The 54,499-nt window shown below is 45.9% G+C and overlaps 2 protein-coding genes across 2 annotated transcripts; both read left to right on the plus strand.

The window, feature by feature from the left end:
• The first annotated feature begins 30,222 nt into the window (after positions 1-30,222).
• Positions 30,223-35,930, plus strand: RTL6 (retrotransposon Gag like 6). Its single transcript, XM_030815393.1, has 2 exons — positions 30,223-30,477; positions 30,710-35,930. Exon 2 carries the CDS (start codon positions 30,965-30,967, stop codon positions 31,682-31,684), a length of 720 nt encoding a protein of 239 aa, XP_030671253.1. The 5' UTR covers positions 30,223-30,477; positions 30,710-30,964; the 3' UTR covers positions 31,685-35,930.
• Positions 35,931-43,081: 7,151 nt separating this feature from the next.
• Positions 43,082-43,697, plus strand: LOC105740018. The gene has a single exon (XM_012507702.2). It carries the CDS (start codon positions 43,177-43,179, stop codon positions 43,615-43,617), a length of 441 nt encoding a protein of 146 aa, XP_012363156.1. The 5' UTR covers positions 43,082-43,176; the 3' UTR covers positions 43,618-43,697.
• Positions 43,698-54,499: the final 10,802 nt, after the last annotated feature.

Consider the following 54,499-nt stretch of genomic DNA (forward strand, 5'->3'; position numbering starts at 1 on the left):
ACTGGGCATCACAGGCAGGTTTAAGTGCTATTAGGATTTGGACCCTGATTCTTACAGCCTTGGCAGTTGCTTCTGCTGCTGCCTGGAAAACTGAACTCCCAAATACTTATGTGGCTGGTAGCTGCTCCTCATCCAGGTCTCAAATCAAAGGTCAACGCCTTCAGGAAGGCTTCCTTAACCCATTCCATCTCAGCCTCCGGCACTTTCCAGTACATTCCATCTTTGTCTTCAGAACACTTGTTTTATTAACTTATTTTGTTTACTTATGTGTTTATTATCCCTATTAGAATGTAAGTCAAGGCCAGGGGCAGTGGCTCACGCGTGTAATCCCAGCATTTTGGGAGGCTGAGGCAGGCGGATCACCTGGGGTCAGAAGTTCAAGACCAGCCTAGCCAACATGGTGAAACCCCATCTCTACTAAAAATACAAAAATTAGCCAGGTGTGGTGGTGGGCACCTATAATCCCAGCTACTTGGGAGGCTGAGGCAGGAGAATCACTTGAACCCAGGAGACAGAAGTTGCAGTGAACTGAGATTGCACCACTACACTACAGCCTGTGTGACAGAGCAAGGCTCTGTCTCAAAAAAGAAAAAAGAATGTAAGTCAAGAAAGAAGGAGCCTCAGCTGGGTGCGGTGGCTGATGGCTGTAATCCCAGCACTCTGGGAGGCCGAGGTGGATGGATCACCTGAGGTCAGGAGTTCGAGACCAGCCTGACCAACATGGAGAAACCCGTCTCTACTAAAAATACAAAAGTAGCCAGGCATGGTGGCACATGCCTGTAAACCAAGCTACTCGGGAGGCTGAGGCGGGAGAATCGCTTGAACCCGGGAGGTGGAGGTTGTGGTGAGCAGAGATAGCACCATTGCACTCCAGCCTGGGCAACAAGAAGAGTGAAATTTCAAGAAAAAAAAAAAAAAAAAGAAAAAGAAAGGAAGAAAGAGCAAACCTCATTTATATACTCCTGTTGAACCAACATATATTGAGTATATGTTGAATACATAAGTGAATGAGTGAATGAATGAATGTCACCTCATCCTGTGCCTTTCCACTAATTTCCAATAGTCTGTACTTTCCTGCTACAGCCTTTTACTTGGGAACTTAGGTCGTTTCCATTTTTGCACTATTGCATATCCTGTTACAATCAATGATGGTATCACATTTGTGCATTTTTGTAAAATCATGGCTGTGTGTACCCCATGAATAAAGACGCTTAAAACAACAATTGAGATGAATGTTTTGTGAGGGTTCTTGTCACAAGAGGTCCCCCATGTTCTGAAGCCCTGCTCTATTCCAGGCTCCAGGTGCACTCTTTCTCCCTGCCTCATTTTGTCCTTGCCTTGCTTGCCTGCTCTGAGAATCAAAGAGGAGCATCTTTTATATGCAAACGATGTGGTTTCACCAATAAGATGTAGAAAGAGCTCCACCGGGCCGTGGGTTCTGCTATCTGAATTCCCAAGGTAAAGAAGAGTGGGCTCTGTTCAGCTCTTCTGAAACAAGAGCCAGGAGGTTGCTGCCCCTGGAAATTAAATCGCTGTCTGTGATGGAGATTAGTGAGCTGCTAATGAGCTCAGGTGTGGGGGCTGGCCTTCGGGTCGCAGCTCTGCCACTTGTGAGCTCGTGCAGCTGAGTGAGTCCCTTCAGCTCTCGGCATCTCCATCTCCTCATCGGTAAAATCGGGCTAACGAGGGGAGCGGCTACAGAGGGCTGCTGAGAGCATCACATGAGAGGCTGTGAAGTGCCTGGCAGCTGGTGTTTGCACTAGAAACACTCTCCAACAGGCAGCCTCGGGGCTCCCGCCACTGTCTGAGGTCTGTGATAATGAGACATTGGTCCTGAGAGCCTCTGCTCCTTGGGCTGCCCTCCTGGCCCCATGATCCCCCACATCCTGCCTTCCTGTGGCCACCTGCTAAATCAGCCAGGTCCCTGGACCCTTGGGATTTAACCAAAAGGTCCTTAGAAGGGATGACAGCTCCCAAAGATGTGACTTGGACACTGCACTTGCAGATGTAGCACTGCCAGGTGGCTATGACTGCCAGATGCCACATGGCATTCTTCTTCATTCATTCAACTATGTGCATGTGTGATTGGAGACCCTGGGGCCCGTCCATCCATGGAAGACACAAGGGACACCTGGACTACAGGGGCTGCCGCTGCCCAGGGTGCCACAGGGAGCATGGGGCTACCAGGTGGCGGTTTGTCTCTGTGCTATACTTTCACATCACGTTCCTCTAATTATTTCCTTGAGTTAATTTACATTTATCATAGTTACAATTCGCTGTGTTGTGCTCCTAATTTGCAGAAATGCTTCAGCAGCTCAGAATTGATCCATTAACGCACAACGGTGTGATCAAGACGGTGGAACGATGGCGAGAATGCAGAATGAGCTCGCAATCGTAAACCAAGTGAGAGGTGTCTGTGTTGGTCCTGAGAGGAGAACCTCCCGAAAGATGACTTTCCACAAGTGGCCCAAACACACAAGCATGAGTTAAAATACAGCAAGTCCACGTTTCTGAAACATGGATTGCATCATAGCAGTGAACTCACCCCTTCGACCTTGCACTTCATTATCTGTTGTGAAGCTTTGTCAAACAGCCTCCTGAAACGGAGGAATGCTTCATCTCTTTTCCAAGGAAAGTGTGGGGATCTCTCTGGCAGGGAAATCGCATTTCAAGCACAAAACCAGGCGTGCCCATGCAAAATTGAGTGATTTCACTAATAAAAGCTGAAATGAGACAAAAGCAACATCAGTCAAAGTTGCTCTTTCTGTAGCGACAGCAGAGGAGGTGAAGTGGCTGCTGAGGAGGTAGTAAAAGCAACCCCCAAATTAATGCCAAATGTGATGCTCGGGGAGAAAACTAAAGGAGCAGCAAAATCCTCTATCAAGTGGCACTCTGGGATATTGTCTAACAGCACGGACGTAGAATGTGGAAGAGCAATTTCTGGATGTGTGCCTGTCAGTGGTCACTTCTCTTTACCCAGGAAAACCTCTGCTGCAAAGAGGGTGAATCAGGTCCTGGCAGGTTCGGTATGAAGCATGATGGTTTTGAGGAAAGTGATGTGATCACAGCTAGCATTTTGTGAGTACGTGCTTGGGCCAGGAAGTGCTAAAAGCACTTTGCAAGCATTCAGTAACATTTACTTCTATTTTATTTATGTATTTATTTAATTTAATTAATCTATTTAATTAATGTCCCACCTCAGATACTTTTATTATTTAGATTTTATAACTGACAAGCCAGGGGACATGGAGGCAGGCTACCTTGCCTACAGTGACACAGCTAGCTAGCAGTGGAGAAGTGCATGACCTGCCAACTATCTCCATGCAGACGCTTAACCACCATGCCAAACAGCTTCTGGTCAAACCTGAGGGAGAAGCCTCTTTTTCTTCCTTGACTTTTGAAAGCTCATGTTTCAGGAAAAGAGGTTTTTCACAGAGTTAAGTTATGAGGATGATAATTTTCTGGTAGCCATGGTGTGGACTGGAAAAGGCAAGTTCAAGTTGGTTCTTAACAATGCATCACCATCTAATTCCCTGTAGGGGCAACCATCAAATCTGTGCCTGGCTGGGCGTGGGGGCTCACGCCTGTAATCCCAGCACTCTGGGTGGATCACTTGAGGTCAGGAGTTCGAGACCAGTTGGCCAACATAGTGAAATCTCGTCTGTACTAAAAATACAAAAATTAGGCTGGTGTGGTGATGTATGCTTGTGCTTGTAATCCTAGCTACTTGGGAGGCTGAAGCGGGAGGATTGCTTGAACCCAGGAGGTGGAGGTTGCAGTGAGCCAAGATCACACCACTGCACTCCAGTCTGGATGACAGAGTGAGACTTGTCTCAAAAAAAAAAAAAAAAAAAAAAAAAAATCCGTGCCCTAACTTTGCCTCACATCAAAGGAATTAACGTGAATCACTGACAGCAAGACCAAGCACAGCTGCTGAGGCATCTGAATTCTCCCTGGGAGGTCATTGACAGGAGGCACCACATTCTCACGAAGAGATTTGAAACGAAACAGCACATAAACCTCTGCTTCTTGACACGGATAAAGTGAGTGAATGTCCCTGCCAGATGTCCAGGGGCTCAAGGAGGATCCATTTAGTGTCTGTTTAGTACCAGGAAGGCCCCGGACCCGTTGTTTCAGGCCAGGAAAGTCACAGATGCCTCAAAAAGACCAAATCATAGTGAGAACTGCTGGGAAAAGCAGTTGAGGATCAGACACAAGGGATCACATCCACGAGCTGCAACCAAATGTGAACTATGTCCAGAGCTGAGCACGGTGAAAAAGCGGGTGAGGAGCGCATTTCCTGTTATCTTCCTCGCAGCCTGCTCTCCAGCATTTGACTGAGTCTGGCAGTGGCAGGATCCGTTTTCTGCAAGAAATCTGTCAAAAGTGACTGCCTCTTGTCTGATTTCAGCCTGTCTTTTCCAGAAGGAGCCACAGTGTGCTGCCTGCTGTTGTCAAAGGTCGGGAATTGTGAGATGGGATTTTCTAATTCAGTAGAAGTGAGGAGCTGGAAAGAAAAGGAATCCACAACTCAATCTCTCTGGCCTTGGGGCCATAGCCAGCTTGATACAAATGTAATCTCTCAAACTTAAAGGAAACAGTCATTATTATGACTTGTTTTTCAGTATCACCTTCACTTCAATTGCTTTTAAAAATTGTGATGAATTGGCCGGGTGCAGTGGCTCATGCCTGTAATGCCAGCACTTTGGGAGGCCAAGGCGGGCAGATCACCTGAGGTCAGGAGTTCGAGACCAGCCTGGCCAAAATGGTGAAACCCCGTGTCTACTAAAAATACAAAAAAATCAGCTGGGTATGCTGTTGCATGCCTGTAGTCGCAGCTACTTGGGAGGCTGAGGCAGGAGAATTGCTTGAACCCAGGAAGCGGAGGTTGTATTGAGCCAAGATTGTGTGATTGCACTCCAGTCTGGGCAACAAGAGCAAAACGTCTAAAAAAAAAAAATTGTGATGACCCTCTAGGGAAAACAATTCCCTGAACTGCCTGGGCTGGGGGACCTTCCTGACTTTTCTCTGGACGTGGAGTCTTCCCTTTGAGAGGTCACAGCCAGGCTGGTAGCCTCAGGGCAGGGTGGGAAGTGGTCCCCACATCTGGTTCTTCGCCAGAGCTCCCCATCTCCGTGGCTGGCGCCACCACCCACTTAGCCGCTCTGCCTAGAGGTCATGCTTAACATTTCCCTCTCCCTCATCTTCTTTTCCTGATTCATCACCAAATCTTGAGGACTTTGCCTCTTCACACTATCCAGGCTGCCTCTCTACCCCCATCTTCACCACAGCCCCTGATCCCAGGCCCCATCTCCGGGCTGGACCATCCTAACAGCGTCTTCTAGGACATGCTCTGAGTTCCCCCAGGCCCACGGCCATTCAATGGCCTGGGCAGCTGCTTCAAAGCACAAATGGGTGCCCTCCCTTCTCTCCTCTTGCCCTTGCACTGCAGACCTCTCAGTGACAGCTCCTGCCCTGCCCTGCGCTGTGTAACTCACCGAATCTCACAGCAAGCCCATGAGGGAGGCAGCTCTGTGTGGGCCGCCGGGGAAGCAGATGCTGGTACAGGTTGCAGTCCCAGGAAGCAGGGCGAGGCAGGCCAGGAGGGAAGCCTGCCCAGAGAGTGTTACTGTTGCAGGGGGTGCCCAGCCCCTCCAGGGCCCTACGGCTGTGTAGAAGGCACCTTGACGATAAGACGCAGGGCTGTTCTCCACTGACCCCAATCCCACGAGTTGAGGTTTGTCCCGAAGGGTGGTGACTCCCCTCCGCGTCCAGGCTCCCCATGGAGGGAAGGCTGAGTAAACTCCTGGCTTCAGAAAAAGCCTGAAAGCACAGAGGTGGGAACATTTGGAGGGCACTAAGGGCGGGGCATTGGCAGTGGCCTGGGTCCCGGCATTGGGGGTGCTCTGCTGAGCCTGCCAGGGTGAGCTGAGGGGGTGGCGTGGGGCCAAAACGGTCTCTTACACCAGAAGGTGGTGTCTCCATTTTGCAGATGTGGAAACAGAGGCACAGGGAGGCCAGTGGCTTGTTCAAGCTCATGCCATCGCTAAAGACCAACAACATCCATTTGGTTGGCAGCATCTCTGCAAGAGCTGGTCCTGCTCAGAAGTGCCGAAGAGGCTGGGCATGGTAGCTCATACCTGTAATCTCAGCACTTTGGGAGGCCGAGGCAGGCAGATCGCTTGAGCCCTGGAGTTCAAGACCAGCCTGGGCAACATAGTGAGACCTCATCTCTACAAAAAATAAACAAATAAATAAATAAATGTAAATAAATTAGCCAGGCATGGTGGTACCCACCTGTCGTCTCAGCTACTTGGGAGGCTGAGGCAAGAGAATCGCTTGAGCATGAGAGGTTGAGGCTGCAGTGAGCTATGACCTTGCCTCTGCACTCCAGCCTGGGTGACAGAGACCCTGTCTCTAAAAAAAAAAATTAAAAAAAAGTCCTGAAGAATTCACATCCCTGGAACACCCCTCATCCAGTGAGTGCTGAGGGTGGGGGATAGACACTGCCGGGGTCCCTGAGGCAGCAGCTCTCAAGAGACTCCCAGAGTCCCCAGCTTTTGGGATGAATGCAGAATATAAGCACGCTTAATCTGTAGCCGAGACGTGGGTCCTCAACCACAGGAGACCCCACACGCTCAGTCACAGTCCCCAGCCCCTTTTGGCTCAGTCTCGTCCTTTTTGGTGTGGGACAAAGACCCAGGGAGCTGGCACTTTCAGCTCCTCTTCCATTCACTGTGTATGTCAGTAATAAACTGTCTCCAAGAGTGGTTTATTGTGTCCATACTGGCTGAATCTGACCATCAGACCTCGGCTTTGTCCAGCCTGCTGTGAACTTCTGAAGAGGCCCAAACTAAGACAGCTTCTCATTTATTCCAACGTACACTAGAAAAAATATAACTAGAACCACACACCCTATGCTAAATCAAGCATTGAAGGTTTCCATGTTTCAGTGAATTTTGATTCGGAGGTGAGAATCCTGACCAGGTGGCCCCGTGGACACAGAACAAACGGAGAGGCAGGGCTTGAAGCTGCCGACCGAGAAGGGCCTCTGAGCATCGGCCTCTGGGCCACATGGGAGGTGGGCTTGTTCCTGGGATACATCCCAGGTGGCTACTGGTGCTTCCGTGACCAGATCCCAGATCCCTGTCCTCCAGGCACAGGGACTTCCCTCGCCTTTTCTGGTTAACTGATCCTGAGTCACCACGGCACCTGGATTTGTAGGTTGCCCTGCCTGCATACGGTAGAGCATACACACTGTTTGTCCCTCCCTCCCTCCCTTCCTCTCTCTCTCTCTGCTTTCTTTTCTTTTCTTTTTTCTTTCCTCTTTTCTTTTTTCTTTCTTTTTGAGACAGGGTCCTAGCGTGTAGCCTAGGCTAGAGTGCAGTGGTGCAATCATGGCTCACGCAGCCTCTACCTCCCAGGCTCCAGCCATCCTCCCACCTCAGCCTCCTGAGTAGCTAGAACCACCATACCCAATAATTTTTTTTTTTTTTGGTAGAGACAGGGTCTCCCTGTGTTGCCTAGGCTGGTCTCAAACTCCTGGACTCAAGCAATCTGCCCGCCTTAGCCTCTCGAAGTGCTGGGATCACAGGCATGAGCCATTGCGCCCGGCCCACACTGTGTTTTCTTTCTCTCCGTCCCTCCACCCACTCGCAGCTTTCTTCCCAAATTAGATTCGAGGTGGCATACAAAATCCATTCCTCATCCCTAAGATGCCCCCAGGCATGGGAGCAACGCTAATTTCATAGTTTTCCAGGACACTAGCAAACACCACTATAATTCCAAGATTAAAAAAAAAAACCTCAGTGACAAGTGCATACCTCCAACCACACAATTCCATCCCGATTGCTCAATTTCTTTTTGATGATCACTATCAAGATTTGAGCCCACGATTTCTTCTGAATCCCACTTGGCCATTGCATGTAACATCACACTTTGCTTTCCAAACCCTGTTTGTGATCTGCCTGCCCCCGCACTCTCAGAACTGGCAGAATGGATCTGAGTGGCATTGAGGAATCCAGGGGGTTTGTACAGGAGCGAGAGTTTCATTTTCCCCTTAATTGAATTACTTATCACTGGAAGTTAAATGGCTGTTTCTGAAAAGCAGCCAGACGCTTCAGACAGACGGATGTTTGGCTCCTGTGTGATATTCCTTTTTAACACATGAATTGGTCACTGAAACCTCTCCCAACCCTCGGAAATGCTAGACTCTATTCTGAGAGATTTGGCAGTTTCACCTGCCTTTAATGCATTGGCAGGTGTGTGAAAAGCATGGGTCTTACATGCAAAATGAATTTTTGGCCTTTTTGTCTATTATTGTAGCTCAGGAATACACTCACAGAATTGGGAGACTATGGTTGGGATGGCCCAACATAAAATGTATTCCAAGAAGTAATTGCAAAATTCAACTGGGAGTGGGGTGGAGGGGAGTTGAGGCAGCACTCAAAGACAGAGGCACTCATCATCCTGAACAACCAACACTGAAGTGCTTCAGTCGGTCCATGTGACTGCTGTGATATTGTGATATAATTAGAAACGTATATTTTTGGTCTTTGTCCCTGGCTGTGGGCCAGAGCTCTGAAAACCCTTGTAATCTTCTGAGTGACAGGAGTGCTAGGAAAACCTTTTGTTCTAACATTTTGTCTGTGACCCTGGTTCCTGACAGTGATTCTGAATCCCTTGGAATTTCTGGGGAGATAGAAGCATCTTTTATTCTAATGAGGTGATGCTTGGTGGCTCCTGGGTGGGGGTTAAGTGCTAGAAAGACCCAGACATGATTAGAAGCCTGGAGCTTTCAGCTCCACCCACCACCCTCCAGGCAGGGGAGAGGGGCTAGAGATTGAGCTAATAATCAGACTTGCCTACATGATGAAGCCTGAAGTACAGGTGCGGAGAGCTTCCAGGTGGCTGAACACATCCAGGTGCCGAGGGGAGGCGCACCCCAACTCTAGGGCGACAGAAGTTCCTGCTCTCAGGGCCCTCTCAGGCCTCGCCATGTATGCCTCCTCCTCTGCTAGTCACCTGCCCCCTTTATCATCTCCTTTATAACAGACCAGGGAGCACAAGTGCAGCGTTTCCCTGAGATCTGAGTCCTGGCGAATCGATCGAAACCGAGGAGGGGGTCATGGGTGACTCATAAGTCAATTTATTGCGTGACTCATAGTCAATTTATAGCCAAGTTGAATGGAAATGTGGGTGACGTGGGGATTCAATACTTGCGACTGGTGTCTGAAGTGGGGGACGGTCTTGTGGGACTGGCCCTTACCTGGTGGGGTCTGCACTAATGCCAGGTACGTAGTGTCAGAGTTGAGTTAAATTGTGGAACAGCCAGCCAGTGTCCAGGAAGCTGCAGAGTTGGTTGGTTTGGGAAGACATATTTGATGTCAGAAGGGAAGTGGTGGTGAGAGTATAGAAAATTTTTTTTCCTTTTTTTTTTCTTTTTGAGATGGGGGTTTCACTCTTTCACCTAGAGTGGAGTGAGGTGGCGTGATCTTGGCTCACTGCAACCTCTGTCTCCCGGGTTCAAGAGATTCTCCTGCCTCAGCCTCCCGAGTAGCTGGGATTATAGGCGCCCACCACCATGCCTTGCTCATTTTTGTATTTTTAGTAGAGACAGGGTTTCACCATTTTGGCCAGGCTGGCCTCGAACTCCTGACCTCAGGTGGATCCACCTGCCTTGGCCTATCAAAGTGCTGGGATTACAGGTGTGAACCACCGCACCTGGCCTTTTTAAATTTTTTAACTGCCAATTAAGAGAGACAGGCTGTGAGTATAAAGATGCTGACATAGATTAGATTATTGTTCCAGAATATTCACCCTCTGCCCCACAACCCCATGGGGGATGGTACTTCTTCACCCCTTGGTGCTGGTCCTGGTCATGTGACCTGCATTTGTTCCACAGTGGGTGGAGCCCAGTTGCCCACTTATTGGTGTGACTTGTTTTGGTCAAATGGAAATGAGTGGCTTTGCCCCCGCAAAGACCTGAAATGCTCGGATGAAGTGGCCTCACCACACTGCGCTTCTGCCACCCATGAGGAGGCTGCCCTGAGGTAGCTGCTGCTGCTTTGGCTTGCAGCCGCAAATGAACACAGGTGGAGCACACCTAGACTCAACCAGCAGCTTAGAGTCAAGCCCGGCCCAGTCCTTGTCCACTGACCTCCAGCCAACCACAGGCATGCAGGAGAGAAGACTTGATTATTGTTCGAAGCCGTTGAGTTTGGGGTTGTTTGTTAGGCAGCATCACTGACTGTAGCTGACTGATACAGATGCCAACACAGTTTCAAACATGAGCCTCAAAAGGTAAAGGGGGACTGGGTGTGGTGGCTCACACCTGTAATCCCAGCACTTTGGGAGGCTGAGGCAGGCAGATCACTTGAGGTGAGGAGTTCGAGACCAGCCTGGCAAACATGGTGAAACCCCATCTCTACTAAAAATACAAAAACTAGCCGTGCGTGGTGATGTGTGCTTGTAATCCCAGTTACTCAGGAAGCTGAGGCAGGAGAATCAGGAGAATCGCTTGAACCAGGAGGTTGCAGTGAGCTGATATCGTGTCACTGCACTCCAGCCTGGGCAACAGAACGAGAGTCCATCACAAAAAAAAAAAAAAAAAAAAAAAAAGGGTGAGGGGGAATAGCCCCGCCCCCTGCCAAGTGCAGGCATCAACTTGTGATGAAGCCGCTGATGGCGTGGACAGCTCTGCAGATGCCTCTTTTCCATGTGGACAACTCTTCATTTCTCCAGGCAGCCTGCACTGACCAACGAGGAGAAACGAATGTTTAGCTTTAATACTTCACCATCTTGTCCCATGAAACCCAATTTTAAAGTCAAATAAGGTGTGCACACTTAGGTTTCAGTCTAAATGCTGTGGTGCTACCACTGTCCACAAATTAACTGAAGTGACGAGGTTGAGGGGACACCAAGTGGGCTGAGGTCACACCCTCTGGTCTATGTAGCTGGGTCACCCTTGTGTAGGAGGACTCGTTCGTCCCACGTTTAAAATGGAAATTCCCAAATCCCAGGACCCCTCTTAGTTTGGGGGGTGGGGTCACTCTATGCTCACCTAGGCTTGGGTCTGGCCAGGTCTTTGACAGCCACTGTAAGATGAATTCATTCATTTCAGAAACATTTACACTTTGAAAAATTTGTGTTTTAGGATTATGGAGACATTATTCCTGCAGTAAACAAGATAAAAATAGATGCAGACATTAGGATGGAAATTAGGCTGGTAAAGATGGTGTATGAAACACACACTATTTCTCACCCTCCGTCTTCAAACCCACTAGCATGACATTCAGTGGATTTTTACAGATGTTTATCCACAAGGACAAAGAGAACAGGACAGGAGATGATGGAAATAAGATTTGAGAAGCAGAAAGAGACATGCAGCACCTGACCCAGCAGCGCTGAGAAAGATGAATCAGAACAGGTTTGGGGGAAATCTGAGAAGCCCTGACTTACCCCCACAGAATCCCCTGGAAGAGGGATGAAGGGTGCCTGGCTAAGAGGCAGTTTGATCCTGATTCTTCTCCCTGGTGCCATGCTGGGTTGCTGCCCTCCTATACCCTGAGGCTTATGCTGGCAGAGGAAACACAAATTTGGTTGTAGTAAAGAAAGACTTTATTCAGAAGGACTATTGCAAGTGGGTGGAGGGGAACTATTGTAATAGAACGCTCTGCCCATGAGGGCTGCAAGCGTCTCCAGAGTTAGACAAAAAGAACTTTTCTTTTCTAGAGATGAGTAAGCAAATCTAGAAAGAGCCAGGTGCGGGGAAATGGGATGAAAGGATGGTCTGTGGCCATGTGTGGTGGCTCACGCCTGTAGTCCTAGAGCTTTGGGAGGCCGAGGTGGGTGGATCACTTGAGCTCAGGAGTTCGAGACCAGCCTGGCCAACATGGTGAAACCCTGTCTCTACTAAAAATACAAAAATTAGCTGGGCATGGTGGTGCACACCTGTAATCCCAGCTACCTGGGAGGCTGAGGCAGGATAATCGCTTGAACCTGGGAGGCAGAGGTTGTAGTGAGCTGAGGTCGCACCATTGCACTCCAGCCTGGGGGACAAGAGCATAACTCCATCTCAAAAAAAAAAAAAAAAAAAAAAAAAAAAAGAAAGAAAGAAAGAAAGAAAGAAAGGATGGTGTGATTAAATAGTAGATCAAAGAATATTTTATTGTGAGGCCAGCCTATTCTTAGGAGGGGTTTTAAGTTGGCTAAGGTGAGGTGGTGGGGGGCAACGTTCAAAGTTCAGAGATCTTTGAATTTTGAGGAAGGAGACAAGCTTAACCAAAGTTTGGTTCACAAGCATTTTTTTTCTGATTCATTAGTGGGGACAGGCAGCTCAGCTTGTCTGGTAAGAAAGAGAAACAAAGGAGAAAATATAGGAGGAACTCGTCTAGCAAATTAGAACTGGAGGGCTTGAGTTTTCTGATTGAAATGGCTCAATGAGTTTCCAACACAATGGGTAAAAATAAATTCACTTTTAGAACTTTAGAACAACAGAGCAAATACACACTTCCTAAGAGGAAGCACGGATCTTGAGGCAGAATGATTTTTGCCCTCCCAGCAGCAATATTGCTAGTTAGATGATAATAGAGAAATGCCTTCAAAATTCTGAAGGCTTTTCAATTTTAGAATTTAAATTCTAAAACCAGCTGAAATGTGATATTAGATTTTAAACAAAATCAAAACCAAAAACTTTTAACACACCTTTTCTGAGAAAGCTACTAAGGGGTTTTCACCACCAAACAATGACATAAACCAAAAGAAAGAAGGCAGAGGAAAAAGAAGCAGGGAATTCAACTCGAAGGAGAAATGAAGAGAATCCTTAGAAGGGATTCATGAAGGCACATCCCAGGATGTAGAGGATTACCAGTTCATATTGGAGCATATTAAAGTTCTCTAGGAGAATTATCACCAATAACATAAAAGTGTTAGAATTCTGTTGCATATAAATATATTGAGAGGCCATTTAGACAATCAGTGGTAAATGTGAGACTAAATTAGCAATATGTAATTGAAAACAAAGCAAATAAAAAACAAGACAATATGAATTCAGGAAAAAGATATAAGAAAGGAAAAGTAATCATAGAATACTGTATGGTTCAGCTGTAAATATATAGTCATAAAAAGTATTGGATATTGATCTAAACACAATTACAATATACACATCTGTGAGGGGTGGAGAGAGAAAGCAAGAGGTTGAGGATTAAGAGAGAAGTCAGGAAAGAGGAGATTGTGTAGTGTTTGTAGGCATGAAGTGAAGCTAAATCATCATCTTTCGCAATGGGAAGTTGATAGATAATGCCTAAATCTAAGTAATCGATAACAATCTAAGAATGATATTGATAGACTTATAGGTACATGTTAAAAAATCAGGCAAAAGAGTACATGTTTTTGGGAAGTGGGAAATGGGGATGTGGGTAAGAGATTGCTGTTTTTAGTAAACAATACTTATAGAAAAATTCAATTCTTTATCCATGTTCTTTAACCTAAAATTTAGATAAAAGCAAAAACACTGAATAGTGGACCCCTCACACATGAACAAATAAGGACAATACAAAAATATGGCAAACCATTTTGGATTTAGCTTGCAATCTCTTCTCTTCTCTTCTCTTCTCTTCTCTTCTCTTCTCTTCTCTTCTCTTTCTCTTCTTTTTTTCTTTTCTTCCTTGGAGACAGAGTCTCACTGTGTCGCCCAGGCTGGAGTGCAGTGGTGTGATCTTGGCTCACTGCAACCTCCGCCTCCTGGGTTCAAGTGATTCTTGTGCCTCAGCCTCCCTAGTGGCTGGGATTACAAGCATGAGCCACTACGCCTGGCTAATTTTTGTATTTTTAGTAGAGACGGGGTTTTGCCATGTTGGCTGGTCTTGAACTCCCGACCTCAGGTGATCCGCCCACCTTGTTGGGGATCTTCCCAAAGTGTTGGGATTACAGGCGTGAGCCGCTGCACCTGGTCACAATTTCTTGATTGTTAGTCAAATTGAGCTTTTCTTTTCTTTTCTTTTTTTCCAGTCTGTTTGCTAGCCTTTTGGGTTTCCTCTTCTAAAAAGTAACTCTTCATAGTCTTTCCTTATTTTTCCATTGGATGTACTGCTGGTCATAACTTAAACAACGATCTTCTCTCATCTTGACCTTGGCCTTCATCTTGAACTTCATTTTGTGTTATTTGTGTGTGTGCATGCTTGTACATGCGGAAGTGTTACATGTTTTGATTAACCGAATTTATCTATCTCTCTTGGTAGTTTGAGTTTTGGTGTCTTACTTAAGGGAGACTTCATAACCCTGAGGCCAAATGATACTGTCCTATATTTGCTTCTAAAAGTTTTAGAATTTTACTACTCGTCTTTAGGTCTTTTATCCATGTGTTATTGATTTTTGCAAAAGATGTGGAAATAAACGGGTCACATCCTCCCTCCAATACAGCAGGGCAAAGTGAAAAAAAAATCAATGAACTGGAAACTGTACCTGAAAAAATTATCTAGAACATGACACAGTGGGACAAAGTGGCAGGAAATCTGAAAGAGGCATTGAGAGACATAGATAATAGACATGGAGCATAGACCAAGAAGGATGAGAAGAGTTAGCATCCCCTATGTTCCAGAAGGTGATTAGGGAGTCCATGTGAGTGAGCAACATAGGAGATGTTTAGACAAATTTCCAGAATGAATGTGAGATACCAATCCTTAAAATCAGGAAATCTTATCAATTTTAAACAGAATAAATAAAAGAAATTCACACTTAGGTAAAGAATAACAGAGATGGAAGGAAAGGTGGGGGTGAGACAGAGAGAGAGATGTGAGGAAGGAGAGAGAGAGAAAAAAAGGAGGAGGGGTAGGAGGGACGAATGGCTGGCTCTCACTAGCAAAAATAGTAATCTGAAAATAGTGAAAAATATCTTCAATATGCATAAAGAAAATACCTAGCAAAAATGACTTTTAAGAATGAACGTAAAGCTGGGTGTGGTGGCTCACACCTGTTATAATCCCAGCACTTTGGGAGGCTGAGGCAGGAGGATCACTTGAGCCCTGGAGTTTAAGGTCAGCCTGGGCGACGAAGTGAGAGCTTGTCTCTATAAACAAAAAAGGCCACGAGTGGTGGTGCATGCCTGTAATCCCAGAACTTTGGGAAGCCAAGGCGGGAGGATCACTTGAGGCCAGGAGTTCGAGACCAGCCTGGCCAACATGGCAAAACCCTGTCTCTACTAAAAATATAAAAAGTTAGCCAAGCATGGGTGCAGGTGCTTGTAATCTAGTGACTCAGGATGCTGAGGCACAAGAATTGCCTGAATCTGGAGGTGAAGGTTGCAGTGAGACAAGATTGCACCACTGAACTCCAGCCTTGATGACAGAGTGAGACTGTGTCTCAGAAAGAAAGAAAGAGAGAGAGAGAGAAAGAAAAAGAAAAGGAAGGAAGGAAAGGAAGGAAGGGGAAAAGAAAAAAATGAAAGTAAAATAAAGAAATCTTCAAATATTTAAAAATCTGCAGGAATTTTTCCCAAAAGATTGTCACTAGAAAGAATTCTAAAGAAAAGTCAGATAAATAAGGAAGAATGATGAGTGAAAACAGTGCTCAATATGTGAGTAAATCAAGACAAAACTGATTACATAGAAAACCAACATTTTGTGGGGTTTAAAAGATATGTGTTTACGTTATTCATCAATATTATACAGCAGGAAAAGACTGATCAGAGTTCAAGTGTTTAAGGTTCTTGTGTTGTTTAGAAAAAGAGTAAAGATTGTGATGAATCTCAGAATTCCTTAGTAAAATTACTAGGGCAACCACTAAAGGAATAAAAATAGAAACTATCATTTCCAAATTAATAGAGGGAGATATTGGAATGAGGAAAAGGAATTTAATCCAACAGGAGTTAAGGAAGGTTAGAAAAAAAGCAAAATTGGTAGCACAATTTGAAAGCACATAATGTGTTGGCGGAAATGAATCCAAATAGAACTATAAAGGAAGTAAACTTGTAAAACTCTACAGTTAAAGATTGTCATACTGAAATTAAAAAAAAAAATCTGGTCAGTAGTTTGAGACCAGCCTGGCCAACACGGTGAAACCCCGTCTCTACTAAAAATACAAAAATTAGCTGGGCGTGGTGGTGCGTGCCTGTAATCCCAGCTACTTGGGAGGCTGAGGCAGGAGAATTGCTTGAACCCGGGAGGTGGAGGTTGCAGTGAGCCAAGATTGTGCCACTGTACTCCAGCTCTGGGCGACAGAGCAAGACTCCGTCTTGGAAACAAAAAAATCTATCTACAGGTTATTAACAATAGATACACCTAAAACATAAAGGCAGAAAAATTGAATGCCACTTACTAAAAGAAAGCTATAGCTATATTAATATCAGACCAATTGAATTTAATGTAAACCACTTGACCAGAGACTAAAAGTGCTGCTCATAATGAACAGTTCAATTAACTAGGAGTCTGTAACAATTAAAATTTTGTATGTATCTAATAATATAAATCAAAATACAAAAAGCAAAAATTGATAGAATTACAGAGAGATAAATTCACTACCATGTTGGGAAGTTTTAGTATACCTCTCTCAGCCAATGATCGATTAAGAAGATAAAAATTTAGGAAAAATGAAGAATATTTGAATAACAAAATAACTAAGCTCAAAAGGGAAACAAAAGACAAACTCAATCCAGGTAGATGAGGAGAGTTTAATAAGACGGATAATTTGCAACAGTGTTCTGATAAAAAGCGATGTTCTCACAAGTTAAGAGACCTGTAGAGCAGAGGTGTACTTGGCATTGGTTGAGTGAACCTGTTATTCATATTTGCAGCCAAAGCATCTCCGACATTTTATCTGATATTTTAACAGTAGAAGCTGTTACAAATGTTTACAATTTTTTTTTTTTTTGAGATGGAGTCTCGATCCGTCGCCCAGGCTGGAGTGCAGGGGCATGATCTTGGCTCACTGCAACCTCTGCCTCCTGGGTTCAAGCAATTCTCTGCCTCAGCCTCCTGAGTAGCTGGGACTACAGGTGCATGCCACCATGCCTGGCTAATTTTTGTATTTTTAGTAGAGATGGAGTTTCACCATGTTGGCCAGGCTGGTCTTGAACTCCTGACCTCAGGTGATCTGCCCACCTGGGCCTCCCAAAGCACTGGGATTACAGGCATGAGCCACTGCATCCGGCCTTACAAATATTTTTATATATACAGTTCTGGAAATTGGGCTACAAAAAGTATTGCAACAAAGTTAATGCTGAGTACCAAAATAGACTTCAGCCTCCAGGGTGTCCTGTCTTTGCTGCAGTCATTAATCAGACCCTCGAGAGGTTGGAGCCCTCTGTACATCAACCTAATGTCCTCAAGAGGGACGCAACTTTTTGTAAATAAGTCCTCTAAATTTTTGTCGCACTGTTTTCAAATTTGTTGGAAGTCTTTAATCAATGTGTTCAATAAACCAGTGCCAAGAATTTTGAGCTTTGAAGCTCTAGTGAATTATAATTATCAGAAACAATCCTTGCCAATAGAGAAACATTGAAATTCATTCCTACAAAAGCAAGGGAGGAGATGAAGAAATTAAATGCTGAGAGCTCCAATGGTGTACGAGGTATAATTTTTAAATCTCATAATTGTTTTTGGAATAACTCAACATGTGGGAAAGAAACTTTTGATGAGATTCTTAGTTTTAATTGGAAAAATTTATATTCAGTACCGGAATGGAAGGAAATCAAGAAGGTCTACTGTTTTGCAGCATCTAAATCTGATTAAACATTCGAAAGGATAATCAATTTTGGCAGGGGGGAGGGGATAAGTTTTGGCTTATAAAAATATTTGTTGATGAAAATTACCCTGGATGGAAACAGCATGATTGAAATCTATGGAGATATTTGAGCTGGAATATTTACACATTTCAATTAAAAAAAAAAACTCAGTATATCCTCCATTTAGTAGAGTTTTTTTCTGAGCTTACCTATTACCTCAGTACCTACAGGAAGAGGATTTTCTCAATTAAAATATGGTCTGCAGAGAACAGTTAATTAATGTCCACAGATGTAATTTATAACAAAAGAATGTAACTTTGAGTAAGACTCTAAGCGATTTTATCAAAGAAGTAAGAATAGTAAGACCAAACTTAAGAAAAAAATGTTTTTAGAAAAATGCCACTGGCTTTTATAGGTCCACCACTATAACAATCTAATTTTTTTGTTGTTTGTTTGTTTTTTTGAAATAGAGTCTCACTCTGTCGCCCAGGCTGGAGTGCAGTGGCACGATCTCGGCTCACTGCAACCTCCGCCTCTCGGGTTCAAGCGATTCTCCTGCCTCAGCCTCCTGAGTAGCTGGGACTACAGGTGCCCGCCACCATGCCTGGCTAATTTTTGTATTTTTTGTAGAGACGGGGCTGGTCTCGAACTCCTGACCTTGTGATCCGCCCGCCTTAGCCTCCCAAAGTGCTGGGATTACAGGCGTGAGCCATCGTGCCTGGCCAACAATCTAATTTGTCAGGCAATACATAATATTTCAGAAAATGCATTATTTTAATTATCTCTAGCAACTCTCAAAAGCATCCCAGTTTGAATGGCAACCCTATCTTTCCTAAGACCTTGACATGGTCGATCACCCCACCTCCTCCTGGAAGCCTTTTTTTCGCTTCTGAGGCTCAGCAGTTGCCTGGTTTTCCATCTGCCCCATTGGCCACTCCTCAGCTGACATCTCTGCTAGCTCCTCCCCAACCCCTACACCCCTAAACCATGGCCTGCACAGTTCTCAGCCTTCTTCCTTTTCCTGTTTACACTCTCTGCCAAGGTGATCACAGGATTGGGCCTTAAATACTAGTTATTAATGATTCCCCAAAGGACCGCTTTCCAGAGCTCCAGAATCCCATATTCCAGAGCCAGCCTGATATCGTCCCACTGGGAGAATTTGTTTATTACATTTTTTATTTCCATAGGTAATTGGGGAACAGGTGGTGTTCGGCGACATAAGGAATTTCTTTAGTGTTGATAAGTGGGATTTTGGTGCACCTGTCACCCGAGCAGTATATACTGCACCCAATTTGTAGTCTTTTATCCCTCACCCGCTTCCCACCCTTTTTCCCTGAGTCCCCAAAGTCCATTGTGCCATTCTTATGCCTTTACATCCTCACAGCTTAGCTCCCACTCCAAGCTCAACAGTCTGTGATCTTCTCCTCACCAAGCCTATTTTTCTCACTCTTGTTGCTGCTTCAGTTGATGTCTCCACGTTTACAGAACCTGGGGGCAGTCTTAAGTCCTTGCTGTTTCTCACGCTTCACATCCAGCCCATCAGCAAGTCCTATTGGCTCTGCATTCAAAAATACACCAATAAAAATGGGGACTTAACGAATTAAAAATAGGGGTAGCTTGTTACACAGTGATGACTAACTAATACAGCCTGGATTTAATGAATGTGGACACTTTAATTTTGGACTCCTATCTTTCTCCAGTTCTGGAAAAGTTTTCAGCTATTTTATCTTATCAGATATTTTTTCTCCTCCTTCTTTGTTCTTTTCTATCCTCCAAGTGTTTTACCTTTTTCATATCTTTCAAAATATCTGCGTCTTTGCTGCCTTCTAGATGAATTATTCAATACTTCCTTCTAATTCATGATTTCTTTAGCTGTGTCCAGCCTAAAATTTACACTCTCTATTAACTATTTACTTGAATTATTTTCTTTTTCTTTCTCTTCTTCTTTTTTTGTTTGTTTTTTGAGATGAAGTCTTGCTCTATTGCCCACAGGGCTGGAATGCAGTAGTATGATCACAGCTCACTGCAGCCTTGACTTCCTGGGCTCAAGCGATCCTCCCACCTCAGACTCTTGAGTAGCTGTGTCTACTGGCATGTGCCACCGGACCCAGCTAATTTTCTAATTTTTTGTACAGACAGGGTCTCCCTGTGTTGCCCAGGCTGGTCTCAGACTCCTGAGCTCAAGCGATCCTCCCACCTCAGCCTCCCACAGTGCTGAAATTACAGGCGTGAGCCACCATACCCAGCCACATTTTCTTTTTTAAACGTTTTTTATTTCAAGATAATTGTAGATTCACATGCAGTTGTTGAGAAATAATATAAGAAGATCCATCATACCCTTTACTCAATTTCCCCTGGTTGTTACATCTTGCAAAATTATAGTGCAATATCACAGCCAGGATCTTGACACTGATGTAGTCATGACACCAAAAAGGCTGCCTGCTGCTCTTGTAGAGCCACACCCACTTTTCCTCTGCCCCAACCCCCTCCTTAAGCCCTGGCAATCACTAATCTGTCATTTTGTAACTTCAAGAATGTTACATACAATATATCCACGTAACACACAGGTACATTTGCATCCTGGATCTAAAATTTTAAAAAGGGGAATCATATCTTTTGGAATTGGCATTTTATTGATTGATTGATGGATTGAGACTGAGTCTCACTCTGTCGCCCAGGCTGGAGTGCAGTGGTGTGATCTTAGCTCACTGCAACCTCTGTCTCCTGGGTTCAAGCGATTCTCCTGCCTCAGCCTCTCGAATAGCTGGGATTAGAGGCATGTGCCACCATATCTGGCTAATTTTTGTATTTTTAGTAGAGACGGGGTTTCACCATGTTGGCCTGGCTGGTCTCGAACTCCTGACCTCAGGTGATCCGCCCACCTCAGCCTCCCAAAGTGCTGGGATTACAGGCTGGGATTGACATTTTTCACTCAGCATAATTCTCTACAAATTCATCTCATTTGTTGCATGTATAAAACGTTTGTTCCTTCTTTTGTTGAGTAGTATTCCATGGTAAGGATATATCATAGTTTTTCTAATCATTAATGTCTAGGTTGCTTGCAGGCTTGGGCCATGTAATTGCTATAAACATTTGTGTAGTGTTTTTGGTGTGAACATAATTTTTCATTTCTCTGGGATAAATATCCAGGAGTGCAATTGCTGGGTCGTATGGTAGTTGCCCGCTTAGTTTTTGTTTGCTTTTGTTTGTTTTGTTTTGTTTGTTTTGTTTTGTTTTAAGAAACTGCGAGACTGTTTTCCAGAGTGGCTGTACCACTTCACATTCCCATTAGCAATGTATCCACTTTCTCTACATCTTTGCCTGCTTTAGGGATTGTCACTATTTTTCATTTTAGCCATCCTTAGATGTGCATGGTGATATTTCATTATGGTTTTAATTTTCATTTCCCTAATGGCTAATGACGTTAAATACCTTTCCATGGGCTCATTTGCCATTTGTATCTCCTCTTTGGTGAAATGCTAGTTCAACGTCTTTTGCTCATTTTATAATCGGATGTTTGTTACTTTACTGTTGAGTTTGAGAGTTCTTTATATATTCTAGATACTAGTCCTTTGAAGGACATCTGATTTGCAAAGATTTTCCTCTTTGTCTCTAGCTTGTATTTTCATCCTCTTTCACATAGCAGAAGTTTTAAATTGTGATAGAGTCCAATTTATTAATTTTTCCTTTTATGGATCTTGCTTTTGATATTAAGTCTAAAAATTCTTTGCCTAGCCCTACATCCTAAAGATTTCATCCCAGATATATAATTTATCCTGTATATATAGTTTTATAACTTTATGTTTTACATTTAAGTCTATGATCCATTTTGAGATAATTTTTATAAATGTGAGACTCAGAAGTTCTTCTTTTTTAGACCTATGCATATTTAATTGCTCCAACACCATGTATGGAAAAGGCTATCTTCCTTTAATTGCTTTTGCAACTTTGTAAAAAATCAGCTGGGCATATGTGTGTGGGTTTATTTCTGAGTTTTCTATTTCATTGATCTTTGTGTCAATCCCTCCATCAACATAACATAGTCTTGATTATTGTAGCTACGTAATAAGTCTTGAAATTGGATAGACTAATACCTCCCATTTTATTTTTCTTTTTAAAAATCATTTTACCTACTCCACTTCCTTTGCCTTTGCATATACATATTAGAATAATCTTCTCTATAGCTACACAAAGTCTTCCTTGGACTTTGGCAGATGTTGCTTTAAACCTTCGCATCAACTTGGAGGACTGCAGGATAACAGACTTTTTTTTGTTTGTTTGTTTTTGAGATGGAGTCTCACTCTGTCACCCAGGCTGGAGTGCAGCAGCATGATCTAGGCTCACTGCAACCTCTGCTTCCTGGGTTCGAGCGATTCTCCTGCCTCAGCTTCCTGAGTAACTGGGACTACAGGCACCCACCACCATGCCCAGCTAATTTTTGTATTTTTAGTACAGGCAGAGTTTCACCATGTTGGCCAGGCTGGTCTAGAGCTCCTGACCTCAAGTGATCCACCCGCCTTGGCCTCCCAAAGTGCTGGGATTACAGGTGTCAGCCACCTTGCTCGGCCCGCTGACATCTTTACTATGTTGATTCTTCCTATCTGTCTTAGTCTGTTTGTGTTGCTATAAAGGAACTCCCGAGGCTGGGTGGTGTATAAAGTAAAAAGGTTTGTTTGGCTTATAATTCTGCAGGCTGTACAAGAAGCATGTCTTCTGGTGAGGGCAGCAGGTGGCTTCCACTCGTGGTGGAAGGCAAAGAACAGCTGGCATATGCAGATCACATGGTGAGAAGGGAAGTAAGAGAGAGGTGGGAGAGAGATGCCAGGCTCTTATAACAACCAGTCCTTGTGTGAAGTAACAGTAGAACTCACCACTGTGAGAATGGCACCAAGCCACTCATGAGTGATCCACCCCCGGAGACCCAAACACCTCACATCAGGCCCCAACTCCAAAACCGGGGATCAAATTTCAACAGGAGACTTGGCAGAGCCAAATAAATCATATCCAAACCACAGCACCATCCATGTCACAGTGTGTCTCTATTTAGGTCTTCTTTGATTTCTTTCATGAGTTTTTTTTGTTTGTTTGTTTTCTGCATATAAGTCTTGTACCTAGTTTGTTAGATTTACTTCTGAGTGTTTTTTTTTTTGAGTTATTGTAAATGATATGGTATTTTTTTTTTTTTTTTTTTTGAGAAATAGTCTCATTGTTGCCCAGGCTGGAGTGCAGTGGCATGATCTTGACTCACTGCAACCTCCACCTCCCTGGTTCAAGCAATTCTCCTGCCTCAGCCTCCCTGAGTAGCTGGGATTACAGACACCTGCCACCATGCCTGGCTAATTTTTGTATTTTTAGTAGAGATGGGGTTTCGCCATATTGGCCAGGCTGGTCTTGAACTCCTGACTTGAGGTGATCCACCTGCCCTGGCCTCCCAAAGTGCTGGGATTACAGGCATGAGCCACCATGCCTGGCCCATGATATTGTATTTTTAACTTTTCTGTACATGTGTTCATTACTAGTCTATATAAATTCAATGGATTTTTGCATGTTCGTATTGTATCCTGCAACCTTGCTGAACTTACTAGTTGTAGGAAATTTTTGTGTTTGTTTGTTGTATAGATTCCTTGGGATTTTTTACATACACAATTATGCTCTGAAAATAGGGTTAGTTTTATTTTGTATTTTCAATCTGTATGTATTTTATTTCCTTTTCTTGCCTTATTGCATTGACTAGAACTGCCAGTACTATGTTGAATGAGAATAGTAGGAGTGGACATGATTACCTGGTTCTCCACCTTAGGGGGAAAGCATTTTGTCTTTGGCCATTAAGTATAATGTCAGTTATACGGTTTTTATAGATACTTCCTATCAAGTTGAGGAAGTTCCCCTTTATTCTCATTTTTATGTGAGTTTTGATCATAAATGGCCATTCATTTTTTCAAAAACATAATTCACATACCATAACATTTTAAATAAACTTAGTAGTTTTTAGTATAGCCACAATGTTGTGCAGCCATTAATATTAATTCTAGAACAATTCATCACTCAAAAGAAACCCTATACCCATTAGCAGTCATTCTCCTTCCTTCCTTCTCCTCAGACCCTGGCAATCACTGCTCAACTTTCTGTCTCTATGGATTCGCCTATTCTGGATATTTCATATAAATAAAAATCATACAATATGTGCCTTTGTTCTTGACTTCTTTCACTTAGCACAATGCTTTCAAGGTCCATTCATGTTGTAGTATGTATCAGTATTTCATTCCTTTTATAGCTTTTCGTGGGAGGGGGAAACTATTAGAAATAATGCTTGTATGAACGTTTTTGTACAAATTTTTGTGTGGATATATGTTTTCAATGCACCTAAGCATACATCTAGGAGTGGTTCAACTTTTTGAGGAATTGCCAAATTATTTTCCATAGTAGCTGCACTATTATACATTCCCATCAGCAATGCATGAGGTTTCCAATTTTTCAACATATCCACCAACATTTGTTATTGTCTGTCTTCTAGATTATGGCAATATGGGGGTGGGGGTGTGAAGTGACATCTTATTGTGGTTTTGATTTATATTTCCTTGATGGCTTATGATATTGAGCCTTTTTTCATGTGCTTATTGGTCATTCATATATCTTCTTTGGAGAAATGTCTATTAAACTCCTTTGCTCATTTTTATTAGGATATCTTTTTATTATTGAGTTGTAGGAGTTCTTTATACACTCTGAATATTAGACTCTCATCAGATATGTAGCTTGCAAATATTTTCTTCCATTCTGTGGGTTGGTGTCTTTTGGCTTTCTTGATATGTTCTTTGAAACATAAAAGTTTCTTAACTTTGGTAAAATTTAATTAATCTATGTTTTCTTTTGTCACTTGTACTTGTTATTTCTAGGAAACCATTGCTCAATCCAAGGTCATGAAGATTTACTCCTAGGTTTTTTTCTAAGAATTTTATAGTGTTAGTTCTTACATTTAAGTCTTTGATTCATTTTGAGTCAATTTTGCATATGGTGTGAGGTAGGGGTCTAATTTTATATTTTTCCTTTGGGTGTCTGAGGAAGGACACTTCATTGCCCATTGAACTGTCTTGGCACCCTGTTTGAAAATAAATTAACCATAAATGTTAAGGTTTATTTCCAGACTTTCAATTCTATTACATTGATGTACGCCAGTACCACACATTCTTAATTACTATAGCTTTCTAGATATGTTTTGAAGTTGTGAAGTGTGAACACTCTTAGTTCTTTAAAATTGTTTTGGCTATTATAAGTCTCTGAATTCTCATATGAACTTCAGAATCAGCACGCTAGTTGCTGCACAAAGGCAGCTGAAAATTTGATAGGGATCGTGTTGAGTCTGTAGATAAATTTGAGGAGTGTTGCCAGTGTTTGGCTAGAGTAGAGTGATCACTGTCTAAGTTTCCTCTCTTGCTAGGCTGCCCCTGCCCCCCACTTTATTTGTTTGTTTGTTTTTGTCTAGGGAGAGCAGGCTTTTATGGAGGGGGTGCTTTTTTTTGTCTGCACCCATTGGCATTTCGGGGTTGCCAGCTTCTTCAGCTCCAAGTCTGGGTTATATGATGCAAAAGAAAACTCGAGGAACTCACCACAATGTTATTCCTTAGGTCCTGAGGTGCCTTCTTTCCACCTACTGCATCTTGTGGTTTTTTTTTTTTCAAAGCTGTTTTTCGATGTGTTTTGTGCAAAGAATAGGCATGAGTGCATCTACTCCATCTCATTGGAAATGGAAATCAACTATATTTTCTTTTAAAAGGTACTTTTTCACAGGTACCTGATCTTGGTACAATATGGCTTTTTCTCCACAATCTGTTCTTTTCACAAATATTATTCCTTCCTTGTTCTCACTGAGCATCCCAAATATACTTACTTTAAAGTCTTTTTTTTCAGACTGTCCTATTATTTTAATTTCCTCTGGAGTTAATTCACATTATAATTATTGATTTTTCTTGACTATTATTCTTAGCGTAAGATATTTTCATGGGCTTCAGAGTTTTGAATCGCAGGCTCATTTTGTGTTGAAAGACTTTGTCTCTCTTTCTCTCTTGGTACTCCCCTCCCCCATCTAGCAGTTCGGGGTGTCTCCACTTGATGCCTGGTCTGTGGTAAAGAAATATATATATACACACACACATATATGTATATTATATACACACATATACATATACACACATATATACATATATGTGTATAGTATATATGTGTATATATATTTTGTTGGTGGTTTGGAATCCTGACCCTCTTGGTCTACTTGTTAAACCAGGGGGCACGAGATTAATAAGACTATATCTGTGTTCTCCTTTGCCCCAGGGCCACACTTTCACATAAACTGTCACACCCCACCCCCAGGAAATGACTGAATCCAATTTTTCAGACTTTTTTTCTGACATAGGGGTGACTCCTCTCCCCTCCATCCCCTGGCTTCAAATAGGAAGCCTGGCTGTGTTCCCAGCCTTGGGTCCCTATTATGTCTCAGGTCCAGAGCCCGGCAGGCCCACGTCAGTACTCAGAAGTTTGTGTTTCTGGACCATTGTGAAGTTTATCTTGTTTATCTTTTTGAGCCCACTTATATCCTTTCAATATTTTCTCTGCATATTTCATTGTTCTGTGTTCACAGCCCAGACAGGCACCTCAGGGCATGAATCATAGCTTCATCTGGACGAGAAGCCAAATATTCTTCTCCTGTTTTTATTTTTAAAAGTTCATTAATTTTTATTTTGCCCTATTGTATGGGCTGCCATCTAATTTCCCCTTGGAAGTAAAGTGAAATACAGATAAATTATTTATTTCTTTAAATGTTTTATCATTTCTGAAATTGGGGTGCACCTTATATTCAATGCACCTGGGAATTTAAGATTTATGGTGTCAACCACACTTGGAATTGCAGCAGACAATTCACTAATGTGCACAGTATCCAGGGGCCTAGAGAGACAGAGAGACAGATGGAGTGACTCCCAGGAGTAGATGGGATTCCTCTGTGTATTTAGAAGAACTTGGAGGGGTAGAAGGCTGCAGGCTCATTTCTGCTTTTGAAGTCATTGACCTCAGTCAAGGTTAACACAGCTCCTGCCCCCATCTGATTTAGAAGGTCTTATGGAAGAAGTTCAAGGACACACAGTCTTCTTTATTTCCCTCTTGCTTCATGCTCTAGAAGTTTTCACCTGGTCACAAAGGGTGTACACTTTGGCACAGTGGGGTATAAGTATCCTTTCCAAGTTCTGACACTGTAGTTGTGGGACCAGCCCAAACTGGGCTTACCCTGTTGATAACAAAATGTCAAGCTGCCTTTTAGGTAGAACAGAGCCCAAAACTGCAAGTCATGTAGCCTGGGCATGTGCCATAGAAAAAGCTTTGAACTCCAACAACACCCAGAACCAATGATTCCTCCTCTTAGAACCAAGAAGACTGGGACATGACCAGAAGTTGAAAACCACAACTCATTCACAAGCAAGGGGGTCCATCAGCCTGGAAGCTCTGGGGCTAAAATCTACTTTAATATACATTACCACATATGGTCAAAATTGAAGCCCTCCAATCAGACCCTGGCAAGCCAGCATTCCTAAATACTTTCTCTTGCCACCTGATCCCTTAAAACTTGCCCCATGCCTCAAATCAGGGAGACGGATTTGAGCCCACCTCCTTTTTCCTTGCTGGTCAGTTTTGCAATAAAGGTTTTCTTTTCTCAAAAGCTGGTGCCATATGTATTGGCTTCTGTGTGCATCAGGCAGCAAGACCACTTGCTCAGTAACAACATCCTTATGCCCTAATTCCCTTGAGTGAAAACTAGGTCTGAGTGAATCCAGCTCTGTCCCAGGCCTGCCTAAGGAGTGCAGGTGGTTCCCAGCTTCAGCGTCCTTGAAGACTGTGTCCTCAAAAGACTGGCAAGCTGGGTATTGTTAACTGAAGAATGATGAGGTTCATAAACCTGGAAAGGAGAGTTTTATTTATCATAAAAAAAGTTGCATCCTGCAGGGTGGCCGTTTGAATAGGCTGGGAAGTGTAGCCTCTGGCCAGAAGCCATAAACAGGCACTTCAAGGGTTGGAAGAGTAAGACAGGAATTTATGTTGAACAGGGTGGCCAAATATTCATATTCAATAAGCTACAGGAGGAGTCATAAATATTTATGAGAAGAAAAATATGCACATGTGCAACTGAGCTTCATGCCCCTTCATGAGTAGCATCTACAAAAAATGGCAGTGTTAGCATGATCTGAAGGTGGAGTTTTCAGCCCTCTAACGTCAAAAGGTGAATCAGAGGACACAAAAGCTTTCACTGCACATCCTCCACAGGCTGGCCAGAACCACTCCAGGGTTGGTGGTCTCTTACTAGGAAAGAATGCTGGTCAGTTGTTGTGTGCCACAAAAAGGGAGGAGCAGTGTCAGGTGGTTGGTTGGTATCAATGTTGAAGTCTTTCAAAGGGGCTTGTTTCTGTTTAACTCTTAGGGAAAAAAGCCTAATGGTGGTTATCGGTTATGGAGCGGGGGCAGATAATGAGGTGTGTCCAACCTCCCATCCCATCATGGCCAGGAACTCAGCTTCCCAGGTTTCTTTGGGGTCCCTTGGCCAAGAGGGGGTCTGTTCAGTTGGTTGGGGGGGGGCTTAAATTTTTATTTTTATTTCTCAGTATGTTTTCTCTCCAGCCAAGCCAGCTTGAAACTGACCATGCAGAAGGATCACCTAGGTCAAGCTGGGAATCCAGACCCAGAATCAAACAGTTCTTACCCTTTGGCCAGTGTATTAGTCTGTTTTCACACTGCTGATAAAGACATACCTGAGACTGGGCAATTTACAAAAGAAAGAGGCTTATTGGATTTACAGTTCTGCGTGGCTGGGGAGGCTCACAATGATGGCAGAAGGTGAAAGGCACGGAGGAGCAAGTCAGGTCTTACATGGATGGCGGCAGGCAAAGAGAGAACTTGTGCAGGGAAACTTCCCTCTTTTTTTAAAATTTTTTTTTGAGATGGAGTCTCACTCTGTTGCCCAGGCTGGAGTGCAGTGGTGCAATGTCTGCTCATTGCAAGCTCCGCCTCCCAGGTTCACGCCATTCTCCTGGCTCAGCCTCCCAAGTAGCTGGGACTACAGGTGCCCACCACCACACCCGGCTAATTTTTTGTATTTTTAGTAGAGATGGGGTTTCACCGTGTTAGCCAGGATGGTCTTGATCTCCTGACCTTGTGATCTGCCCACCTTGGACTCCCAAAGTGCTGGGATTACAGATGTGAGCCACTGTGCCCGGCCGGAAACTTCCCTTTTTAAAACCATCAGATCTCTTGAGACTCACTCACTATCACAAGAAGAGTGCAGGAAAGACCTGCCCACATAATTCCATCGTCTCCCACCAGGTTCCTCCCACGATGTGGGAATTGTGGGAGTTACAACTCAACATGAGATTTGAGTGGAGACACAGTGAAACCATATCAGCCAGGTATCTTCACTCCTTGGTATTTACCCTGGGGAACCCAGCAGAGAAAAGGGTGGGGATTTATATACAAGTGTAGTTTATAAAACTTTAGCATGGTAAACAAGATAAGGATCTATCAAAAAGGGTATGGCTAAATACTTTGCGGTGCAGGATTTCCATGGACCACAGGCAATAACTGAAAATCATGCTTCTGAACTATCTTTAATAGGAAAATGCTCAAAATTCAATGTGCTATTATGGTTACAAAATATTCATAAGGTAAAAAATTAATATTTTGTAGAACATATCATAGAAAAATGACTGGATGGAACTACAGAAATATTACTATCTGTACATTATATATATATGTATTACTATTTGCTATCTTTAGGTGGAGGGAGTCTGAGTAGTATAAAGTTTTTTTTACTTCTCTGACATTAGGATTTGTTACATTAAAATCACAATAAGGGCCTGACGCGGTGGCTCATGCCTGTAATCCCAGAAATTTGGGAGGCCAAGGCAGGCAGATGCCCTGAGGTCAGGAGTTCGAGACTGGCCAGGCCAACATGGTGAAACCCCGTCTCTACTAAAAATACAAAAATTAGCCGGGCATAGTAGCACGCGCCTGTAATCCCAGTTACTTGGGTGGCTGAGGCAAAAGAATCGCTTGAACCCGGGAGGCGGAGGTTGCAGTGACCCGGGATCGCGCCACTGCACTCCAGCCTAGGCAGAGCGAGACTCCGTCTCAAAAAAAAAAAAAAAAAAATCACAATAAGAAGAACAGTAAATCATCAAAAAAAAAAAAACAAAAACCCAGTGACAACCACAGAAAGAGCCTTGCAAGCCCTCTTGGGAGGAACGGCTGGGAGAACACCAGGATCTCGCCCTGATGAAGACGCCGCAGCAACTACAGTCTTCCCTGATTGGCAGCAGCCCGAGTTGGGGGTAGCGGGGGACTTTGTGCGTCACTTCCGGGGGGCGGGGCGGCGGTCGTCTCCGCACGCGCGGGAGCGGGCGGTCTCCATGGCAACCAGCCGGGCCAGCCTAAGTCCCGCCCGCCACCGCCACCACGCCGGCCCCGCCCGCACAAAGGCCGCGCGGTGACCCGCCCTCTGCCGCGACCCCGGCCCCGCCCCTGCCCCGGCCCCGGCCTGGCCCGGCCCCTGCACCTGCCGGAGGCCGCCCGTCGCCATCGCCAGCGCCGTCGCTCGGCTCCGCTGACCGGGAAGCAGTTCTCGGCGGTCCGCGCGGTGACTCATCGGCCTGGCCGCGTCCCCCGCGCGGGCCATCTTGGTCACGGCCGGCGGCGGACGGAGCCGCGGAGGAACCGCGAGACCCCAGGTACGCGCGTCCCCGGCCCCCTGCCCGGCCGGGCCCCGCCACTGTGGTGGCTCCCAGGCCCGCGGCCGCCAAGGAGCAGCCCCCTTTGTTCTCCCCCGGGCGGGCGCGGGGCGGGCTCCGCGGGGCTTTGTGCAACCTCGCCACCCACGCGCGGGCCCTCCACGCCGCCCCTGACCCTCCTGCCCGCTAGTCGCAACTGAAACCTTAAAAACATCTTTTCTTAATCCTCCAGCGCCCAGAGCAGGTCCAGCCACCAGTCTGGCTCCGTAGTCTGCGAAGTCTGCAGTAAAGGAGCCGCGTGGGACCGGGGCCGAAGTCCCCAGGGCCTGGCACTGCGTGCCCCTCTCTCGGGCCCTCGGCTTGGGGGTCTCGCAGCGCCCTCCCGTCGTGCACCCCACGCTGCCCCCATTTCTACAGGGGCCCACCTGGTCACCACACCCCCTTGGTCCACCCGCGGATCTCAGCCCGTGGCTGACCTCTGGCCAGCATGGTGCAGCCGCAGACGTCCAAAGCTGAAAGCCCAGCCTTGGCAGCGTCTCCGAATGCCCAGATGGATGACGTTATTGACACCCTGACCTCCCTTCGCCTCACCAACTCGGCGCTGAGGCGGGAGGCTTCCACCCTGCGGGCAGAGAAGGCCAATCTCACCAACATGCTGGAGAGCGTGATGGCAGAGCTGACCTTGTTACGCACCAGGGCGCGGATCCCGGGGGCTCTGCAGATCACCCCGCCCATCTCTGCAATTACTTCAAACGGTACTCGACCCATGACCACACCTCCAACCTCTCTGCCCGAGCCCTTTTCCGGGGACCCAGGCCAGTTGGCGGGGTTCCTGATGCAGATGGACAGATTTATGATCTTCCAGGCCTCCCGTTTCCCGGGTGAGGCCGAGCGTGTGGCCTTCCTTGTGTCTCGACTGACTGGGGAGGCGGAGAAGTGGGCTATCCCCCACATGCAACCTGACAGCCCCTTGCGCAACAACTATCAGGGGTTCCTGGCAGAGTTGCGGAGAACCTACAAGTCTCCGCTCCGGCATGCGCGGCGTGCCCAAATCAGGAAGACTTCTGCCTCTAATAGGGCTGTGCGAGAGAGGCAGATGCTCTGCCGCCAGCTGGCCGCTGCGGGCACGGGGCCTTGCCCAGTGCATCCAGCTTCCAACGGGACTAGTCCAGCGCCAGCCCTGCCTGCCCGAGCACGGAATCTTTAAGAATCCGCCACCACTTGGTAGCGTCTGCAGCCACCCAGGTAGCATACGCTCTTTGCTGTGTAGAAGAAATGCCCATACGACAGCTTTGCCCCTCTTTGAAGACCTCCCTTCTTGCCTCTCCAGACGTGTTCCCCAAGGAGATCTTCCTTCCATCCCTCCTGGCGCCCTGGTTGCCCACCTTGCCGCGCTTCCTCTTATGTGCTAGCTTTGTACCTATCGCTCACTGCATGCTCGCCTCCCTCTTGCTGGCATCCCGGCCTGTTTCAATGACTACCGCTCTGCTACTGAGGCACAGGGACTCCGCCGCACGCTGACTGACCACGAGGGCTGACCCCTCCCAGCCTGACTTGGTTCATGGAGCCTCCTACTCTGCCCTCTCCAAGCTCCCTTGGCAGCCTCCCCACCTGGTTGCCCAGTTCCTATTGATGAGCTCTGAACAGAAAGATGCCAGTTTGGCCAGGCTGGTGGCTTGATGGGTGTACCTGGAGAGGGGGTCTGGCTTCCTGCCTAAGATGCCTCCCAGCCCTGCCAGGGCCCAGTGCAGCAGGCAGGGCCTCATCCGTGCTGTAGTGGTCGAGTGGTCACTGCATGGAGCGCAGTTCTGCCATTTCTGGGGGCCAGGTTCCACTCTGCACATGAATATGCAGTCTGGGAGGCCCCACTGCTCTCACTGGGAAGGACCAATGTTGCTCTTCTATTAATGCCTGGCTTCAGCTGCTGGTGTTCTAATGGAGCCAGTTGTTTGGGGAATCTGGAACTTGCCTGCTAAATAAGGTCATGGTAGACTCTCAACCATTGGGCAAGTCTATCAGGCTGCAGGTTCCTACACACCCACACCTGAGGGCCATAGCAGGCTGAGGGTGGATACCAGCGACTCCCTTTGCTGCCCAGGATCTCCATGGGCAGTGCCACAGCAGCTGCTGCTCAGTCACTCCTGCTTCTACCCCCTGTCACTGATGGCGAGCCTTGCCCAGCTTGAGACCTGTTCCCATCTCCATTCAGGTGCCATGTGGCCTTCACTGCAGCCCTGCAGCCACTCACACACCATCTGTGGGTCTCCAGAGGCACCTTGTAGCATGTGATCCCCGTGCCTGGGCAATCAGATGGGCTGCCTTTGTCCAAGGGAAAACAGACTCCCTTCGGGAAACATCCTTAAGCACTTAAGGCCGGGGGGTGTCTGCTTCTGGCAACCCAGCCAGGGTCTTGGAGGCATCTGTAAAAGCAAAGAGCTGTGGACTGCCGTGGTCCCAATGTGGTGACAATGCAGCACTGGCATGCATGTCCTGCTTCTGAAGGACCTCGTCCTTCCTCACAGGGGGATGACCAAGAAATCATTTCGTGGCTGAGTTTGGCCGCGCCCTTTGGACTGTGCTGTTCCACCATATTTCAATACCAAATGAACCACATTGACATGACCTGGACCATAGGGCTTCCTATCCTGGGCTCAGCTGCCCCTGTCTGAAGGGTCCTGGCTTGATTGCAGAAGGACAACATCTGCACCCACCTAAAGACATGTATATGTCTTGGGATCCCAGAGATTGGGTCCTTGGGCCTGGCTTCTTAAGAGTTTTGATGATGCTGGGAAAAGTGACTGCGATTCTGAAGAACCACTGCCTTGCAAGGTCAAGGACATTCAGTGGTTGCTGGGGTCCGCAGACTACTGCCACCCACTCACCATCAACTCTGTTAGCCCAATTGCCCTGCTGAACAACTGCCTGAATACAGGCTTTAGGTTCCCCTGGACTCCAGCCAAGGCTGTTCAGGTGGGACCATGGTGCTCTTTAAGCATGATCAGAGGGAAGACACACAGCAGGGCCACCATTCCATGAATGGGAGGTGTACAGATCACTTTCTCTTTGTGCTCAGTTCTGTTCTGTCTCCAGCAGCTGTATTGGTAAGACTAGTACCTGCCAGGGAGAGGTGCCCCCAAGTGAAGGAGTACAGTGGCACCTGGGAAAAGGCACCTGGAAGGTTTCCATGTGGCCCAGCCCAGCATGGAAGCAGGGTGGGAACTCTGCTGTGTCGCCAGCCCTCACTTTACCCAAGTGGCTTGTTGAAAGCCCTACCATGTCTGTGTCAGGTTTGTGCTGCTGCACACCCCAGAGCTGCCTAGGAAAGGCCGGCCACACTCCCTGTCCACACCTGCAGCCGGGTCCTTGGCCTATGGGCACCCAATCCAAGCAGCTGCTCCACCTTTGTTTGGCATGGTGATTTGTGTTTTTTCTCTTGGTGCTTATGTGTGTGGGCTTGGGACAAGTGCTGGTATGCACTTAGGACCTTCTTGATAGCTCCCTGCACTTTGGAACATGGAGCAGATGAGAGAGGGTCAGGGGCTTGCCCTCCACCTTGGACTTGGAAGAAGCCCACATTGGAGAGGTGAGGACTCTGTGGTGGCTCTAGTGGAAGATACCTTAGTCTCCAGCTAAGGAGGATGAGGCGCAGCCCCAGAGGGAGACCTCAGTGACAGGTGATCAGGCTGAAGAAGAAAGTGGGGGAAGGGAGATGCTTTGTACATATTTTGGGGTTATAATTTCTCTAAATTTTAGGAGAACGGGTATTGATTGATAAAAGGGACAGGCAGTAGTGTTCAACAGTGCATGTGAAGGAAAGTTCTGTTTTCCATGGTTTTGACATTCTTTGGACTGTATTGTGACTGCTCTCCGGTCCACATGGTACCCCTTTGGTAAGTAGGCTTCATTGCATACCAGGGCATCACTGGAGATGGGATTTGGTGAAGGGGTGACTCCCTGGCCTAGTATAGTGTGACTCTGGGACTAACTTAATGTCCTAAAGCATTTTGGTGACTTCTAGGAAACAGCAAAGACCTATTTCATTGGCCCCAGGTAAGTATGTGATGAGCAATGAGGAGGAGTGGAAAACAAAACCCAGAAAGTGCGCAGGACCAGCCTGACGCACACGCTCCTGTTGTCATGGCAGACAGCCGCCTTGGGTGGGCACCACCCTGGCAGTTCCAGCCTGTAGGGGAATGACGGGACATGGGTTGAGCTGGGCAGGTGCTGAGGTTAACTAAAGGAACAAGCCCTGGGATTGGACAGAAGGGCCCATGCTGCAGCCACTGACTGGGGGCAGAGCTCTGGGTGGAAGAGGGAACAGATCCTAACGGAGGTGCCTACATCTGCAACCACAGCCGTAAGGCTCATGGCACCTCTGCTTGGAGAGCACTGGTTTAGGGACTTAGAGAGGTAGGCACAAGGTGGGTCTCCTGGGGAAGGGAAGCAAGAGCAGACTGTTGGGCCAACAGGAGAAGCTCCCCAGAGTAGGGGAGAAGATTGGGGTGTAGGGCCTTCCATGTGGAACAGACAGCCCCCGTGTCGCTGTCTCTTGGGGACCTGAGGTTGGGTGGGGTGGTAGTTGGCACAGCGCAGATGCGGTAGAGATGGGAGGAAACCCAGCTCCTCACTTCGGTGTGCCCATGCCTTTGCATACACAAGCACCAAACCTACTAGGTCTTCTCATTATCCATGTAAGCCACATGTTAGATAAATTTTTGCAAGTAAAGAAGGAAATAAAACATCACATTTTGGTGTCTCTCAGGCTTTTTCCCCCAACTATAGTTTCTTTGTATTTTGTTTTAACATAGTTTTGCTGCTGTCTTCTGTAATGATACAGTTTTGTGTAGCTGTTTTCACTTAGCATATCGTGGGCATCTCCCCGTATGATTACTAAATATTTTATTTTGGAGTGGCTGCGTACTCTCCCATCACCTAGATGGACCATTGTGCCAGTTGCCAATCACTAATGCTGTTACTAATTTTTCAGTTATAAATTGATGAATATCTTTGTGCACAGGCTGTTTCCCAATGTCAAGTTATTAGGGTAGACTCCAGGAGGTGGGATTCTTGAACTAAAGAATATGAAAACCTTTGAGGCTTTTACTACATATTGACAAAATGGTTTCCAGAAACATTTGTATCCCCTTACACTGCCACCAGCAAGGATAAACATGTCCATCTTGCCCGTATGGGAATTATCATCTGGAAACATGTCCATCTTGCCTGTATTGGGAGTTATCATCTGGCTAAATATTTGCTAATTTGATAATGAAAAAATAGCATCGTGTTTCAGTTGGCATTTCACTGACTTCTAGCACGGTTGAGCATCTTTCATGTGGAGCGACTGTATTTCCTCCTTTGTGGATTGTCAATGTCCTTTGCTCTATCTTCTGGGGTCTGATAAATTTGTATGAGCTCGGTATATATTAAAGATATTAACCTGGTGTGTGTCATATTTGCTACAGCTGTTTCTGGGTTTTTACTTTGTGTGTGTGTGTGTTTTATCTTGTTGAAATTTTGACGTACATAGTCGATCTGTTTCCACGGCGCTGTGTCTGCTAGACAAGAACACAAGGTAGGCAGGTAGATTTTGTCTGTTTTGTTCGTGGCTGTAGCACTAGCACCTGTGGCAATACCTGGCACGTGGTAGGTACTCAGTACACTTTTGTTGAATTAGTTACTCCAATGGATCTGCAATGCCTTGGGATCCACGGCACGTGATAGGTACTCAGTACATGTTTGTTGAGTTTGTTACTCCGATGATCTGCAACGCGTTGGGATCCACACATGGATCCAGCAGTCCGCGCTCCAGAGCCCACAGGCCGAGGCTCTCACACTCCAGAGCCCACAGGCCGAGGCCAGCTCTCACACTCCAGAGCCCACAGGCCGAGGCTCTCACACTCCAGAGCCCACAGGCCGAGGCTCTCACACTCCAGAGCTCACAGGCCGAGGTTCTCACACATTTTGTCTCAGGGTCCCCTTGCACTGTAAGAACTCATTGAGGGCCTCAAAGAGCTTTTGCTTATATAGGTTTTATCTATCCATATTTACCATATTATAAATTTAAACAAAGCTTTAAAATAATTATTTGGAAAATAAAAACACTGTTAAATAACATTTTAAATAAAAAAACTATATTTTCCAAAACAAAACATTTGTGAGGAGAGGCATTGAAGAAGACATTTTTGCAAATGCCTGTAATGTCTGGCTGAATAGAAGACAGTGGGTGCCTCCCACCTGCTGTGCTTAACCTGCAAGAGCACATGCCATGGCGCCTCTGAAAGCCCCACTGCACCCATGAGATGACGCGGAAAAGGCACATGATATTTTGGGATTATCATGAAAACAGTTTTACCTTGTGGACCCCCGAAAGGGTCTTGCCCCACTTTGAGAACTGCTGGTCTAAAGAGAGACAAGGATCGGCAGTTCTGCGAACACCACCAACTGTTCCTTCCATCCCTTTAAACTTCAGTTCTTTCTTCCCCCTCTAGATTAATGCACAGTTATTTCTGGGATTAATTTGGTATGTAATGTGAGAGGAGGCACTAAATAGACTGTCTTTCAAAGATTTAAACACCCTGAGTCCACTTATTAATAAGTATTTTCCTCCCTTGGTCACGTGTTCTTTCCTTCACACACGGGGAGGTCTCATCTACCGTAGGACCAACTTTCCCACTTTTTATTCAGTTGATCCATTTGTCTTGCCCAGTACTTCCCTATTTTAGCTGACTTGGGTTTTATAATTTTTTTTTTTTTTTTTGAGATGGAGTCTCAAAAGGCTGGAGTCCAGTGGTATGATCTCGGCTCACTGCAACTTCTGCCTCCTGGGTTCAAGCGATTCTCCTGCCTCAGGCCCCCGAGTAGCTGGGATTACAGGCGCTAGCCATCACTCCTAGCTATTTTTTTTTTTTTTTTTTTATTTTTAGTAGAGACAGGGTTTTGCCATGTTGGCCAGGCTGGTCTCGAACTCCTGCCCTCAGGTGATCCACCCGCCTCGGCCTCCCAAAGTGCTGGGATTATAGGCGTGAACCACTATGCCCGGCCAGGTTTTATAATTTCTATTCACATCTAGTAGGACTCTCCCCCTTCAGATTTTCTTAGCTGTTGTTACTAGATGAACTTGAAAACATTCTACCGTTTCCCCCAAACCCTGGTAACAGGTGAGGGCCTGGAGAGGCATAAGCGCTTTGGGGAGCTGTGTGCAGGGTGCAGCGTGGGGGGCTCTGTGTAGGGACTCTGTGGTTGTGGGCTGCAGAGTGGAAGGGAAGGCTCTCCTTCCACCCTGCAGAAAGCCTTGCCCTGAGGTTCCCCCATGTGCTGCTCTGACTGGGGGCTGGTTTGGGAATGGGAGAGAAAATCAGGGTCCCCCTTGGCTATCCTGATGCCTAGTCAGTGTCTTCCTCTATGGAAAGGCCTGGAGTGTACATAGTGCCCTCCTGCCTGTCCCCACATGGCTGATCCGAGAGGTTTACAAGGACCTGGCCTTGCAAGGACTCTGCCTGACAGGGGAGGTCTAGGGCTCAGCCCCCTCCCCATCCCACTGTCTGGCCCCTTCGAGGCAAGAGAACAGATTATGGGTTGGAGCTGGGCCTCCACTCTCTGGCTCTGTGACGCTTGCTCTCACTTTATGCTCCCATGGGCCCAGCCTGGTGGAATTCTATCCTGTGGCCCTGGAGATTTTCTGGGGAGCCTCCCCTTCTCTATCCAGGACATCCCCAGCTTAGCGTCTGGGCATCTTCCTTGCCTTACTCCTCTCTCCTGCACCTGCTCCAGTGCCTGGACCTCGTGGTTCTCAGCGACTCTCAGGTCAGCCAGGTTTTCTGTCCCCACCGCCACTGCCTGCTGCAGGTCTGGGCAGCCGGCCTCGGTAACCACCTCCTTTCTCCTGCTCTTATTGTTCTGTTAAGAAGGATCCAGTGTTACTCCCCTTAGGACCCTCCCTGAGCAACCAGACTGTGCTCCTGCCCTGACACCCTCAGGCTCACACCTAGTAAGTGATGGACTTATGCCATTACTGCGCCTGTCTGTCTCCCCCAACCGACTGTGCTCCTAGAGGGCAGGGCTGCTGTGTGAGTCACCTGCGTCCCTAGCACCTCGCCCAGAGCCTGGCAGAGAAGCTACCAGGTATCTGTTTAGCGGTTGAACAGAAGGACCACACATCAGAGCACAGCCGGAGTCTCGGGTCCACGTCATGCCAACCAGTCACATTGCAGCTGGCCACCAAGCTGCGCCAGAAACCCCAGCCAGCTGTACACCTGTGCTGTCCTATCTACTTTCCTTTCTTACAGAATGGGACAATATTCTACATGCTTAATATGTGAGGAGAACTTGCCAAGGTCATGTCATAGTCTTTGGAAATAGGATTTGTGAGTACATAAGATCCCATCTCTGGACTGGCCATGCTTCACCCAAATGATCCCGTTCCTTTGGAAGTGTGTTGACAATTTTCGTCATAGTGAACAAGGCTGGGAGAAGCATCCTAGGCACTAAATGATTCCTTGGGCTTAGTTTTCTGTTGTCGATATGATCCTATGGCGAGTCTCACAGGCTTCCTTCATAGTTACTAAGAGATCGTTGCTGATACATAGGAAAGATTAATGCTGTGTTTCTATTTGGCTGCTTCACTGAACGAGTAGTCATTTGAGGGATGTTTCAGTTGATTCCACAGGCTGACTGGGTTTCCACCAGAGTCAGCAGAGTTTCCAATTAACTGCCATCATCTGCCCTTGCCATGGATGCCTTGGGCCATCCGGGTTTCCTTCCGGGACTAAAGGGTCTGCTCCCCTGCTGCTGGGAGTGCCGGCCGTGAGAGCGGTCAGCTGGGGTCCCTTCTGAACCTTGCCCTTGAGCGAAGGCGCCACCTCACCCAAGGCCATGCGAGCCTCCTTTCTGTGGCAGTGCTCACCCCGGGCCTGGGGGATGTGGGACTACCGTGCAGGGTTAGCTGGCTCCAGAGCTCTCCATGGGACTCACAGAGACTGCAGACATCCCCGGTGCCAGTCCTTGGCCTCACGTCCCACAGATGTCCGTCCTGAGAGCATGTTCCATAGCCTTCCCACAGGCAGATCTCCAGGGAAGGTTACTGGTGACAGTTCCTTCCTTCCTTCCTTCCTTCCTTCTTTCCTTCCTTCCTTCCTTCCTTCCTTCCTTCCTTCCTTCCTTCCTTCCTTCCTCCCTTCCTCCCTCCCTCCCTCCCTCCCTCCCTCCCTTCCTCCCTCCCTCCCTTCCCTTTCTCCCCTCCCCTCTCCTTCCCTCCCCTCCCCTTCCCTCCCCACCCCTCCCCTTCCCCCCCCTTCCCTCTTTCCCTTTCCCTTTCCCTTTTCAAAAATTGTTTGTAGAGACAGAGTTTCACCATGTTGTCCAGGCTGGTCTGGAATTCCTGGGCTCAAGCAATCCACCTGCCTCAGGCTCCTAAGGTGCTGGGATTAGAGGTGTGAGCTGCTGCGCCCAGCTGTTTCCTTATTTAGACTGTCACCTGTACCTCCTCTTAGGTCACTTGTGGAACTTCCCCAGCACTGCTGTTGCCAAGACTGATGGGTGACACCCTCATCCTGCTCCCAGCACTAACAGAAAGCAGACTCGATGGGCTCCGTGGGTGTTCCCTGTGTGGTCGACTGTGCTACTTGCTGATGAGTCTATCTCAGTTCATCCTCATAACAGCCCCACTTGACAGATGAGAAAATCAGCTTGGAGTGCTGAAGACAATATTCTGGGTCAAGATTGAGTTTATACAGAAACCTCCCTCTTCATGTCCATGCACTCGAAGTGAAAACATCAATAACACCACACACACAGACACACACCAGAGCTGTATGAATGGAGCATTTGAAAATAATGAAAGGACATTTCTATGGGCCAGAAGTGAAAACATCTCCCCCAAACTAAAATGCAAGCAATAACTGGGAACCACGTGCTGTCTGCCCATGGGTGGGGGCTGGAAATCTTGCCAGGGTCTGTGGCCAGAAGAGGTTCACCCATGGCCAGGGACAGAAGCAAGTCATTGACATGAGTCCAGGGTCCATCCTGCACGGCATGAGTGGTGTGCACAGTGCCCTGAAGACAGGCCTCCTTCACCCTGTGTGCCCTGAAGAATCAGGGCGGATACAACCAGGGAACCACAACACATAGACACACAGACCCCAGTCCAGGAAGAAGAGATGCCCTGCAGGAGACAGCTGCAGAAACAAACAAAGCATGTAGGACAAAATAGCATTGCGACAGTCACCAGACCACATAGAGGAAGATTCTTGCCAGGTAGAGATAATACAGCAACCTGAAGAGGACTTGAGAGTAGGTCTGTTTAAAATCATTAAAGGAGGCTGGGCACGGTGGCTCATGCCTGTAATCCCAGCACTTTGGGAGGCCAAGGTGGCCAGATCACTTGAGATCAGGAGTTCAAGACCAGCCTGGCCAACATGGCAAAACCCGTCTCTACTAAAAATACAAAAATTAGCCAGGTGTGGTGGTATGTGCCTGTCATCCCAGCTACTCAGGAGGCTGAGACAGGAGAATTGCTTGAACCCTGGAGGTGGATGTTGCAGTGAGCTGTTGTGAATTACGTGTAATCAGTTTATTGAGGAATCTCAGATTGTTGGGAATATAAATAGACACGATTTTATATTCCCATTGCACCAGCCTGGGCAATAGAATGAGACTCTGTCTCAATAAAATAAAATAAAATAAAATAAAATAAAATAAAATAAAATACAATCATAAAGGGAATGAGGAAGCCATCTCCATGAAATAAGAAGTAGAGATGGTGAAAGAACAGATGCTGTCAGCTCCTGACCTTCCCCTTCCTCCCCAGCCCCTCCACGTCCCTCATATGTCCCCATCATTAGGACTGGGCTTCCAGAATTTTCTGTCCTAGGAATCTGCCCTGTGCCTGCACTCCTCCTCCACCCTCCCCGCCACCAACTTCTCGTGCAGTGGGAGGGACTCCCTGCAACACACATTTCCACCCACAGCCAGGGTCTACCTCACAATGGTTTCATCTGTTCTTCCTCATTTAATATTTCCTGGTGAACTGAATTGTTCAGCATTTATTGATTTAATTGAATTATAATGGTAATATATATGTATTACATACTTTTAAAAATATAGAATATGTGGAGAATAAAAATAATCTGTACTCCTACCACTCAGAAAATATTAAAATTTCTGCCTATTCCTTTCTAGTCTATTTTAATTTGCAAATACACACATGCACACACACGTGTACACGCATGCACACTCACACATACACTCTTACAAATTGGGATCATTCCAGAGAGACTTTAGAATTAAACATAATTACATTAGAATTTTTATTAGCGTTTATCAATTCTATAAACTTCTTTGAGAAAAAATAGACATCTTTGCAGTGCTCAGTCATTTACTCTGGGAACAAGTGCCATCTCCCCATTCATTTAAATCCTATTTCATGTCCTATTTCAAATCCTATTTCATACGAAGTTTGCAGTTTTATCCACATTGGTGTCATTTTTTCAATTGATATGCATGTCATTTTCAAATGATATGCATGTTTTTCAGTTGATATGCATGTCTGTTTCCTATTGCAAATGTAACATAGTTTTTTTTTTTTTTTTTTTTAACCAAATGGGTTACTCATCATTTACATTAAAGATATGGATTAAGGTACTATTTTCTTTTTTCTTTTTTTTTTTTGAGATGGAGTCTCGCTCTTGTCACCCAGGCTGGAGTGCAGTAGCATAATCTTGGCTCACTGCAACCTCCCCCTCCTGGGTTCAAGCAATTCCCATCTCAGCCTCCTGTGTAGCTGGGCATGCCACCATGCCCAGCTAGTCTTTGTATTTTTAGTAGACACGGGGTTTCTCCATGTTGGCCAGGCTCATCTCAAACTCCTGACCTCAGGTGATCTGCCCACCTGGGCCTCCCAAAGTGCTGGGATTACAGGCATGAGCCACCACGCCTGGCCCAAGGTACTATTTTCAGTGTCGTCACCTGCAGTGGACTGAATGTTTGTGTCCCCTCAATATTTGTGTGTTGAAATCCTAGCCTCCAATGGGATGGCCTTTGCAGCGGGCCTTTGGGAGGCAGTGAGGTCATGCAGGTAGCACCCTCATGAATAGATACAGCAAAAGGACAATTGGTCAACGGCCTGCAATCTGGAAGCAGGTCTCACCAGACACTAAAGCTGCCATCACCTTGATCTTGAACCTCCCAGCCTTTAGGACTGTGAGAAGTAAATGTTTGTGCTCAAGCCACCCAGTTTGTGGTACCTTGTTATAGTAGCCCAAATGAAGAAACCATCACATCCTGAAATCTCAATTTTTTTTTTTTTTTTTTTTTTGAGACAGAGTGAAACTCTGTCTCCCAGGCTGGAGTGCAATGGCACAATCTCGGCTCACTGCAACCTCCGCCTCCCGGATTCAAGTGATTCTCCTGCCTTAGCCTCCCAAGTAGCTGGGATTACAGGTGTCTGCCACCACACCCAGCTAATTTTTGCATTTTTAGTAGAGACAGGGTTTCGCCATGTTGGCCAGGCTGGTCTTAAACTCCTGTCCTCAGATGATCCACTTGCCTCGGCCTCCCAAAGTGTTGGGATTACAGGCATGAGCCACCATGCCTGGCCTGAAATCTCAATATTTTTATAAGTTGTGAAGTTATTTTCCATATCTCTTGCACATAATGGTATTTTCATGACTGTGATATTTTGTCGTTTTATTTTCTTCTCTCATGGCGTTGGTGGAGGTCAGCAGGAGGTCCCTGCAGGCTTGCACTGCCCTGATGGTTATCACTGCTGGTGACTCCTGCAGCCGGCCTGCTGATGCCCTGAGCTGGCCCATTCAGCTCGGTGTCCAGAGGGCTGTGCTGCGGGCCCACCAAGCACCTTCCTCTGTGGAACTGTGGCTGCTTTCCCCCTTCCTCATCCCCTTCTTCATCTGCCCCAGCCTGCGAAGGGACCTCCTTGTGCCTGGGCAGGCTTATGGGTGCTGGGGAGCTGGCTCACGCTGTGAGTGGGCTTCCTTGGCCTGTCCTGTGCCCCATCACCAGCCTCGCTCTGTGGTCTTTGCCCTGGTGCACTGGGCGGTACCACCTCACCACCTCTTTCAGTGGTCCTTCCATGTATTCCAAAACTTCTGGATTTCAAATGTTGCTGTGCTCACAGAAACCTGATGGTTTACACACCAAGCACCACCACCACCACCACCACCACAACCACAACAACAAAATAACGGGTAGAAACTGCCAACTCCCTCAGATCAGGTCACAGCATTTTCAAAAACAGCAGAACCTACGTGACTTACCCGTGGCTGTCCGAGAGCCATCTTCGTCACAGGACACCTGCCAAAGCCTCCACCCACCTTTCAAGAAAAGCGATGTATTTTCTAGTTGTACACATATAGCAGGATATTGAGCTGGGCTTTTTCTGTTGGCCCCAAATTATAACGAAGGCCCGAAGCTGAGAATGCAATGCAGTAAACAGGCTGTATTCTGAACCTGGAGAGCTGCCCACAGGCCATCAGCTACCACACTTGAAGGAAATTCTTAGAACTGCCATTCTCCCAGAACCCAAATTTTGCATAGATGGGCTGGTTCTTCATCGATCCCGTTTTCTCTTCTTCCTGGGCAAAAAGCTCAATGACATCTCTCTGCCCCGTCCGTGACAAGGTGTGGCTCAATGCTTAGACTAACATGCCAATGGAATGTAGTCTGGGATCCTGTCCCTCTCACTGGCTGGATTCAAGCTGATCGACAGGGTGACCTTGGAAACGGGCAGCGAAGGCAGCAGGTTCGTGCAATGAGGAGGCCTGGGCCCCCAAGTTACTGGCTGGAGGACTTCCAGCTGCTCAGGAGCGTGCACTGTGTACACCCCCTGAAGGAGACAGAAACACCAGCTCTGGCCAGGAGCGGTGGCTCACGCCTGTCATCCCAGCACTTAGCAAGGCCGAAGTGGGTGGATCACTTGAGGCCAGGAGTTCAAGACCAGCCTGGCCAACATGGAGAAACCTTGTCTCTACTAAAAATACAAAAATTAGCCGGATGTGGTGGCAGGTGCCTGTAATCCCAGCTACTCGGGAGGCTGAGGCAGGAGAATCACTTGAACCTTGGAGGTGGACATTGCAGTGAGCCGAGATCATGCCACTGCACTCCAGCCTGGGTGACAGAGTGAGACTCCGTCTCAAAAAAAAAAAAAAAAAAAAAAAATTTCAGAAACCAAAACCCCCGAAAAAACACAAGGTGTGAGTCCTTACGTGCAGAAGATGGGACTGTGGGAGTGATCTGTCTGGGGGCTGCCATGGAGGCTTGGTGGTAAGTGCTGTTTTCTCCTTCATGGGAGAAAGTTAGGGGAGAGTGGGCTTTGAGAACTTCATGAAGGCACCTCTGAGATGGGGACAAGTGTGTTCTGGTCATGTCTGGTTGGCCAGTGGACTCGCCACCTGCCTTCATCCCATGAACCATGGGTTAAGGGACTCAGAGGGAGAGCAGGTTTCCCATTCAAGGGGAGCCAGCATCAACCCCTTTAGTCTCCTGTTTCCAGAATGTATGGAAGCTGGATCCCCACCCTCCGGTTGCTTGCTGCACCCGGGAAGGTGGATGAGACAGGGAACCACGGTGTTTTGGGATCCCCATGGTGGGGAGCACACAAGAATGCATGCATCAGAGCACTGTGGTGTGACCACCACCAGCCAGGGCCAGCCAGGAGAGGAGGCCGGGTGAAATCACAGACCAGAGCCACCTGGGAGGGCCCAGGTGGAAGCTGACGTCTTCTCATGCTCAGCGGTGGATGGGAAAGTGGGAGAGGCCACCACCCTGCCAGGGCCCTCTCCCTGCGCCCTCTCTGAGCCATCCCAACCCATGAATAAACACAGCCTGGTGAGGCAAACAGTTTCATTGAGTCCAGAGGGGCCCTTCTCCGCTCCTCCGAGCCACAAGGGCCACAGAGAACTCTGGCCACAAGTCTTGAATTGTGTTTGAGCTGAACATTCTTTAGAAATAGACAGGGCTTAGTCTTAAACACCAAGAGGCTGTTCTAAAGACGAAAATGAGAAGAAAACCTTGGAATCTGGCCGAGATGTCATTAAGGGACCTCCTACCTAGCAGGACAGAGGGCTTCAACAGATCCCACATGGATTGGAGTTGGGGAGAAATAAAACTGCGTCTATTTATAGTCTCAACAAGTTGAGGTTCCTCAATAAACTCGTTACACATAATTCACTCAAATTATGAAAATCACAAACAACAAAGCTATTAAATTACTAAATAGGGAAAGAAAACACTGGTGCCGTCAGTGCTAAGGGAGCTTTTAGGGCATGGAAAGTGGAGTGTCAGAGGGAAGTACCCTTAGCATGCCAGCTACCTGGAGCGGTCTAGAAGAAACTTTTGTATCTGAATGAGAAAAACAACTCCAATAATGCACTGCACTCCAGCCTGGGCGACAAGGGCAAGACTCTGTCTCAAAAAGAAAAAAGAAACAATGAATTGTATCTTGTGTGGAAAGCGTGTAGATGTTAAGAATGTACAGCTTTTGTCCCATTTTATTTCTCCATTTACTGGAGGCATTTATGGAAGGTACATTTTAGGCCTTCGTGGGAAGAAACAGAAAGAAATCACAAAAGCAATTAAGAGAGCTCAAATAATGGGATTTATGCCAGTTACATACAGGGATCTGCATATCTCAAGGACCCTAAAGTTTGTAATGTCAGATGTTGGGAATAAATTCTATCACGTTACCACCAATAACTTATTTTACAGTAAAAAAAAAAAAATTCAGATGGGGTCTTACTGTGTTGCCCAGGTTGATCTCAAACTCCTGACCTTAAGTAATCCTCACACGCCAGCCTCCCGAAGTGCTGGGCTTACAGGTGTGAGCCATCACGCCCAGCCTCAAGTTTCATTTCTTTTCTTTTCTTTTTTTTTTTTTTTTTGAGACGGAGTTTTGCTCTTGTCGCCCAGGCTAGAATGCAATGGTGCGATCTCGGCTCGCTGAAACCTCCACCTCCTGGATTCAAGCGATTCTCCTGGCTCAGCCTCCCAAGTAGCTGGGATTACAGGTGCCCACCATCATGCCTGGCTAATTTTTGTATTTTTAGTAGAGATGGGGTTTCACCATTTTGGCCAGGCTGGTCTCGAACTCCTGACCTCAGATGATCCACCCACCTCAGCCTCTCAAAGTGCTGGGATTACAGGCGTGAGCCACTGTGCCTGGCCCTCAAGTTTCAAACTATCTTTTATTTCTATTCCCCAGAAGCTATGGATCTTTGTGGGCCTTGCGAGGATTTCCTGCCTTCCCCCCAGTGGCCTGGAGCTCTTGTTTTATATAAGTGAAGGGTCTGGGAAAAGGTGTTGTTTTTCATGTTTGTGCATCAAAGAAGTGGCAGCTTTTGATGCTGTCCTGCCCTATCTCCAATATTTCCAGTGAGCACTCAGAGGAGGGAAAGAGTTTGTAGGGGACTGAGATGACCTCTGCTAGCGTCTGGGCTCCCACTTATTCCAGAGGGTCACAGTATCCCATATTCAGCCCATAAGAATTTGTTACTATTTTAGCCATTTGCTCCTTGCCTGCCTTTCCAGCAGCCGTATGTTTTCTCGTGCTCTGCTAACAGCACCACAGTTCATGTGCCTTGTCTTATCTCTTCTCGATAGTGCTGGGCACTATTTGGAATTCACTACCTTGTAATCTTAGCTCTCTCATGGGCTCAAGAAAAATTCTGTTTTGTAGCTTATGCAGCCTTTACTCACCGTTAGGTTGGGAGCGGTGTTCTTTTGCGGCTTTCTACGTGCTAAGCCTCAGCTGACTTTTTAAAAACAATTAAGAGGCTGGGCACGGTGGCTCACGCCTGTAATCCCAGCACTTTGGGAGGCCAAGGCAGGTGGATCACTTGAGGTCAGGAGTTTGAGACCAGCCTGGCCAACATGGTGAAACCCCATCTCTACTAAAAATACAAAATATTAGTCGGGTGTGGTGGTGGGTGCCTGTAATCCCAGCTACTCGGGAGGCTGAGGCAGGAGGATCGCTTGAACCCAGGAGGTGGAGGTTGCAGTCAGCTGAGATCATGCCACTGCACTACAGCCTGGGTGACAGAGCGAGATTGTCTCAAAAAAAAAAAAAAAAAAGTCCGGGCTCAGTGGCTCACGCCTGTAATCCCAGCACTTTGGGAGGCTGAGGTGGATGGATCAGAGGTCAGGAGTTTGAGACCATCCTGACTAACACGGTGAAACCCCGTCTCTACTAAAAATACAAAAAATTAGCCAGGAGTGGTGGCGGGCGCCTGTAGTCCCAGCTACTCGGGAGGCTGAGGCAGGAGAATGGCGTGAACCCGGGAGGTGGAGTTTGTAGTGAGCCGAGATCACGCCTTTGCACTCCAGCCTGGGTGGGACTCTGTCTGAAAAAAAAAAAAAAAAAAAAAAAAAAAGCAATACAGTATAACAACTATTTACATAGCATTGACATGGCATCAGGTATTACAAGTAATCTAGAGATGATTTAAAGTATACTGGAGGGTGTGTGTCAGTTATATGCAAATACTGCACCATTAAGTAAGGGACCTGAGCATCTTCGGATTCTGTGGGGGTGGAGGTGTGTCCTGGAACCAATCCTGCAGATATCAAGGGAAGATCGCACTGCATGTAAATATACAAGCTCCGTTGAAGGTCGTGCTCACTCACGTGGCTGTGCAAATGCAGGGTCACTGTGGAGAGGAAGTGCTGACATTTGTTTCGTTCTAGTTTCAACCCGGTTCCACAATCAAGTTTTGTATTTTCCTTCAAACAGGTCTTATACATCTCTTGTTATAGCTACTTAGTTTAATTTCATCACATTTATCTTGATAGTCTCTATCTGACTCGTGCTGGGTTTTGTCCCTTTTTCCTGTGACTCTACTTCTCAATTATTCATGATTAGCTAGATAAACATGTCCTTGGCAGATGAGAGTGTCCGTCTCTCCTGCTTGAGGAAGCTCACTCCGTTGACTTAGTAAGTCTAATTGGCTGGAATTTCTGGCACTGGGTACCAGAGATGGGAAATCGCATTTTCTTCCCAGATAAGCTACTTCTGCTTTAATCATTTGGGGAGGGAACAGAAACCTGTCCATTTCATGGAGATTTTCTAATTGATCAGCATAGTTTCGTCTTAGGCTTTAAGAATCCTCCCTGCATTGATCACACCCTCTTTATTCTGCTTAATTTGATCTGTTTTCTTTTTTATTGATTAGATTTGTCAGAGATTCACTGTTGAACTTACTTAATTTTGAAGAATCAGCTGTTGCTTTAAAATATTCTCTTAGTTTTCTTTCTTATTCATTAATTTCTCATTACAGTTTCACCATTTCTTCTTCCAATGCCAGCAGCTCCTAATAAGTGAGGAAGGAGCCACGTTTTAGTTTACACATTACAAAATATGCTTCCTGGATTGTCACCAGTGTCTGTAAGAAATGGTGTTTCACGGCAATGAAACCCGGAAAGTAATGGATTAAGTAAAGTTCCCTGCTTATTTTTTTTTTTCTGAGAAATTTTCTCAGAACATGGAAAGGGCCAATGTCCATTTAGGATGGATAAGGAAATTTAGTTTAAGTTCCTCTTAAACTAGTTAATTAGAATATGCTTCTCTGGTCTTTTTTTTTTTTTGAGATGCAGTCTCGCTCTATTGCCCAGGCTGGAGTGCAGTGGTGCGATCTCGGCTCATTGCAAGATCCACCTCCTGGGTTCACGCCATTCTCCTGCCTCAGCCTCCCGAGTAGCTGGGACTATAGGCACCACCACGCCAGGCTAATTTTGTGTATTTTTAGTAGAGATGGGGTTTCACCGTGTTAGACAGGATGGTCTCGAACTCCTGACCTTGTGATCCGCCCACCTCGGCCTCACAAAGTGCTGGGATTACAGACGTGAGCCACCGCGCCCGGCCGCTTCTCTGGTCTTCTTTTAGGCCTAAGATGTTTCAGAATTCATGCTGGGAAATGCATTCCACACAGTCAATTGTTACTTTTGATATGGCCAGTTTTCCCTCGTGTCTCTCTGTGTCTCTGTCTCTGTCTCTCTTTCTCTCTCTTTCTCTCCCACAAACCTATCTGAGATCATCTTGGATCCATGTCTACCATGTCCAGGTATCATCCAGATGTTTGAGAAACGTCTCTTCTAGCATAATGATGATGATGATGATGGTGATGATGGTGATGATGGTGTTGATGATGATGGTGATGATGGTGATGATGGTGATGATGATGATGGTGATGGATGGTGATGATAATGATGGTGATGATGGTGATGATGATGGTGATGATGGTGATGATGATGATGGTGATGATGATGGTGATGATGGTGATGATGATGATGATGATGGTGATGATGGTGATGATGGTGTGATGATGATGGTGATGATGGTGATGATGGTGATGATGGTGATGATGGTGATGATGGTGATGATATGATGGTGATGATGGTGATGATGGTGATGATGGTGATGATGATGATGGTGATGATGGTGATGGTGATGATGGTGATGATGGTGATGATGATGATGGTGATGATGGTGATGATGGTGATGATGATGGGTGATGGTGATGGTGATGATGGTGATGATGGTGATGATGATGATGGTGATGATGGTGATGATGATGATGATGGTGATGGTGATGGTGATGATGGTGATGATGGTGATGGTGATGATGGTGATGATGGTGATGGTGATGATGATGGTGATGATGATGATGATAATGATGATGGTGATGATGGTGATGATGGTGATGGTGATGGTGATAATGATGGTGATGATGGTGATGATGGTGATAATGATGATGGTGATGATGGTGATGATGGTGATGGGTGATGGTGATGGCGATGATGGTGATGGTGATGATGGTGATGATGGTGATGGTGATGATGATGATGGTGATGATGGTGATGATGATAATGATAATGGTGATGATGGTGATGATGGTGATGATGGTGGTGATGATGGTGGTGATGACACACCTGTATAGCCTCTGATGGTTTACAGAGTTTGTAATACCTAGGCTGCTCAAGTTACACAGTTCAAAGGAGGGGGTAATAACAGCACTTCACTCAAGAGGTTTATTGCAAATGCTCACGAAGTGTTTGGCTCAGTGTGAAGTGCCCAGCGGGTTATATAGGAAATGAATGACTGCGAGGGGTGTATCCCAGATTCAAACCCAAGAAATGTGGCTCCAAGATCATGCTTTCCTCATTTTTAGAACAGAATTACAGCCTTCTACTCATTATCTTTCCTTAAATGGACTCTCATGCGAGTCTAACATGTGTGTGGCTGAGTAATCGTTAAAGCATTAATTAGCATTTTTTTCATCCTGTATTTTTTTCTCCTTTCTCTCAGGTGAGCACTGTGCAGTCAAACTTCTTTTTTATTTGTTTTCTTTTTTTTTTGAAATGAAGTCTCATTTTGTCGCCCAGGCTGGAGGGCAGTGTCATGATCTCGGCTCACTGCTACCTCTGCCTCTTGGGTTCAAGGGATTCTCCTGCCTCAACCTCCCAAGTAGCTAGGATTACAGGCACCCACCACCATGTCCAGCTAATTTTTGTGTTTTTAGTAGAGACAGGATTTCACCGTGTTAGCCAGGCTGGTCTCAAACTCCTGACCTCAAGCGATTCACCTGCCTCAGCTCCCCAAAGTGCTGGGATTACAGGAGTGAGCCATGGTGCCTGGCTCAGTCAGGCTTCTCTAGTTACAGGTAGAAGGGAAGGGTGTGGTGGGAAAGAGGCAGAAAATTCCCAGGAACACTTTCTGGCTTTTGTTCAAAATCCAAGTTCAGAGAGAGAAGAGGCTTCCCCTGGTAGAAGAAGAGTGATTGGGAAGAAACAAGAAGGGAAATTGGAAACCCATACACTGGAAAGATATTCCCCAGGAGGGAAGGTGAGGATGGAACTGAGAGCAGAGGGGTCCTGAGCCCTGTCACCAGGTAGAGCTCCTGCAGGGGGTGGATTTCATGAGACACGGCTTTGTAGCACTTCAAATGATGACGGGCTACACAGTTCAGACCCACCATTTCTCTGAAGATAAGGAAACAGATGGACAGAAGATTTTAAGATCTTCCTAGAAGCATCGAAGAGTGATGAGATAGTGAGTAAAATCCGAGAAGGAAATTCAGAAAGGTGAAGCCTGCATTTGGGGCGCCTTCTCCCCACAGAGCATTAGCTGATCTGAAAGAGGAAAGTCAGAGGCCAGGCAGCACTTTTGACAGCCTCACAGGGTAATGGGGACAATCACTGGTGTCCATAGCCTGCCAAGCAAGGCTGAGGGCCCTGGCAGACATCCCTGACCCCATATTTAGGGTTGGGTTCCAAAAGGGTGTATATTAAGTATAAAGAGTACATTGGAATAAAACCAGCTCTTTCATGTCCCATAGCTTAGCTTCCAGTAACCAGGGTAGAGCCAAAAATCTCAATCCCTGAAACTGGATTAAGGTAAATCTAGAATGCCCAAGCACCTGGAGAAGGAAAGAAAATTCTCTCTGGAAGAAGATAAAGTCACCCTGGCCTGAAGTTATTATTATTATTTTGGAGACAGGGTCTCGCTCTGTCACCCAGGCTGGAGAGCAGTGTCACTGCAGCCTCAACTCACTGCAGCCTTGACCTCCCAGGCTCAGTGATCCTTCCACCTCAGCCTCCCAAGTAGCTGAGACTACAGGCATGGGCCATCATGCCCGGATAATTTTTTAAATTCTTTGTAGCAACAGGGTTCTGCTGTGTTGCCTATGCTGGTCTTGAACTCCTGGGTTCAAGCAATCCTTCTGATTCAGCTTCCCAAAGTGCTGGGATTATAGGTGTGAGCCATTGTACCCAGTAGATTATTTCTACAGAGAGTTTTTCAGACATAATGTCCATCACCACACAATCAAAGACAACCAGCACAGAAGGAGGCAAGACAGCAAGAATGAAAACCAAGACAACAATGGAAAGATCCACAGTTATCTCAGATGGTGGAAATATAAGACACAGTCTTGACAACATGCTCACTATGGGTGCTCTTGGGGACAAAAGTGGAGCTTAAAAATATAATCAAGGAACTAGAAACTAGAAAAAGTAACAAGCATATTGGAAGAACCAACCACAAATTTTAGAAGTAAAAAACCAACAACCAATATTAAGAATTCAATGGATGATTTTAATAGCTGAAGACAGAACTGAAAATTTACCATTCAGAATGAAACTCTGGGCTGGGCACAGTAACTCACACCTGTAATCCTAGCACTTTGGGAGGCTGAGGTGGATGGATCACCTGAGGTCAGGAGTTCGAGACCAGCCTGACCAACATGGCAAAACCCCATCTCTACTAAAAACACAAAAATTAGTCAGACATGATGGCACATGCCTGTAATCCCAGCTACTTGGGAGGTTGAGACAGGGGAATCACTTGAACCCAGAGGCAGAGGTTGCAGTGAGCTGAGATTGCACCACTGCACTCCAGCCTGGGCAACAGAGTGAGACTCTGTCTCAAAAAACAAAAAACACAGAATGAAACTCTAAAGGATAAAAGAATGAAAAACAGAAGAAAGGATAATAGAAATAGACAATATAGCAAGTATATGAATTTGTAATTGGAGTTCCAGAAGAAAAGGAGAGAGGGAATTGAGCAGAAATAACATTTGAAGAAATAATAACTGATAATTTTCTAACTGATGGCAGATGTAAATCCATGGATTTCAAGAACTTAATGAACCGCAAACAAGACAAATAAGTAGAAATTCACACCTAGAGAAATCAAAATGAAGATTTAGAATAACAATGAGAAATCTTATATGCAGTCACGAATGGAGAGTGGGGTGGGAGAGTGGAGTAGAAACAAATTACAATCACCTCCAGTTTCATGGAGTAACAATGCAACTTTTCCATGGCAGCAATAGAAACAAAAAAAACCCAGAGAAATTATATTTTCGGTACTATTAAAGAAAATAACTGCCAACCCAAAGTTATATACCTAGAAAGATGAAGGTGAGAAAAATGAAGGTACACCAGGTAACAAGACCCTCTTCCCACATGGGATGCTGGAGAACCTGAGTGAGAACTTAGACTTCCGCCTCCATCTGGCAGTAATGAGGCAGTACCACTCCACTACTAGTGTAGTGTCATAGGCCGGCTGATAAATTAGATTTAAATAAGATCTGAAGTCTCATAACATAATGCCTCAAATGACTGGAACACAACTGAAAATTATCTGTCATTCTGAGAAACAAGAAAATCTCAACTTGAAAAAGAAAAGACAATCAACGGATGCAAGCCCTGAGATGACACAGATGTGAAGTTATCTGACAAGGATTTTAAAGCATCTATCGTAAGAAATTTTCAATAAGCTTGAAACAAATGTGAAAATAGAAAATCCTGGCAAAGACACAGAAGATATAGAGAAGAGTCAAATGGAAATTTTAGAACTAAAAAGTAATAAAATTTAAAACCTCATTGAATGGGCTCAATGGAAGAGACTGAGGAATAACCACTGAATTTGAAAATAGAACAACAGAAATTACACAATTTGAACAATAGAGAGAAATTGACTTTTTAAAAAATGAACAGAGACTCAAGGACCTGTGGGACCATTAACAAAAGAGCTAACATCCATATCATCAGAGTCTCAGAAGGAGAGGAGAAAAAGTGTGGAGCTGAAATGTATTAAAAGAAATATGGCTGAAAATTTCCCACATTTGGCAAAAGACACAAACCTGCAAATTCAATAACTTAAATGAATATCAACTAAAATAAAGCCAAAGAAATGCATGCCAAGACACATCATACTCAAACTTCTGAAAAATAAAGACAAAGGAAAAAATCTCGAGGCCAGCAAGAGAGAAATGACACCTTACCTATAGAGGAAAATCACTAGATTTCTCATCAGAAACCATGCGGTCCAACATTTTTGGATTCTTGAAAGAAAGGATTCACAGCCCAGAATTTTATACCTAGCAAAAATATCCTTTAGAAGTGATGGGGCAATTAAGACATTCTCAAAGGAAAACAAATGAAAATAATTTATTGCCAACATACCTACCATAAAATGATGGCTATAGGAAACTCTTGAAACAGAAAAAAAATA

This window comes from Nomascus leucogenys, chromosome 7b (assembly GCF_006542625.1).
Source record: "Nomascus leucogenys isolate Asia chromosome 7b, Asia_NLE_v1, whole genome shotgun sequence".
Lineage (NCBI taxonomy): Eukaryota > Metazoa > Chordata > Mammalia > Primates > Hylobatidae > Nomascus > Nomascus leucogenys.

What these genes read in the sequence shown, in the direction of transcription:
- RTL6 (XM_030815393.1), top strand. Translation starts at nt 30,965, where the DNA reads ATGGTGCAGCCGCAGACGTCCAAAGCTGAAAGCCCAGCCTTGGCAGCG.
- LOC105740018 (XM_012507702.2), top strand. Translation starts at nt 43,177, where the DNA reads ATGGCGTTGGTGGAGGTCAGCAGGAGGTCCCTGCAGGCTTGCACTGCC.